The sequence below is a fragment of the Nicotiana sylvestris genome, chromosome 1 (genome assembly GCF_000393655.2).
Source record: "Nicotiana sylvestris chromosome 1, ASM39365v2, whole genome shotgun sequence".
NCBI classification, from domain to species: domain Eukaryota; kingdom Viridiplantae; phylum Streptophyta; class Magnoliopsida; order Solanales; family Solanaceae; genus Nicotiana; species Nicotiana sylvestris.
Genome location: NC_091057.1, coordinates 178,407,650 through 178,479,738, shown reverse-complemented (window position 1 = coordinate 178,479,738; position 72,089 = coordinate 178,407,650). Strand labels below are relative to the sequence as shown.

At 34.8% G+C, this 72,089-nt stretch overlaps 5 protein-coding genes and 2 long non-coding RNA genes across 7 annotated transcripts in view; 1 reads left to right on the top strand and 6 right to left on the bottom strand.

Moving 5' to 3' along the window:
• LOC104246824 (serine carboxypeptidase 1-like) overlaps nucleotides 1-677 on the bottom strand; it is a 3,908-nt gene extending 3,231 nt beyond the window's left edge. The window contains exon 1 of the mRNA XM_009802710.2: nucleotides 291-677. Coding sequence (XP_009801012.1) covers nucleotides 291-660 — 370 coding nt within the window. The 5' untranslated portion in view covers nucleotides 661-677. The remainder of the gene's footprint in view (nucleotides 1-290) is intronic.
• Nucleotides 678-13,634: 12,957 nt separating this feature from the next.
• Nucleotides 13,635-26,324, top strand: LOC138889024 (uncharacterized). Its single transcript, XR_011406572.1, has 2 exons — nucleotides 13,635-13,865; nucleotides 25,329-26,324. It is a non-coding gene; the product is annotated as an uncharacterized lncRNA (long non-coding RNA).
• LOC104241379 (serine carboxypeptidase II-3-like) lies at nucleotides 23,590-25,260 on the bottom strand (the record flags this gene model as incomplete). The annotated part of the gene is made up of 6 exons (XM_009796318.2): nucleotides 23,590-23,736; nucleotides 23,836-23,941; nucleotides 24,049-24,144; nucleotides 24,254-24,366; nucleotides 24,635-24,880; nucleotides 24,982-25,260. Coding segments are annotated over 6 exons (987 nt in total), but the record flags the coding sequence as incomplete, so codon positions are not given.
• Nucleotides 26,325-27,472: 1,148 nt separating the features above from the next.
• Nucleotides 27,473-33,014, bottom strand: LOC104241377 (serine carboxypeptidase-like 26). Its single transcript, XM_009796316.2, has 9 exons — nucleotides 32,543-33,014; nucleotides 31,635-31,742; nucleotides 31,128-31,223; nucleotides 30,375-30,467; nucleotides 29,977-30,065; nucleotides 28,814-29,175; nucleotides 28,080-28,166; nucleotides 27,875-27,983; nucleotides 27,473-27,758 (listed from the first exon to the last, which is right to left on the bottom strand). Exons 1-9 carry the CDS (start codon nucleotides 32,952-32,954, stop codon nucleotides 27,627-27,629), a joined length of 1,488 nt encoding a protein of 495 aa, XP_009794618.1. The 5' UTR covers nucleotides 32,955-33,014; the 3' UTR covers nucleotides 27,473-27,626.
• A 6,638-nt stretch (nucleotides 33,015-39,652) lies between these two features.
• Nucleotides 39,653-42,725, bottom strand: LOC138881044 (uncharacterized). The gene is made up of 2 exons (XR_011403374.1): nucleotides 42,484-42,725; nucleotides 39,653-39,863 (listed from the first exon to the last, which is right to left on the bottom strand). It is a non-coding gene; the product is annotated as an uncharacterized lncRNA (long non-coding RNA).
• Nucleotides 42,726-48,803: 6,078 nt separating this feature from the next.
• LOC138877365 (uncharacterized) lies at nucleotides 48,804-49,220 on the bottom strand. Its single transcript, XM_070156970.1, has one exon. It carries the CDS (start codon nucleotides 49,218-49,220, stop codon nucleotides 48,804-48,806), a length of 417 nt encoding a protein of 138 aa, XP_070013071.1.
• A 5,893-nt stretch (nucleotides 49,221-55,113) lies between these two features.
• LOC104241376 (polyadenylate-binding protein RBP47) lies at nucleotides 55,114-61,082 on the bottom strand. Its single transcript, XM_009796314.2, has 6 exons — nucleotides 60,490-61,082; nucleotides 58,308-58,785; nucleotides 57,670-57,752; nucleotides 57,427-57,557; nucleotides 55,827-55,923; nucleotides 55,114-55,505 (listed from the first exon to the last, which is right to left on the bottom strand). The coding sequence occupies exons 1-6, from the start codon at nucleotides 60,823-60,825 to the stop codon at nucleotides 55,335-55,337; spliced, it is 1,296 nt and encodes a 431-aa protein (XP_009794616.1). The 5' UTR covers nucleotides 60,826-61,082; the 3' UTR covers nucleotides 55,114-55,334.
• Nucleotides 61,083-72,089: the final 11,007 nt, after the last annotated feature.

The window sequence follows — 72,089 nt, the reverse complement described above, 5'->3', positions numbered from 1 at the left end:
ATCAAGTTCATATAGAAATAACAAATTAATTAAGCTGGAAAGAGATACTCATACAATAAAGGGAAGAAAATGACATTGTAGAAGAATTTTTATATTATGAAGTCACCTAATTCGAAATAAACTATCGATAAAAAGTGAGATCAGTACGTAAAATGGAAACAAGACAGGTAATGAACATGCTACAACATGTTAAAATATAAGCTGATTGTACTTTCAGAGTTTATATACACACGTAAATAAAAACACACTAACTTCGCTCATAAACGTGTGTGTGGTGGATGTGTACTTACCTCCATTTAGCCACAAGACAAGAGGCCTGGTAGAAGGGTCTTGAGTTGATTCAGTGAAGTGATAGAACAAAGCTCTACCAGCATTAGCATCGACAGTCACATATCCTGAATACTGATCGAAATTAACCCCACTTGGTTGCCCTGGTAATGCCGAGATCTTGTCATTTTCCTTTGATCCTACCTGTGGCACTATGAATTTTGACGCTGATCGTATTTGTTTCTCGGCAGCCGCTATGCCGCGGTTAATCCTAGTCGTTGCCCGTCGAGCCTTGAGAAATTGCCGTAGATTATCTGCTTCCCCTGCGTGGCATTGTTGGGCACTTAGGTAGCACAAAATTAGAAAAAGACTTAAAACAGAGGAAATTTTCATTTTCTTCCCACGCAAGAAACAAGAAATGGTGAGTGATAACTCAATAGCAAATCTTCTTTACTTTATAGAGTATGCAAACCGTTGAGAATGTCGTCAGATCTTTTTTCTTGTATTCAAAATCGGGTTGACATCTTTGTCCTTTGTGCTCTTTGGTTAAAACGTCATACGCATTTAACAGCTATATATGACTTGTTCGGAACAAGCTGTTCCTGGAGTACGGAGTATATTGTTGGCTTTCATTTTCACGTCGTTCTCAAACAGACGGAAAAGGCTGATCAAGAAGGAGATAAAGTGAAGATTTAGTAGGCGTTTGGACATAAAAACTAGTATAATTTTTGGAAAATAAATAGTATTTGGAGTTAAGTTGAACAATCATATTTGGAATTTGAAATTATGTTTGGACATGCATTTCAAGGAAAAAAGTTTTTCTAAAAATTTTGAAAAACTCATTTTCGAAAAATTTCCATAAACATACAAAATTTCATGGATAAGCACGCTTTTTGAAAAAAAATATGGACAAACGGAGCCTAAAAATTTTCTTAATTCTTTCTAATTATATATGTAACTAACCCGTAAGAAGGTGAATAATATTATTTGAGATTATTATTGAATCATGTCAGAGGACCTTTTTCAATTTATTTTTGTAGCTAAAGTAGTGGAAAATCATTTGAACTTTTACTTACTACTAATGGAAGAAAGTTAGAAAACATTTAAAAAAGCTGCAGAGAAAAAGTGTTAATCGGATAACATCATTCAGAATAACTATGTGAGGCATTCCTCTTCAAAATGTCATCAATTTATTGAATTTTATTTGTTGCATTATAATTTCACTGGTATCAGTGATGGATTGCGTATAGGTGTTCATAACACGCAGCGGAAAACAATAACAATCTTAGGCAGATCTTTTCAAAAACCGTACCCTAAACGTGAAAGACCAAAAAAACTAATTTTCTTGTCAAGAGTATTTTTGATTCTACGCCACTCTCACGTTTTTCTTTCCTTTTCTATATCTTTTGTGGCTTATGTTATAATGATATATTTATATCATCAAACATCACTTTGTTCCCATTAGGTTTAGGAGAATTGAGGCGGTGACTGAATGTGGTATTAGACCAATTCTCAAGTTGGACTTTTCCACAAATTACTATTGGAAAATATAAATCTCATTCCTAATGGGTTTCACATGATCGACAGCAGCATATCAAAATGTTCCATTTTTTTGTTTTTTTTTTTGTTTTACATGTCATTTTACATTACCAACTATATATGTGTGTGTATGTATATGTTTTGATAATTATTTTAACCAATAGCTAGTCAAGATTCAAGAGATATAATCTAATTTTTCAATTCCAAATAGAAAACTTCAATTTGTCCGCAATATTAATTATATCCTCTGTGCTAGCAAAGAATATAATAATATTTCATTTGGACTAATAACTAAATTTGTTTGACTAATTAAATTCTTTAATTTAATTACCAAACAATAAAATAATTAATCCTTTAGCAAAGATCAGAACACTCGTTAGTGTGCGACCCCATAGGTTCAATACTAAACCGGTAGTAAATCAATCACATTAATATACTAATCAAGGGTGGCGTCTAGCAACACTCGTAGTCGACTCCTTCTTTCTAAACCGGTAGTAAATCAATCACATTAATATCAATCACATTAATCCGAATAGATTTGAGCATTGCCACGGGAGAGAACGTATCGTCGTAGTCGACTCCTTCTTTCTGACGATATCTCTTGGCAACAAGACGGGCTTTGTAGGTCTCCACCTTTCCGTCTGCTCCAATCTTTTTCTTAAAACCCCATTTACAACCTATAGGTTTTATATCCTTTGAAGGTTCAACTAAAGTCCATACTTTATTTTCCTTCATGGATTCCATTTCATATTCCATGGCCTTTTGCCACTTCTCATAATCGGAACTTTGTATAGCCTCTTCATAGGTCTTAGGGTCATCATCATTATGATCAACCTCATTTGATACATCATCTTGTACCAATAAATTTAATCTAGTTGGTATATGACGTTCTCGTGTAGACCTTCTAAGAGGTACTTGTACAACCTGTTCACCTTGTGCTGGATTTGGTTGTTGTTCAATTTGGTTTAGAACTGGTTCATTAACCTGTTCTTGAACTTCATTTAGTTCTTGAACTTCAACCGTTGAAGATGGCAACTTCCTTGGCAATTTCAAAACATCCAATAAAGGTTCTTCAACTTGGGTCTCATGATCCTTATATTGTGTTGATTCATTAGTTTCTTGAACTTCATCAAGATCTATTTCTCCATTATAATTTCCTTCTAAAAGAAATTCCCTTTCCAAAAAGGTTGCTCCCCTGGCCACAAATACTTTATGGTCAGAAGAGTGATAGAAATAATATCCCATTGTTTCCTTGGGATACCCAATGAACCTACACTTATTAGATCTTGAGTCAAGTTTATCATACTGTAGTCTCTTAACATAAGCTGGACAACCCCAAACTTTAATATATTTAAGGTTAGGCCTACATCCTTTCCATATCTCATATGTTGTTGTAGAGACGACTTAGTAGGAACTTTATTAAGTAAGTATGTTGTTGCTTCCAAAGCATATCCCCATAAATTTATTGGAAGATCAGTGAACCCCATCATAGATCTCACCATATCTAATAAGATTCAATTTCTCCTTTCAGACACACCATTGTATTGTGGTGTTCCTGGAGGTATCCACTGTGAGAGAATCCCATTCTCTTTGAGATTCTGATAAAATCTTCACTAAGATATTCTCCACTTCTACCAGACCTTAGTACTTTAATACTTTTACCAGTCTGCTTCTCAACTTCACTACAGAACCTTTTGAACATTTCAAAAGATTCAGACTTGTGTTTCATAAGATACACAAATCCATATCTTGACATATCATTAGTGAAGGTGATGAAGTAAGAATATCCACCTCTAGCTTGAATTTTCATGGGCCCACAAACATCTATATGAATTATTCCCAATAATTCAGAAGCTCTTTCTCCACTTCCAGTAAATGGAGATTTGGTCATTTTTCCTTTGAAACAAGATTCACAAGTTGGATTTGATTCAAAATCATACTTGTCACGGTACCCTTCCTTGTACAACTTGTTAATTCTTTTCTCTCCAATATGACCAAGCCTACAATGCCAAAGTTATGTATGATTTACTTGATCATCTCTTTTCCTCTTAAAACTTGAAACATACATAATCGAATTAGCATTCACATTAGGTAAGACATAAACATCATGTTGGAGATAACCATTCACATATAAATTATCACTATAATAATAGAGCAAATACCATTGTCTATATTAATACGAAAACCACGTTTGTCTAACATAGAAGCTGAAATTATATTCGAAACAAATTTAGGAACGTAATAACAATCATCCAACATAAGTACTTTGCCCGTAGGCATTATTAAAGAAATTGATCTTACAGCTACGGCCGCAACTTTTGCACCATTTCCAACTTGTAGCTTAACTTCTCCGTTCTTTAACTTTCTACTTATCTGGAACCCCTGCAACATATTGCAGATGTTATAACCACTGTCAATATCTAATACCCACAATGAAGAATTAGTAGTAGTTAAAGAAACTTTGAAAACATTTTTCATTAAAGTCTTACCTTGTTTCTTGTCCTTTAAAGTTGCAAGATACTCCTGGCAGTTTCTCTTCCAATGTCCTATTTTCTTACGATGGAAACATACAACATTAGATTGGTTAGCTTTGCCTTCTTTGCCTTTGGGTTTGGTCACACCACCCTTAGGCGCAGTAGGCTTTTTCTTGGGTTTACTTTTACCCTTACCCTTCTTCTTAAAAGAGTTTCCAACCAACATGACAATTCCTTTCTTCTTCTCAGATGCAAGTTGATTCTCATAATCAATCAGCATGTTAAGCATCTCATGAAGATCACAATCCATTTTATTCATATTGAAATTAATAACAAATTGTGAAAAGGATTCTGATAGTGACTGCAAGATCAAATCTTGAGAAAGCTCTTTACCCAGTTTGCACCCCAACTTCTCAAGTTCTTCAATAAGATCAATCATATGATTGACATAGGGTCAAAATGGAGAGTTTCCAGTCAATTTGGATCCAAATAAAGCCTTAGATAGCTGGTATCTAGCTGCCTGCTTTGTGTACCAAACATCTTCTTAAGATGTTCAATGATTGCAGTTGGATCCATATCATGATGTTTCCTCTGTAGTTCAGAATTCATAGAAGCGAGAATGATGCATTTAGTAGTAAGACATTCTTCCAAGTATTTCTGATAAATCTTGGTAGCATCATCATCATCCTCATCTGGGACTTCCTTGGCAGGCTTATCGATCACATCAATAAGCTTTTAATGCATGAGAATAATTCTCAAATTTCTGTACCAATCATCAAAGTTTGGTCCTACCAACTTGTTGGTCTCAAGTATTCCACGCAGTGATATAGCAGACATATTGAGAAATCTAAAATATAGAAAAGAAAAGGCAATAATATAAGAACATATTTGCATATATCATAAAGACATGGACTTTTATCTAAATGATATTTTCACTAATTATTTTAAACTATTTACCCTCATTATAGTTTACGAAATCTTTATTTCTGTTAGTGGAGTAAAGGAATCCTTTAACAATATGTATGAGCCCCTTGGAAGTCAAGTCGTTTCTCACATATATTTTAAAGGTAGGTACTCTTACCAATTGCATCCCCATACAATTTTCTTAAATAGCTCTATGTCAAATAGTCCCCTGGTAGTCAGGTCGATCCTATTGGCATAGTTGAGTTCAACCATCATGATAGCAAAGAACTTATTAAATTTTATACTCTCCCGGGTGGTCCAGGCGTCTAGTATAAAATTGAATAATTCTTTCAATCCATACATCTAATGCAATAAATAATTTTAACATATTCTCGAACTATAAGTCTCCTGGTAGTCAGACCGCTCCTTATAAACAAGAAATAAGTAAAATTATTTACCTTGATGGATAGCTCTATAATAAAATATCTTACACTTTATTATTTAAGAACTCAAATTTTAGTAGGAGAGAGTTGTTACTATAATAGCTTTTAATAACCTGAAGATCAAATCTTTTATAGCATGCGAATTTGGTTCAAGTTGTCTATAAGCTTAGTCCTAAATTAATTTACATCACATGTAATAAATAATTCAAAATTATGTAACGAACAAGCACGTGACATAAAAACAAAATTCAACATTCTTCTAACATGTTTAATCTATATATCACATATATCACAAAAAAGTAATTCATGCCAAAATATCATTATTAATTAACATCTCATGAACTAATAACAATTAAAATAACTATAGAATCATGTAATCTACTATAGATTCCCGTCGTATCTAATACAAAATTTCAAATTCAAGTTGTAAACTATCTCAATAGTTATATGAATACATATTTTATCCACAATAAAATAATAGCAACATTCATATGCATTCAAACAATTTGACTATTGCACAATACACATGTATTATAGTTTGAACTCCTCAAATATAATCTTAAAATATTTCGTAAATAAATTTTAGACACAATAAACCACGGCTCTGATACCACTGATGGATTGCGTATAAGTGTTTGTAACACGCAGCGGAAGACAATAACAATCCTAGGCAGATCTTTTCGTGATTAAAATTTATTTACATATCAAATATCGGATCAGAGACGTACGTGGTGAAGAGAGTCTTGTTTCAAAATTCTTCGATAGTGCGAAGACTCTATGCGTATCCACACCGAGACTGACCCTTGCTATCAACCCTTTGATCAATGAAACCCGCGAACAAATTGAACGGAAATATTGTGCTAAGCTTTTCTCAAAAACCGTACCCTAAACATGAAAGACCAAGAAAACTAATTTTCTTGTCAACAATATTTTTGATTCTACGCCGCACTCACGTTTTTCTTTCCTTTTCTATATCTTTTGTGCCTTATGTTGTAATGATATATTTATATCATCAAACATAACTTTGTTCCCATTAGGTTTAGGAGAATTGAGGCGGTGACTGAATGTGGTATTAGACCAATTCTCAAGTTGGACTTTTCCACAAATTACTATCGGAAAATATAAATCCCATTCCTAATGGGTTTTACATGATCGGCAGCAGCATATCAAATTTTCCTTTTTTTTGTTTTTTTTTGTTTAACCAACCATTATATATATATATATATATATATATATATATATATATATATATATATATATATATATATATATATATATATATATATTTAACCAATAGCTAGTCAAGATTCAAGAGATATAATCTAATATTTCTATTTCAAATAGAAAACTTCAATTTGTCCGCAATATTAATTATATCCTCTGTGCTAGCAAAAAATATAATAATATTTCATTTGAACTAATAACTAAATTTGTTTGACTAATTAAATTCTTTAATTTAATTACCAAACAATAAAATAATTAATCTTTTAGCAAAGATCAGAACACTCGTTAGTGTGTGACCCCATATGTTCAATACTAAACCGGTAGTAAATCAATCACATTAATATACTAATCAAGGGTGGCGTCTAGCAACACTCCTTAACGACCGGATAGCATGAAGTATACAATTTACTCTCAAGAACCCGTAGAAGAATAATGTAGTAATTCCTTCTGCCCTTATAGCTCTGAGTCACCCTAGGATATGGTTCAACTGTCAAATCCTAATAGGCGACCAACTATGTGTCCATGTCAAATATAATCGACCATTGAATGACCTAAGAAACTCTTTTCTTCCTTTCATTCAATTGCCCTAACCAAGGTCTTAATTTGGTCGTTTTATAATTCATGACAACATGGAGCTTAAACTCATTACCAAGAGTCGACATATTCCATCTTGATCAATCACTAATTCTACAAGTATTTAATTGTACCCAATATCCTTACAACTATCGCCCTAGGGTCATAGGTGTCTAGTATCAAAACATAATAAATAACTTGTCAATTACTATGACGATCTTAGGTCAAAGGAAACGGTTACATCACATTCTTCAAGAAAATATCCTATTGACAGTTTATGGTAATTCTAACCATTCAAAATTATCCAATGAGTCGGTTTAATAATCATATCTCTATATGCATCATCTATCTATGTAATTTAGTTAATGAGATCAACTAATCTTTATCCCATAAAGACGATCACATAAATATTGATCTAACCGGATTACTAATGTCCAAATTAATAATCCTACGATCAAGAACAAATTTAGATTAAATTATAAGAAACTTTACTCTCATTATCATGATCTCCATCACAATGTCAAGTCTCAAAATTTAATCAAGGACCTTATCAAATTAATCAAGCAATTAATAACAATGATAAAAGAATATCAAATGCCATATACATTTTATATCAAATAACATTCACAAAAATATGTTCAAAACATCAAATATGATATTGGATCTAGGGTATATCTACTATATCCCTAACAATTAGAAACACGTGGAAAACATATTATGAAGATGTGTCAGACATATTTGGATTAATATATGATACACCTAAATTTGACCGTGGGTTAGATGATAACTTTTTATTATAACGAAATTAGCGAAGAAAAGCCTATAAGAGTACATGTATGCACTATCAAAAAACAAAAACAAAAACAAGTTTTCAAGATTATATTCCAACAAATCAATTCGTGTAGAGCATGATTTTTCTCAACAGATGGACTTGGAGGAACCGAAAAAAATGTTCTTATATCGTAAATTACTTGTATATGTCAAATAAAGAGGCATAACAGCATTAACAACAACAACAATTGGTGTAGCAACAATAATTTTACCATGGGTCACATGGCTCACTCAAAATTTGATGTACCTGTTCAAACAACTGAGACAACCATGACAAATATGTCAACTAGAGTAGTTAGTTCTAAATCGATTAGAAAAGCAAATTTAATAATCTAGAATGATACGCCTATGTCCAAGTTTACGAATCAAAATAAACTGACAAAAGATTTAGAGATATGATGGACGTCAATCATGAATCATTTGGTAGAAAAATAACTATTTTGGAAGGTTATTTCTATCGACAACTACTAGATTACACACAAAAGGACAATAAATACAAGTTTGGCAAAATCATATTTATGACATTAAATGGAAGCAATTAAGCTAACAAAAGAATATGAGATTACCAAGAATAAATTCATCATTCAGTGATTTCTGGTTTCGTGTTGAAAATAAAAATAATCATACAAGTGATGATTTGGTTATTCTTAGAAAGAAGATTGCTTACAAAGGAAAATATTTTTATCTTGAATGAAAATATAAGTTATGAAATACATGACAGAATGAGCTCTTTAGGCTGGCAAAAATAAATATATCAAACAATTAAATGAGACGTCGATTATACATAACTCATGATGAGCCAATATATTTTCAAGCACGCTTTTCCAGAATTCAACTTCTACCTTTAGAAGCAAAGGATATGCTTTTAAATTCTTCCGAATATATTTTTAGTATGCTATCTGCTTAAAAGAAATGCCCGACAATCCCTGATGTTTGACTATATATTTTTTGCAACGTAATTCTCACATGGAACAATATGCTACACTTTCAAGAGAGATATCAGAGTCGACCACAAGAGTTCTGGTCATTACAAAGCAATTAGGGCGACACAAAAGAAATTACACTAATAATAACATTTACAAAAAACATATTTGGTAAAAATATGACCACATTGCACATATATCCGCGCTTAAAAACAAATAATATACGATTAAACTAAATTGGTTATTTTCGTAGGTTCAGCTGGTATCCTACCATTTTGAATTCAAGTACAACGTTAATGGAATAATATTAATTTCAACATTTAAAAAGTTATTGTATTTTATTCACGTAAACTGCTTTACATCAATTCTATATTCTTGTATATAATCTTTTGATTTACTGGTCTATTGTTTAAATGATTGACTGAAGATTACATGCAATGCACATACATAGAGACTAGACATATTAAAAGCACGAATACCCTTAATAAAACGTCGTTCACTTTTTTTACTCTTTAAAAATAGATTTCATAGTGGATAAAATTGTAACTTAGTTGTTTTCCTAATATTTAGAACTTCGATATCAAATAAAATTTTAATAATTAAATCTTTCTGTATTGCCTAATATTTAGGAGTTCTAAATCAACTAAAAATTTAAACTTATGTTAAATATCTTTTTTCTAATAAGAACAAAAAAGATTATAAAAATACAATCACATTGAAGGTAAGCTTCTTTTTCTACAAGAAAACCCATGATAAAACATTGTAAATTTTGTCTTCTTACCAAATTTGACTCTTTATTTTCCTTTCATACGAGACTATTTTATATTCTTGAAATTTTAATCGATAAAGTATTCATTTAAAAACTTGGTCGTTAAAATATCTGTTTTATTTAGTTAAAAATGATGAAGTTTTAATTACATTTTTTAAAATTTATCTAAGAAAAGAAAAAGAAACAAACAATTAAAATAAATAGTCATTGTAAATATAAAAAGTAATACATAGTTTGAAATATTTTGTATAAAACGTTTTATTTGACAAAAATAATGGAGCTCTAAGCAAGTATATTTACATATTTTTCTCAAAAGAAAATACACAATCGAAAAAAATAGTCATTACAGCTAAATAAGAAATAAATAAAAAATATTCAATCGCAAATACTCCTACGGGTCAAAAAGATCATATTAGCAGCTGCTTCTCAATGAGATATACTAATAACTTCGGTAAGTACCTAGGCTTTCCTATGCCCAATATCAATCCTACAAAAACAGACTTCCAATTTATCATAGACAGGCTGAATAATAGACTAACAGGCTGGAAAATTAAGTTCCTTAATATGGCAGGTAGGACAACCCTCATAAAAACCACCCTAGCCGCAATCCCGAACCACGTCATGCAGATTTATGATCTCTCTAAAGCAACCCTCAACAAGATAGATTCTATTCAAAGGAACTTCCTGTGGGGCAGCACGGAGGAAAAAAAGAAATGTCATCTTGTAAAATGGAGCATAGTCACGATGCCTAAAAAACAATGAGGCCTAGGTATTCTTAACACCCATTGGAAAAACTCCTCTTTCAATGCAGTGTTAACTTGGAGATATAGAAAAGAGAAAGATGATCTATGGGCAAAAACTATATATAGTAAATATAACCATAGGAAAAGCAAGAATATAGGTTCCCACACTTGGAGAGTAATTAGGAAGGGTGCTGAAATTTGCAACGTCAACACCAAATGGCTAGTAGGTGATGGAACGACCATTAACCTGTGGCACGATAAATGGATAAATCAATTAGGAGCACTTAGAAATTCTATCCAAGGCCCCATCCCAGCTGGAGAGCTTGACCAAAATCTCTACCGCGTTATTAAAAATGGAATGTTCGACCTTAGAAACTTATCATTTAAACTTCCCCCGGACATAGTATCTAAGATAAACTGCACCTACATAAAACAAACCAGACCCACTACGGACTCATACACTTGGAACTCTAAGGGTCACAACTATTTCTCAGTTAAAGCTGCATATGAAGTTGTCTCAAAATCCATAGGCAATGGGAAAAACTTAGCCTGACTTTGGAAAATCGACTCCCTAAACAAATTAAAATATTTTCTGTGGATAATCTTTTGGGATAGGTTACCCACTAAGGACATGCTAAAAAAAAGAGGGATTTGCCACGAAGACACTTGTAACATTTGCAACAGGAAAACTGAGGACATAGAACATATCTCCTTCCGTTGCAATTACTTTAGACAAATCTGGGATCAAATCAATACAAAACATCATTTCTCTCAGAATTCCGTAGGAAATATACCCTACATAATTGGCTCAAAAATTAACTCTTGTCTAGGGTTTTTTTTAATAATTACCTACGCTGGGCAGACTTTCTCCCATTCCTCCTATGGCATATATGGAACTTCAGAAATGAGATTCTCTTTCGAGGAATTAAAACCCCTATCACCAAAAGTCAACCCATCAGTAAAGCCACGGAATTCCTCTACATTGCAAAAAATAGTTGCTTAAAACCACCCAAGAAAACTATCCTTGTAAATTGGGAACCGCCCAACCCCAACTTTTATAAACTGAATATCGATGACTAGTGTGGGAAATCCAGGAATGGGAGGAATAGGAGGGGTGTTTAGAGACGAAAGGGGTCGATGGATTTTAGGATTCAATATGGGATTCAACCATGCTACTAACATATATATGGAAATCCTGGCCCTCCTCCATGGAGTCAAACTAGCACTAACAGAAAAACTCTTTCCACTAGCAATAGAGACGGACTGTTGGAACTATTAAACCTCCTAAAATCTAATAACTGTCTCTACCAAAATTTGATTGATGACTGCAGGTACCTATTACGGAAGGCGAATGATACACAGCTGAAGCACGTTTTTAGAGAGGCTAATGGAGTAGCGGACCTGTTAGCTAAAAATGGTTACAACATGGACACTTTTTGTACTTTGCAAACTTATGTTATTTCGACTGTTTTTGTTATTCATGTACTAAAAAGAGACAGTCTAGGCACTATGTTACCTAGACTGAGCTCTAATTGTAATAACTTTTAGTTGTTGTTGTATGAATAAATCATTTATTACCAACAAAAAAAACTCCATTATTTTGGCTATACCCTTTTTATAAGGCAAAAAGAAAAGGAGCTCTAGCCAATTTTTTTTGCTGATTTGACTCAAAAATAAAAAATAATTAAAATATATATCCCTTTGCATCTAAGAAAATAACAAGAAGTACTCTGGTGGTACTCCATTATTTTAGATAAAACTTATCTTAAAATGGTGGAGTTCCAACTAAGTTTTTATAAATTTAACCCGAAAAAGAAAAAAAAAACGTTGAACTAAATAGCTATTATATCTAACTAAAACATTTAAAGTACGCAATTGGGATAACTTGTAAGGTACGCATTGTATATTAAAAGGAAACAAGAAGAAATATAAAATGCTAACAAATAAACAGTTCTAATTAAATGACTATGTGACAAGCAACGAGAAATATCCTATCTGGAAGTTAATTTTAAATTTTTTTCCATTCTTGCACACATAAAGGAGAATGTGTCCATTGCCATGTCAGTATCCAGGGGTATCAAGTATCAACTAGTAACAAAGTTCAAGTGAATAATTAAGACTAGATATAGGTTAAGGCACAACTAATAATCCGTACCTAGATTAAGTTTTTTTGTAAGACATAAGCTCCATATTTTCGCTCGTATATTAACATTCCTTTTTGAATTTATTAATAATGAGTAATTTCATTACAATTGTAGGCTCTTATTTTCATAAAAAGAAATATTCAGATGAATACTTATGTGCTTGGATAGAGAAAGAAAGTTCACTTTAAAAGAGTAGATTACTCAAAATGTAACAGTTGAATCTTATGTTTGCAATAACAATTTATTCTTTTCTAATATGTTGGAAATAATTCCTATTATATTTTTATTGATCAAGAAAACTGAATAATTATATTTTGGTCGTGGGAAAAAAAAAGTCCGTCTTTTATCATTTTCTTTGAATGAGATGATTAAGGACATGAGTTTCTTATTTTATTGAGTTAGTTTAACAATCATCATCTTTATAAACTTACACTTTTGTTTATTTATTATATAACTCAAACAAATTTTTTAATAAAATATTTATTTTAATTTTTTAAAGTTTCATATTAATTGAAATAAAGTATACGTGCAACTCCGTATTGGCTAATACTTGTAGACTAAAAGGTTTGCAGGAATATGTGTATGAATTTATGCAAAAAAATATGGAGTAACAATCAATATTTAAGTTAATTCTTCAATACTACTTAAATACAAAAAAGCTCTTGAAGTAAGCAATCTCAGTGTAACATTAATGAATAATGACTATGTTATCTTTCGTTTCTTCATAATTAATTTATCGCTATGTCGTTAAAAAATTAGAATTTAGAGGTACATAATGCACGATTATCACAGCCGTTGCATATATTCCTCTATTGCATCAGTTATTTCGGAAAGATATTTTATAGTATCGTTTCATTAGTTTTGGATTTTTCTAAGTTTCCCCTTTCTATTATTTTCTTTCAACTTTTCCCAAAATAAAACGCGCGCCTCTACTTCTTTCGCGCGAACAGAATTTACTCCTCCAAATACAATCAATCCCTCTGAAGTCTGAAGGGTTTTGCTCGGATTTGGCTGCGAGGGATTAATCTTCTGGTCAGTCTCTTTTCCTATTCAAGTTTATTTTCCTATTTTGTGGCTGATAATTGCTTGGTTACTAAAGGATAACAAATTTTATTAGCCGATTGCTTAAATATTTACTCGTGATTTAGAAATTGTCAATTCTATTGGCAATTATGAAAATTCAGCCTCCAAAAACTTCTCTATTTTTATTTTATTTTTTGGCTTCTCGAAATTCAGGTTTGTGTTAGGCTAGATGTGTTGAATTTGACAAAATGTTTGTCCCACATCGGTGGGAAAACAAAAGTTGGGGGGAATTTCCCCTATAAAAGAAGGCTTAATGTTTAGGTTTTAAACACACCTCTCATTTGCCTTCTCATCTGTTTAAGGCATTTGTATCTTCTCTCTTTAGTATTATTTCACTTGTATTTTTGGAGTGGAATAAAATATTGGTTGTGTCCGAGGAGTAGGCAAAATTAGCCGAACCTCGTAAATTCTGGTGTTCCCTTTATTGTTGCTTTGTTGTCTTATTTATTATTTGGTGGCTGTCATAAATTTTGGTATAGTAGTTGTGACTTATTCACACTCTATACATTTGGCTTCCGCAACAATTGGTATCAGAGCCAAGGTACTGTCTAAGTATGCTCTGTGGTTGCAGCATAGTCTGATCTTCCACATCATAAAAGATTTATCTTGGTAACTGTGTCAAGGTTCTGTCTGAGTATGCTCTGTAGTTGCAGCTTAGTCTGATCTTCTACATCAGAAAGGAAATAATCTTGATTTGTGTCGTCAGCTATTAAATAATATTTGTGTCAAATATGGGAGATAATAAACAAGAAGAATCTACATCAAGTGTCAACAATACGTCATCATTGGCATCTTCGCTTATGACAAGAATTGTGTCAAATGCGAAATTTGCGGTAGAAATTTTTGACGGGTCCGGGCATTTTGGGATGTGGCAAGGCGAGGTTCTAGATGTCCTTTTTCAACAAGGGCTAGATCTGGCCATTGAAGAAAAGAAACCAGATGTTATTGGAGAAGAAGATTGGAGAATTATCAATCGTGTTGCTTGCGGTACCATTCGATCCTACCTTGCTAGAGAGCAGAAATATCCATACACAAAGGAAACTTCTGCAAGTAGATTATGGAAAGCACTGGAGGATAAATTTTTGAAGAAAAACAGTCAAAATAAATTGTACATGAAGAAGAGATTGTTTCACTTCACCTATGTTCCTGGTACCACGATGAATGAACATATCACCAGTTTCAATAAGTTGGTTACAGATTTGCAAAATATGGATACAACTTATGATGATGGTGACTTGGCCTTGATGTTGTTGGCGTCACTTCCTGATGAGTACGAGCACCTTGAAACTACTCTACTCCATGGAAATGACGAAGTTTCTCTCAGAGAAGTTTGTTCGGCTTTGTACAGCTATGAACAAAGAAAGCGAGAAAAACAGAAGGGCGGAGAAGGAGAAGCACTATTTGTGAGGGGTCGTCCTCAAAATCAAACGAGGACAAAGAAGGGAAGATCCAAGTCAAGATCCAGACCCAGCAAAGATGAATGTGCCTTTTGTCGAGAAAAAGGGCACTGGAAGAAAGACTGTCCGAAGTTGAAGAATAAGGCCAAATATAATAATGGAAAGGCCATTATGGATTCAAATGTAGCTGATTGTGATGATTCAGACTTCTCATTAGTTACAACAGAGTCATTAACATCATCAGACATATGGTTGATGGACTCGGCTTGTAGCCATCATATGTGTCCCAACAGGGACTGGTTTGTGGAATTTCAAGAAGGAGAATATGGAGTCGTCCACACAGCGGATAACAGCCCTCTTACCTCATATGGCATTGGTTCAATACGATTAAGGAACCATGATGGAATGATCAGAACATTGACAGATGTTCGATATGTACCGGATTTGAAGAAGAATCTCATCTCTGTGGGAGCCCTGGAATCAAAAGGGTTCAAAATCATTGCAGAAAATGGAGTGATGAGAGTATGCTCCGGTGCACTAGTGGTAATGAAGGCTAATCGGAAGAATAATAATATGTACCGCTATCGTGGCAGTACAGTTATTGGGACAGCGACAGTGACATCCAGTGACGACAAAGAGGCAGAAGCAACCAAGCTATGGCACATGCGCTTGGGACATGCTGGAGGAAAATCCTTGAAAACTCTATCAGATCAAGGATTGTTAAAAGGAGTAAAGGCTTGCAACTTGGAGTTTTGTGAGCATTGTGTCAAAGGGAAACAGACAAGGGTTAAATTTGGTACAACGATCCATAATACTAAAGGCATTTTGGATTATGTACACTCTGATGTTTGGGGTCCTTCCAAAACACCTTCATTGGGTGGGAAGCACTATTTTGTAACCTTTGTTGATGATTTTTCCCGAAGAGTATGGGTGTATACAATGAAGAGCAAAGATGAAGTGTTGAGAATTTTTCTCAAATGGAAGACGATGGTGGAGAATCAGACAGGCAGGAGGATCAAGTGTATTCGCACAGACAATGGAGGTGAATACAAAAATGATCATTTCAATAAGGTATGTGAAAATGATGGCATCGTCCGACACTTCACTGTTAGACATACACCACAACAAAATGGAGTGGCAGAACGTATGAACCGGACCTTGCTGGAGAAGGTACGGTGTATGTTGTCCAATGCTGGCTTGGGCAAAGAATTTTGGGCTGAGGCAATTACATATGCATGCCACCTCATTAATCGCTTACCATCTGCTGCTATTAATGGCAAGACACCATTTGAAAAATGGTATGGAAAACCTGTTGTAGATTATAACTCTTTGCACGTGTTTGGCTCAACTGCATATTATCATGTGACGGAGTCAAAATTGGATCCAAGGGCAAAGAAGACTATTTTTATGGGAATTACTTCTGGAGTCAAAGGATATCGCTTATGGTGTCCTATGACAAAGAAAGTAATATTCAGCAGGGATGTTACCTTTGATGAATCTGCTATGGTAAATAAGGTAACAGAAGATACCAAACAAAATAAAGGTGCTTCTAAGCAGGTGGAGTTTGAGGGAAAATTTATTTTTCCTACACAAGAAGCAGAGGAGGAAACAAATGAAGATTATCCTCTAGAAGGAGAGCCAGTAGAGGAGATTCCAACTCAGGAACCTTAACAACAACTTGAATCAATAGCAACCAGCAGGCCAAAAAGAACAATAACGAAACCTGTTCGTCTCATAGAGACGGTTGCTTGTGCAACCTCAATTGTAGCTGAATGTTCCTACTACTTATAAAGACGTTGTCCAAAGTTCAGAAGAAGATAAGTAGAGGATTGCCATGAATGATGAAATACAGTCCCTTCATCAGAATCATACATGGAGATTGGCCAATCTCCCGAAGGAAAGAAAGCAATTGGGTGCAAATGGGTATTTACAAAGAAGGAAGGATTTCCTAACCAAGTAGATGTTCGCTACAAAGCAAGATTGGTGGCCAAAGGATATGCTCAAAAGGAGGGAATTGATTACAATGAAGTGTTTTCTCCAGTTGTAAAACATTCCTCCATTAGAATTATGTTGGCTTTAGTAGCACAATTGGATTTGGAACTAGTTCAGATGGATGTAAAAACTGCGTTTTTACATGGAAACTTGGAGGAGGAAATCTACATGACTCAGCCAGAAGGATTCAAAGTTGCTGGAAAAGAAAATATGGTGTGCAAACTTGAAAAATCGTTGTACGGATTGAAACAATCTTCTAGACAATGGTACAAGCGATTTGACGAGTTTATGTTGCGGCAAGGGTACAAGAGAAGCAAATACGATCATTGTGTGTATTTGCACAAGCTTAAAGATGGTTCCTTTGTATATCTTCTCCTATATGTTGATGATATGTTGATAGCTTCCAAGAATTTGGAAGAAATTGATAAGTTGAAGATTCAACTGAAGAAGGAGTTCGAGATGAAGGATTTGGGTGAGGCAAAGAAAATTCTTGGCATGGAGATAATTAGAGATAGACGTTCAAAGAAACTCTGTTTATCTCAAAAGGAATATTTGAAGAGAGTACTTCAACGTTTTGGCATAGATGACAAGACTAAGCCAGTTAGTACTCCACTTGCTTCCCATTTTAAGCTAAGTACTACTATGTCGCCAATGGATGAAGCTGAACGAAAGTATATGTCAAAGGTACCATACGCAAATGTTGTTGGTAGCTTGATGTATGCAATGGTTTGCACAAGGCCTGACATTTCACAAGCTGTTGGAGTTATTAGCAGATATATGCACAATCCAGGGAAGGAGCATTGGCAAGCTGTGAAGTGGATTCTACGGTATATTCATAATACTGTAGATGTCGGGTTAGTTTTTGAGCAGGAAGACAATCAGTCTGTAGTTGGATATTGTGACTCAGATTTTGCGGGTGATCTGGACAAACGAAGATCAACTACTGGTTATGTGTTTACTTTTGCAAAGGCACCAGTTAGTTGGAAGTCTACTTTGCAGTCAACAGTTGCTTTGTCTACAACAGAGGCAGAGTACATGGCTATTACAGAGGCTGTGAAAGAGGCAATTTGGCTTCAAGGATTGCTAAAGGAGCTTGGTGTTGAACAAAAAGGTATCACAATTTTTTGTGATAGTCAAAGTGCTATTCAATTAGCGAAGAACCAAGTTTATCATGCAAGGACGAAGCACATTGATGTTCGATATCATTTTGTACGAGAAATCATAGAAGAAGGTGGAGTCACAGTGAAGAAAATTCATACTACGGAGAATCCTGCTGATATGCTGACAAAGGTGGTGACTGCGATCAAGTTTCAACATTGTTTGGATTTGATCAACATTGTTGAACACTGAAGATTGAAGATGAAGACACAACCAAAATTTGTTATTGAGAGAAAATTGAAGATGTGGAATTTTGCCAAGGTGGAGATTTGTTGAATTTGACAAAATGTTTGTCCCACATCGGTGGGAAAACAAAAGTTGGGGGAAAATTTCCCCTATAAAAGAAGGCTTAATGTTTAGGTTTTAAACACACCTCTCATTTGCCTTCTCATCTGTTTAAGGCATTTGTATCTTCTCTCTTTAGTATTATTTCACTTGTATTTTTGGAGTGGAATAAAATATTGGTTGTGTCCGAGGAGTAGGCAAAATTAGCCGAACCTCGTAAATTCTGGTGTTCCCTTTATTGTTGCTTTGTTGTCTTATTTATTATTTGGTGGCTGTCATAAATTTTGGTATAGTAGTTGTGACTTATTCACACTCGTAAATTCTGAGTATGCTCTGTAGTTGCAGCTTAGTCTGATCTTCTACATCAGAAAGGAAATAATCTTGATTTGTGTCGTCAGCTATTAAATAATATTTGTGTCAAATATGGGAGATAATAAACAAGAAGAATCTACATCAAGTGTCAACAATACGTCATCATTGGCATCTTCGCTTATGACAAGAATTGTGTCAAATGCGAAATTTGCGGTAGAAATTTTTGACGGGTCCGGGCATTTTGGGATGTGGCAAGGCGAGGTTCTAGATGTCCTTTTTCAACAAGGGCTAGATCTGGCCATTGAAGAAAAGAAACCAGATGTTATTGGAGAAGAAGATTGGAAGATGTGGAATTTTGCCAAGGTGGAGATTTGTTGAATTTGACAAAATGTTTGTCCCACATCGGTGGGAAAACAAAAGTTGGGGGGATTTTCCCCCTATAAAAGAAGGCTTAATGTTTAGGTTTTAAACACACCTCTCATTTGCCTTCTCATCTGTTTAAGGCATTTGTATCTTCTCTCTTTAGTATTATTTTACTTGTATTTTTGGAGTGGAATAAAATATTGGTTGTGTCCGAGGAGTAGGCAAAATTAGCCGAACCTCGTAAATTCTGGTGTTCCCTTTATTGTTGTTTTGTTGTCTTATTTATTATTTGGTGGCTGTCATAAATTTTGGTATAGTAGTTGTGACTTATTCACACTCTATACATTTGGCTTCCGCAACAAGATGTGTATCTGAGTTTCAGTCTGGTCAAGCCTCAGCTTCTTTAATCACCTGGTTTAAGGTCTCATTTTCACCCATAGTACCTTTTCCGCTTTATTTTCCAATTTCTTAACATGTGCGGGATGATAACAAAATTGTGTGTGTGTGTGTGTTTTGATTGAGAAAGTTGTGTTTAATTTTGAATCCATTTCTGTGGAGGCAAGGGTTAGGGTTTGCGAATGTTTTTATAGGTTATGGTTTTATAAAATTTGTGAAATTATGCTTCTTCAGGGGGGGAGGTCAGTATGCTAATGCAATAATTTTTAATGCAAATTTCTACATCACCAGGATGAACTCATCATCAAATTCACTACTTAATGTTTGTAGTGGCTGCTTTGTTTACATTATAAGATTCAGAACTTAGTCCTTGCAATGCTAGTAAATATGGAATTAGGTTGTCTCTATTTGTGCTTGTTTCTCTTTCTTACTGTCAAAATCTTTACCATCTTTGGTTGATACCTTTACCATTACCATTAGCAATACCAATGAAAAGACCAATATTGTTTTTTTACATAAGATAGCTTTCATAGCGCAATAAAGTTGGATCCTCGAGCATTTCCTCTAGTTGTTCCTTATGGATTATAATAAGCAGCGGAAACAATTCCAGTATCAAAATCACATGTAATCTAGACAACTAGCATAAACGGGATTTCACGGGTTACCTCTTGAAGTGTGAACAAAGTTCCTCTATCACGTGAGCCTCCAATTCCACAGCAACTCAATGAAATCTCCACCACCTGCACGATCACGATCTCCAAACGTTCCACGGTCTTCTACTGTGTTACCCAAATAATATCCGAAAATAGTAATTTCGTGTGGGCAAAATTTTCTAGGAAAAAGGCTGAAAAGTTCGTCCACTTCTCTCCCTTCTCTAGATGGAAAACCTTATGTATTTATAGCACAAGTTTTAAGGGTTAAAACACTTTTCCAAAACTTGTTAGGTTTTCCTTTCCACCAAAAAAAAGAATTCCTTTATTTCTTATTAAAACAAAATTTAATTAACAAGGCTTCCAATTATGGAATTAATTTATAATTTTCGAAATTAATATCCACCATAATTAATTACGAATTATTCCACTAAAAAATCATAATTGCACTCCTTATCCAATTTCGAAATTCATCCCTTAAATCTTATTTAACTCCCCATATTAAGATTCAGATACTAATCATAAATTAAATTCCTGACGATTTAATTTATTGATTATTTCCTTTAGACTTTCGGTTAACTTATTTCATGTGTCGGATACAAAATCCACCGTCCGGGTTTGCACATGAAAACTTATAAGCTTTAATAAAGGTGTATCATCAATCTCTAAACCGAGACATGGATTCTATCAACTAACTATTACTTCGCCAATGTACATTATTATTGTCCAATTTACCAGGTATATTGACCCACGAAAAATCTCGTCTTTTAATAAGTCAAAACAATAATAATATACACAACTAATAATAATTGTATCAAGATTTTATTAAGTCAGTATAAAATACTTATCTCTACTTGGTCGTTCAATACATACAAAATGTACTAGCACAAGAAGTTGGAATTAAAATTCCCATAATCAAGATAAATTATATTTAATCTTGTGCTGCAATCATTCCTAATGGTTTGTCCAATTTCATATTAGATTGTGAACCCAAACTTTATACTTATAAGAACTGATGATTTAATCTTCCGTGTATAAGCTAAACTCTATACACTAAATCATCAGCTATATAAGCAAAGGACACAAACTAATATATGATCTATTTAAAACTTTATTAAAACTGACTAAATAATTATTTCATAATAAATACTATTTCTAAACCAAACCCATGGTTAATAGTATATATTCCAACAGTTCCCGCATTCATTCAATTACCTGCCTTGGATATGGCTTCCAGAGGTCTCAAAAAAAATTCACAAGTTCTCAATTCTTTACAACCTAGCTCAAGGATTTTCTAAGTCTCCTTCAGGTTTCGAATTTCTGGATCACTGCTTGAGCTGAAGATCATTTCATTCGAAGGGGTAAAAGCAGAGGGAACAGCTTTCCGGATGTGGATGGTCATATTCTGTTGTATTTCTTCTACTATGTGATCTCTATTCAGGGTTTCTACTTCCTCTTCTTATTTTTTTGGTTACTGATATGGGTTTTTTTTGGGGGTGGGGGGAACTTTTATACTGAGAATCGAAGACAATGGAAGCATCCACACACTACTGACATAACAAGTTTGGCTATAGTCCGTAAATCTCAGATTTTGGCCCTGTTAGGTGACAACTAATGGTAGTTGAGTTAATACTCCATTGAACAGATCCTCTAAAAACTTGTTCTGCTGCTGTTGCAATCTGATTGTCTTCTATCAGGTCTCTGAATCTTTAAAATGCCTAATTATTCCTCTTTACCTTTATAAATCTGTGAAACAACTTGGTGTTCCCCTCTCCTTTATCTAACCAATTTATGTTGTCCTTTTGTCTGGGATATAAAATTCTCGCATTTTCCTATTCCCGAAAGTTCAGCTTATGAAGAGAAGAAGTTTCTCTTCTAAGGAAATGGAATAGTACTATTTTCTGACAGCATATATGATAATATGGTTTTTCTCCATATAAGGCTGGTTATGACTCTAATCATTGACACTTTGTTGATGTTGCTAAGACTATTTTGTGTAGTTTATGTAGAGCGAATACAAGCCTGGTTATGACTCTAATCCTTTTTTTGCAATGCCCACTTGGAAGCTTTCTTTTGATTCTAGGGTGTCGTTCTGTTTTTATTTGTATTCTATTTTTAAGTTTCTTTCCACAATGAAATGGAGAAAAATTGAATCACAACAAAGTGGAGATGACATTGAATCTGTAGATGCATTTGCATCTGTCATGGGACCTGAACATCCAGGATGCCTGAGATTGTTGGATGGGGGTTATGAAAAAACTGTTTTGAGCGGAATACAATTTGAACCCTCTTTTAGTGTTCTAATGATCTCATGCAAAAACTAGAAGAGCGGATGCATCAAAAGCTAGAGGAAGAAAAAGCAACTATGCGACAAGAGATAGTGAGTTGACAACGTCAGCATTTGAGTCCAGGAGTACAAATTGACCCTGCACTCTGATTTCAAGGTGCCAACCCCTTTTTGCAATCTACACCCATTTTATTATTCTTGTCGAAAAATAAATCCGACCTCAAGTCATTGAATCATTTATAATATTTTCATTCATGTCAAATTCACAAAATTTGATCCAAAACTAACATGCATAAAATTGATATAACTAGTTAAGTACCACCAAAACAAAAGGTACTTATGATGTTTTTGCAACTTATAGACTTTTTATTTTGCCGAGACGGCCTTTCAACTTAATCATAGAGTCTATATTGAGTATGACATTGTTTGCATCTTTTCCTGTTGTCTGTTTTTGCTTTTTTCTATTGCTACTGTGAATTCATATAGAAGATTTTCTTTTCCTTTTTTCATATTCAATTTCTTTATCTCTCCATATTAGTTATTCTTATGCTGCAAATCTTGAATCCAATCGACGAGGAAAATTGAGAAACTCATGCATTCATTGTGTTCTCTTTTTTTCCCAGAGTACAAGTGACGACGGGTACAGAGCAGAATAGGAAGAAACTCGGAAAGGAAAGGGGAGCTCCGGCTGGAAATTTAACCTTTTCCTATAAAGCTCTTATGCAACTAGACATTGGGAATGCATCTGGTGTCAGAAACACATATAGTCAGAGAGGCCATAATTTATACGTCTCTTTGTTAAGGGAATATAACAATATTCGTTTGTTTTCTGTTTAGTGGAGATGAGGAGGGAGTGTGCCATTGATGAAGGATGAGAACATGGTCAATGCACGGCCAGGTTGATAGCTTGGAACAAAATGTCCTGCTCCTCTTACGGTCACGAATGTCAAGTTCTGGTATTCTACTGCATAACCACCAACCTTAAAAGAAAAAGTATTATATGAAATAATTAATTCATATGCATACATGAGATTTTTGAAAGAGATTGTAGAGGGAAAGAATAATGACTACTTCGTTACCTCGCCCTGGAAGAACCAAGGATACCATGGTGTTTTGACTGGTGTTTTGATTTTGTCTATAGCATATCTACTTGTCGTCACAGGCAAAATATGGTCTACATCTCCACTGAAATTGTAACAAAAAAAAGGCTCGAGTAAAATGTTATTGTTTCGAAATAGCTAAAATTTCAGAATTGCTTTTGTGGTGACTGCTTCATTGCTTGATTTACTTACCTATAAATCAAAACCCTAATGCCATTTTGCATGAGTTCTTGAAAGATTGGTAGCATAGTATGCGGGGAGTCCTGCCAAGAGCCTTGTATGTAACCACTGCACAAGGGAGAATTGAAGCAAGTGAATTTAAACCTAAAGGAAGAAAATCAGCCTTCTTGATTTGAAGAAGGAAAATGTTCTAAAATATCACAGTATGTTTACTTACTTGCAAGAATCCCAGGAATGGGGTATATCTTTGACATTAAGTGCCTTTTGTACTCCAACAGTGTTTAGGTAATTGTCTACGTAATCAGCCGAGCATGGATCAAATCCATCTATCTGTTATAAGCAAAAAGAAATAGTTATGGTATAAATTTAATAAAGGTATGTAAAATCTACTGGGAAGAGTACTGCTTGTCATTGGGGTGCAGAATCTGCTGTTTTGCATGGTCTTTTTCTTCTTCTTTCTTTTCTTTCTCACCATGATTCTCAGCTTAATTTGGGACACTTGAATTTATATTACTACTTATTAAAATTGGTATAAGTACTCGGTGCAAATATTTTCTTTTTGTCAAGAATGAATGAGCAGTTTAGCCAGGGAACTTACAGGAAGGGAAAAATAGGCAGAGGAGTTGCACAATTGAGAATATATGTTATAGGTGTATATATTGCCTTGAGATGAATCTGCTTGGCCTGTGTACTTGTTACAAGCTTCTGTGGTAGAGGTTTCTGCGGAGAAGTTGCAATTCGAGACAATTCCTTCATGGATTTCATCTGATATTAGTGCATGTGTCCAATAGAAGTCATAGGAACCACTGGTCGCTGTTTCATCATCAATGACACCATTTCCAGTCTGAAACAATGTCATGTGCATGTAATTAATATGTAGACGATATAATTTAGTGACTTAATCAGGAGAAAGAGAATTTGGTGATCATTTGAAGCTTAACTTACAGCTACTCCTTGCAAGTTAATGACAAGGTTGGGTTCTGTTTTCATGTGGGATAAGACCAGCTGCGCAAGTTGAGGCACATAGTGCCCAGCATAACTCTCTCCAGTAATGTAGAAATCTCGGTGTTTATATTCTGGGAATCTTTCCATCCAATTGACGAGAAAGGTGAAACTGTCTTGTCTAGTCTTTTCATCTCCAGTTATATAATCCGATGATGTGTTAGAGTAAGAGAAACCAACACCGGCAGGAGATTCTAAAAAGAGGATGTTTGCCACTGCTTTAAAGTCACAAAATTATTGTCATTGTTATTTACGTGTTTCTTATTAATTACTATCAATTGTGATGACAGATTTTGCAGAAGAGAGGTGATTAAGTATTACCGTTATTCCAAGCAAATGGGTTGAGCCACAAGGTTTTTCCATCTTTATTGACACGGAATGGTCCGAGTTCCATCATTGCTCCAGCCCCAAGCGACGAACAACCAGGTCCTAATCATCAAGTACATACAAAACAACAAAGGAAACATGGTAAGTGCATTAATATATTTCTTAAAGCAACACCAGAATGAATGACACAATAAAGGAATATTAAAATCTTCATAGTTTTGCATGAAATTAATGTTAGAAAAACAGTCTTCCTCTTAGCAATTGGGGTAACGGGGGAATGTTGTGAGTGTGTACTTACCTCCATTTAGCCATAAAACAAGGGGCTTCGTAGAAGGATCTTGAGTTGATTCGGTGAAGTAATAGAACAAGGCTCTACCAGCATCAGCATCAACAGTCACATATCCTGAATACTGATCGAAATTAACCCCACTTGGTTGCCCTGGCAATGCTGAGATCTTGTCCTCTTCCTTTGATCCTACCTGCGGCACTAAGAATCCTGACACTGATCTCTGTTTCTCATCAGCCGCTAGGCTATTGGTAATTCTTGTTGTGTGCAAGTGATTTGCTCGTCGAGCCTTAAGAAATTTGCTTAGAACATCAGCTTCTCCTGCATTACATTGTTGGGCACTTAAGTAGCACAAAATAATTAGAGAGAGACTTAAAACAGAATGAACTTTTAATTTTCTTCCTTCCCGTGCAAGAAACAAGAAATGGTGACTGATAACTCAACGGTAAATGTTCGTCATTATGTATAAAGAGTGTGTAAAACGTTGAGAATGTCGTCATATCTTTATTTTTTTGGTACTTGGTATGAGATTGACGCTGTTGTAGTGACATGTTTGTACTTTGTGCTCATTGGTTAAAACGTCGTACGACACTTAACAGCTCTGAATTATTTCTTAGGTTGTTTCAAAGGGGATAAAACGAAGGATATATATTAAGGAGTTTGTCGGCTTCCATATTTTTACGTCGTTGTTCGATCAGACAGGACGGCTGATAGAGAAATGAGATAAAGTTAATATTTATTTGATAAAATAGATTTTTGAGTCTTTCTCAGAAGAAGATGATTCAGTGATGATGAATTAGGTTATTTGGCGAGAAGATTCTGAGGACAGAGAAATTAGGAAAAGAAAAAAGGTGTCCAAAGATTTAAATGGTTCCTCCTTGAATAAAAAGAAATATCAAATTGGTCCCAGAAGAAAAAACGATTCAAAAAATGCAATATATAGTATTTGTATTAGATCCTTAGATATTCTTTTATGTATTTAAGTAGCTCGGATCTAGTATTTCAAAATAATAGGGAATTTATGTTTACTCTTTTCTCTCAAGCTTGATCCATGGGGGGTTGATCTAGTCCTATGCTCTTCGTATTTTACTTTTCTCTTTAATAAAATCAGTTATTAGCGGTGGCAGACCCAAGTGGTGGCTACCGGGTTCAACTGAACCCGCTTCACAAAAAAATAATACTGTGTATATGTATAAATTAGGATTAAAGTTGTGTAAATTTTGTATAAATATTTATTTGAACCCACTTGACAACTACTATTTTACGACTAAAGTTATATACTTCTAAGATTGAACCTGCTTGCACAAAATCCTGGGTCCGTCACTGGTTATTAGTGGTGGTTGTATAAAATAAAATGAAAATTTATCAAAGAGTACTACTTTGTTTGGTTTCATTTATACTAGTTTACACACTTAACAACACACCATTTAACCTTTGTGAGAAACAGTATTACTTCATCTGTTTTAGTCTGATTGACTTTATGCATGTGTCTTTTAAAAGGTTATGACGTTCAAACGTAAGACTTCCCTGTGTCTTATACACTCAATGAACTATAAGAGAAACTAAAAACTTATTATTATACAACATTAATGCGGGACAACATTCGTCTCCACGTACAATTGGAATTCATGTTCGTAAGTCAAAGAGTTGAACAACAAAAGCAATAATATCGGCAGGCTATTGCACCTAAGAAGTAAGGCTAGAATTGCCTCTTCCATTGTTCGGTAAAAGAAGATAGAGAAATATATTTAATAGTACTTAATTAAGAAGAAAATTTATTGTTGTTAAGGCTTTTCAAGTATAATCAAGAGAGGTTATAGATTGCTAGAATTTGTGTTTTATTTCCTCTCAGAGTCATGGAGAAGAGAGACATATTTCTTAATGAGAATAAGAATTTGATTAATAAAATATGTCCAATTATTCGGATGAGTGGGAAATGAACTTCCAACGGGACCAATCCCAAATGCTAAAAATCTTAAAAATGATTGGCAAAAAACATATTCAACAAAGCAAAAGCTCGACGTGGTTGAAATTGTGGAACTTGGTGCCCTGCTCCCCTAACTGTTGCAAAAGCTAATCCATCAAAAACCACCATATATCCAGCTACCTGGAGAAATTATACAACCACCTTTAAATTAAAAGAAACAAAGAACGAAAAAATAAGATTTATTTCTCACCACAAATATATAAAATTATCATTAAAAAAATCTTCGAAGAACATACTTCTTGTGTGTCATCAAGCCAAGGACGCCAAGGTTTCATCACCTTAAGATTCATAGCACTAAGGCTATAGCGAGTTGAAGTAACTGAAACTACTGCATCAACATCTCCACTGTTTCCAAACAATACAAATCAACTTGTTCTTTATTCGAACAAATAATATCATGAGCATAAACCAAAGTCTAAGATAAGCCCTTAATAAATTTACCTGTAAAGAAGTATACGTAGACCAGATGCAATAAGTCTCCTGTATATCGGAAACATAGTTGATGGAGTATCCTTCCAATCCAGATTGCTAAAAAAAAATCATCATATCATATCATATCATATACACTATTTTTTATGAGTTCAGTTACCTTCTACAAATTAAAAGTGACCCTTATACTATCAACTAATATAAAAGATGACTACAAGTAACTATCACGAAGAGTGAGATTTGTAATCTTAAAAACAAGACATGTCACTGTGCCAACAGGTTAGAATACACACTTGATGATGTAAAAGAGTTTTCGTAAAAGATAAGTACAAGTTATTATCCATAAAAAGTAGAATTTAATTTATAATTACAAAAATAAGGTAGATTATTAGTTACAACACGTTTTACACAATAGTGTATATATAAATCAATACAGATACAATGATAGTGTAATTTTTTTTTTATATTATCGATATATATCCATCCGTTTCAAATTAGATGATGTACTTCTTTTTTAGTTTGTTCCAAAATAAGTGACACATTTTTAAATTTGGAAATAATTGAACTTTAAACTCTTTATTTTACCCTTAATGAGAAATTTTTATAACGACACAAATGTCATGACCCCACAAAGCTTTTAAAAGCACAAGTTTAAAAAATCTTCCTTTTTTTCTAAACTCTGTGCCGAGTCAAACTATGAAAAGGAAATCGATATGCTATACATAATATTTACTTAGTTGGATTACCTGCAAGGGTTCCAAAGGTAAGGAAGGTTGGTTAGGTTAGCATGCAAGGCCTTCTGCACATGAGGAAGATTGAGATAATTCTGAACGTATTGTTGTTCGCAAGGATCATATCCATTCTTCAGTCTCGGAGAAGAAGATCTGCTCTTTGAATTAATGGAGCACTGGGGACCATAGATGTTGTAAGGGTCGACGTTTCCGAACTCAGCCTCTGCTATGTTCCGAAAATGTTGGCATGTTTCGGTCTCCGTTTTGCAGTGTTGTACAAGACCTCGATGAGTCTCGTCTGAGATCAGTGCATGGCTCCATAAATAATCCAATGTCCCTTTCTCGTCTGTTTCATCATTCATTATACCATTCCCTATCTGCAATATGTAATTTCTCCATTAATTTTACTTGATTCTCAAAGAAAATAATACTGAGTATATGCTATACAGTAGTTTTACTTGTTATACCTCGTAAAGGAACGTTAGATATAACTAAGTAATTAAAAATGTGTTAGTCTCCTATAGCTTACAATTTTAGTTTGAAGTGGTTACAGATTTCAATATGCATGGTATTATAGCATATCTTGTGCTCTATTAATCTCGCTTCATAAAATAAAATAAAATAAAAAGTTCCACATGCTTGTTCTATAAATAGAAAGATAAAAGAATTAGGTCCGCACACGAAATAATATGTTAAGAATGTACTTGCAATTTTTGACGATGATGTTACACAACACAACAAAAGCTAGCTAGCCCTTTATAAGATTTTGCTTTACTTGTCTTCTCCTTATTTTTACATGAACAAATAATAGACCATGTGTTATGAGCACGAGCGTATGTAGTATACACGTGACGGGTTCAACTGAATTTTTGATGCGGATTATAAATTTATGTGCAAAATCTACTAAAATTGCAACAAATAGTATATTTGAACTCATAACTTTGAAAATATAACGAGTTCAATGCTAAAATTTTTAGGGGATGAACTCAGATTAAATCCTAGATGCACATCTGATTATAAGATTGGACATTCATTCTCGGTGGCATAGTAGTTCGAGATGGTGTTTCATTATTCATCATCTCTATAGAATCTTGTGAACCAATCGAGTCTTACTAGGTATACAAGTAAGATTTAATAACAACAAAAGGTCAACAAATTAAATGATAGGAGCATATTACCATGATTCCTTTAAATTGGATGTTGAAGTTTGCGGTGGGCAACATGTTCCTCTTGACAATGATGTCTGCTAACTCTGGTACGTAGAATCCTGTGATGAGCAGTCACAGCAATATTAGCTGTCATGTTGACCATGACTTAGATATATACTACTTATATAAGATTGTATTACAAATATAGCCAAAATTTTTAATCAGAAATTAAAGCTCATTTCGGAATTTCTGTGAATGGTCAAAATATGCACAAGCTGTCTCTGATACAGTGGTCCTTAATTCTTACAAATTCTATTGGACAGAACCCAATAATGAGGGCTCTCACTACTAGAAGGATAATTCAAGAATATCAAAAGTTTTTGTTTTGTATTTTTTCGTTTGTTAATTACTGATACTGTACTAGATACCTGCATAGCTTTCTCCCATGATGTAGAAATCCCTGTCTCTGTAATGTGGAAACCTCTTGAACCAATTCACTAGAAACCTATATGCATCTTCAGCTGTCACCCAATAAAAAAAATATAGTTTAAGGAAAATAAATAAATAAATAACTGAATGTGATCGTTTAATGATAACTAAAAAAATCTCATCTGATAAGAAAGACACCGCCTCTGCCTCACTTTAAGTGGGCGTTTCGACATAAGAACGTGAAATTCCGAAAATAAGTGAATTTTTTATTCAAGTTGAAAATTAGAGTTGTTTTTGGACATGAATATAATTTAAGTTGTTTTTGAATTTTGTGAGTGCTTTCAAATGAAAATTTTGAAAAATAACTTTTTGTCATTTTTCGAATTCCGAAATATTTTCTAAATTTAACTTCAAGTAAATTTTGAAATTTTCATGGCCAAACATTGATTTCGAAAAAAGGTAAAAAAAAATTCGAAGTAAAAAAAATCTTTTTTTATGGCCAAACGGGCGTAAGTGACTCAAAAGATTTTCTCCAGTAGTATGACTACCAAATGCTAATAATGTACTAGCTGCTTTGACAATATTTTACTGAAGTTGAAGAAAAGAGAAATGTAAAGTTGAACTTGAAGAAAATTAGTATATAATTAAGAGTGAAATTCCATCATTTTGACTGTTAAACTAATTTTAGAAAAATAATAATGAAACTGACAATTGTTTCTACTATATTAACGAGATGAAGTAACTGTGTGTACCAGTCCTCTTATCGCCTGACTTTGCATAGTCGGAGGTAGTGTTGGAATAGGAGAAGCCAACCCCTGCCGGCGACTCCAGAAACATCACATTCGCAACTGTATACCCATCATTACATACGTAAATAAATAAAAGAAAAAAAAATACATACATTAACTATAAGTAGTTATATTCAGCAGCACAATGAATTTTTTTAACTACCAGTACAATGTCTCCATTCCGTTTTATGTGGCAAGTTACAGAGTACGAGGATCAAAATTCCTAATTTTGATCGGTGTATTTAGATATAGATTCATCAAGTTTTTACACAAAAAAGCATTATAATTAAAAATATTTAAGAAAAACCGTGATAAAGAAGAACCTTTTTGACTTCCCAAAGAGTAATGTTGCCACATAAATAGAAACAGGTAGAGTATACGTTATTAGAAAAAATAATTGTCTTATTGAGAAATTAATTTCATTAATTATAAGTAGGTCAAGATTAGTTTAGCAAATGGAATATAATGTACCTTTGTTCCATGCAAATGTTCTGGAATAAAGGGTTTTACCATCAGGGTTTACACCAAAAGGCCCAAGCTCTAGCATGGCCCCAAATCCTAATGATGAACACCCGGGACCTGCACCCAATTATGCTTTTATTCGTCATCCAATAGTAGCTACATCTCTAATTCTTCTTCCTTTTTTTCTCTTCTACTTTAGTAAAGACGTAAAGAAAGAAAAAGAGTGACCAATAATTCTCTGTTGCGCGTCCCCACTCCATTTGTCTATTAACCACTTTCTTGCAAATGAGCGGATATTAAATGTTCCTCGGACCATTTATACCTTTTGCGAAATTAAATTTTCAAATAATAGATCACTATATATTAAGAAATATCTAAAACATAACAAGAAAGATATTACTCCCTCTGTTTCATTTTACATGGTAATTAACGTTAGACTTGAATACAAAATTTAGGAAGAAAAAAGACTTCATAAACATCTATAGATATTTTTACGGTTGTATGAATATGTTATTAAGAATATACTATTAAGGGTAAAATAAGATGTTTAAGCTTAAATAGTATTCAATTATATAAATGTATCATTCTTTTTTAAATAGATTGAGAAGGAAAAAATGTTAAAGTATATAAAGTGGAATACGGGGAGTAATACAAACAACAACAAAAACATATCAAGTGTAATTCCATAAGTAGGGTCTGGAGAGGAATTGTCTACGCATACCTTACCCTTATCTTGGGGAAGGAACATGGAGAGTAATTAACATTCAACTTAATTTGATAAGTTGGATAAAAACGAAACAAAATAAATGAGTACTTGATTAAATTAGGTGCATGGCAAGAGTATTAAGAGAAGATGAGTAAGTAATAAGACAGAATTAAGTTGAGACAGAATTAATCATCAAACACATATAATTTACCTCCATTTAGCCAAAGAACAAGAGGTTTAGAAGAAGCATTTCCAGAAGAAGATTCAGCAAAGTAATAGAAAAGGCTTCTGCCATTCTTTTCATCAACATTAACATAGCCTGCATATTGCTTAAACATCACATTTGAAGGCTGCCCTGGAAGACCATCTTTAATAAGATCATCCTCCATATTCCCTACATGTTTTTCATCAGAAAATACTAAGTTTTCTGCCCATAATGTCTCATCCTCATGAGGACCATAAGTAGTTGTTGTCCGAGCATGCATTTTAGAACGACGCCAAGACATTAATGTACGTGCCTGATCCATTTGGAAGCCATGGCTAAGGCCATGAAAAGTTAATGTAACAAGAAAAAACAAGTTCAACTTTGAGAGAAACAAATAGTATTTGTGCTCCTTCTCCATTATTTGAGTTGATGTTATGGAGTGCGCACTTTTGGTTTTTGTTGGTGTTATTTGTTTAGTGACTTGGGGTACGTTATATATAGAAAGTTTTCAGACAGGTATGATCAGTAATTTGAATTGTCTTTTTTGAGGTATATAATCATACCTTATCTTTAACTCAATTATTCAAGATTCTCTTTTTTGCAGCCTCATACGATCTATATGATTATAAACACTTACTGTTGCAATTCAGTAAACGACTCAGCTGCTTCGTCATCATGCCAACTCAGCATCCTACATCAAACTTACAGCTCCATCTCATGATGAGAATTTTTACGATATTAAATTATCTAAAAGATATATAACTACACGTAATCGTTCATAAAAAATAAAAATAATCTCCTTTTTCACAATACCTAGAAGCTTTTCTAGACAAAGTTACAAACAAAAGAAATTCAATTAAACCTCCTTCGTTTATATTGCTGAAATGTGAGAAATAGCAATACTACTACTTTGGCCTTTCCTTGTTTTGTCCCCTTTTCCTTGGGGCGGCGTGACTAATTAAATTCCAGGATGTTGTGGAAATCTTGATCTTGGAGAGAGACTGATTACTGAGCGGAGATAAAGTATACTTTCTCCGTTCGTGTTTTTACTTGACATGTATACTAAAAATAAATTTTTATTTTTACTTATCACTTTACACATATCAAGAGAAGATAAATTCTTTTTCATGTTATACCCATAGTATTTATTGCCCATCTCAAATCATTTTCTCAAATTCAATAAAATATGCATCAATTAATATGAGTATCATGGTAAATTATACACTTCATTTATTATTTCTTAAAGGGACGTGAAAAGTCAAAACGGGCCAAGTAAAAGTGAACGGAGGGAGTATATAGAGTTACATCGTTAACGATGAAAGTCGTAAAGTAATAAATAAAATACATCCGTTTAATTTAGATGAGGTAGTTTCACTCGGCACGGAATTTAAGATTTTCTTTTTTGTAACTTGTGATAGTTTGTCTTTTAGGAGTAAAAACTTTGTGGGGCGTTCATGATATTTGTGTGATTATAGAAGCTTCTCACTAAGGTTAAGATGGATAAAATGAAGAGTTAAACCCCATGCATATCTTTTTGCACACTGTGGTTCGAATATTGAAAAGAAAAATGCATGATGGTGGGTAAAAAAGTAAAAAATAAAAGGCGATCAGTTGTATTTTACTTGTCGAAATCTAAATGCATGTTTTCAATGTGATGACATACGAGTGTTATTTTCTACAACTTTTTTGCTTTTCCATGTAGTGGTGAGAAGGTTAAAAGAATAGCCCGTGTTTCACCAATTTGTAATTATTTCTAATGATGCGTCTATTAATCCAATTTTGACCCATGACAGAAGATAGTGGACTAGTCAGTCATACTTGGCTAATGATGGACATTTTAGCAATTATTGCTCAACCCCTCAACCAAATGAATCTGCACGTATTTGCATATAAAGTTTTAACGATTAAACATAATTAATTAATATGCATTCTTACTTTATTAAATCACTTAAATATAATAATCTAACATGATTGATTTGATATAAACACCCCAATAAACTTCTGAACTATCTCGATACACACATAAGACGAAGAAGGAGAAGAAGAAAACTCTCTGAAAACGTAATATTGTCGAAGGCAAGATATCCACACAGAATTCAAATATTATTCGAGTATTCCAACAATAATTACGTAATATTTTATATTTCAACATTAATTTTATTTATGTGACATGGACCTTCGAAGTCACTTCGGTAATTTTGCGCTTTAAATAACAAGGAAAGAAGGTCGATGCAAGGATACAAATTTGAACACATTGATTTCAGCGAAGGAATGAGAAAAGCAGATTTAGAGAAAGAACTTAATTTCCTACACCCATTTCTCATTTTTCCAATTAGTCTCTATCGACAAACAAAAAAACAAATGGAAAAACGATATGCTTGATGAATATTACGTAGTCATAATTATAGTCTCATTTTTCCTATTAACCCCCCCACAGACTATCAGCTTTTTTGGATAGTTGTTTCTTATTGTATCACTATTGTATTGTTATTCAAAATAATATTTGTTTTGATTGTTTCGTTAAAATTAATTGTATTATATATTAAATTCATTGTTTCGAAATAATAAAAAGTTTTATTTTTTGAGACAACTAATTTGGTGTGGTGAGATTGTTTCCTATTTTTCTTTCCAATTATGCCCTAACTTATTACTTCATAATTTTATTTTACCCTTTACTTTTTTTTTTAACTCTATATCTCCTAACCTATTTTCCCAGACCCCACGTATTGGGATCAAACCTGGGTTTGTTGTTGTATCTCCTAACCTATTGGTCCCTTTTTTTTTTTACCTTATGCCACTTACTATTGCCAACTCCAACATCAAAGGTGTGGGTTTTTCTACTTTGATTTTTAACTCCAATTCTAATTAATTTATTTTTATCATCCTTCTTTATTATTATTTTTCTAATAATATCATCGTTCTTTATTTTTTCCCCTAATAATAGTTAATTTTTTTTCAAGTTTTTGCTCTTGTTTTCAAGCGTACTTAATATTTTGTTTATTATTTTATTATTATTATGATCTAATTATGAATGGAGTGTACTTATTATTATTTTTAATATTATCAACATGTTCCCCTAATTTGATAGAATTTGCATGAATATAATTGCTTAATTTATATATAAGACATAATTGGTGATAAATTAGTAGAAATGGATTTTCATAAATTGTTTTTATGCATATTTTTTTTATAATTTAATGTTTAAAATAATTGAGGTATTTTAGAAAATTTATCAGTTATAATACAATACGATACAGTCAAACCAAACAACAAAATATTATTTAACAACATCAAACAATACAATCTATCCAAGTATTAATAAAACACACAATACAATACTCCCTCTGGTCCATAATAAGTGATTTTTCGGCCTTTTTTGTGGTCCAAAATATGTGATTTTTATATATTTCAAGAATGAATTAATTTTTTTTTACCTACATTGCCCTTGAAGTAAATAGCGTTGGATTATGTGTTAGGAGTGTTTATGTCACGACCCGGATTTCCCACCCTCGGGGGTCGTGATGACGCCTACTAATAGGAGCTAGGCAAGCCAAACTTAATTACTTTTTCATTAGTAACATAATCCCTTTTAACAATTTTCGGCAATAATATAAAAGCAACAGAATTAAATATTAAGCGGAAGTCTTAAATTATAGAAAACTGAATAGCAATGCGGAAAATTCAACATAAACCTCTACCCAAGACTGGTGTCACAATACTCACGAACTACTAAGATTTACTAAATACAATGTCTGAAAGAAAATGTAACTGTTTGTCCCGAATTCAAAAGACAACAGACTGAAATGAAAGATAAAGGAGATGTCGGGCCCGCGGACGCCTGCAAGGCTACCTCGGTGTCTCACTAGACTGAAGGCCTGCTCCCACGCTATTGTTGTTGCTGTCCAAATTATGGATTTGTGCAAAATAGCACATAGTGTAGTATCAGCACAACCGACCCCATGTGCTGGTAAGTGCCCAGCCTAATCTCGACAAAGTAGTGACGAGGCTAGGACCAGACTACTAAGTAAACATGTGCAGTTCGAATATATATATACAACGGAAAAGAAATACAGGAAGTAATCAATTAATAAAGGAAGGGGAGCATGCTGTGGGGAGATAACGGTTTCAAATAAGTAATCTCAAATAAAGAAAGAAACAACAAGGCTAGAATATCAATATGAATCAGAAATCACAAACTTGCACTGCATCACCCTTCGTGTTTTACTCCCGTCCTCACCAAATCAATCGTATCAATAATCATGTACACGGCATCACCCTTCGTGCTTTTACTCTCTTTCCTCATAGTATAATCAATGAATATTAGTACGGAATGGTACATCGTACGGCACAGCATCACCCTTCGTGCTTTACACTCTTTCCTCACAATATCAAGCAGTGCACGGCATCACCCTTCGTGCTTTACACTCTTTCCTCACCCAAACAACAATCACAAATAAGGGGCAAGGAAGTAAACTAATAATGATAGAAATCCCGACAATGGAATGCAATTAAACAGTTAAATCCGGACAAGGGAACAATATCAATAAATTTTCATAACCCCGCAAGGGAGAAAATCAACAAAACAACAAAACGTCCCGGCAAAGGAATAAACCAATAACTCTTTCTCTTTCTTTCACTTTCATCTCATAGTTCACATTATCACTTGATCCAATGCTACAAAGATTTAAATATCTCATATACCTTCACAATTTGTATTTCAACTCGAGCCAACGCTCCACGAAGTTTAAAGATCACAATTTCCTTTCACATACTCTCTACAACATATAGAAATCATCAATCAAGCATGAAAGTTATATTAAAACCAGGATATTCGCAATATAAGGACTCACGGTCATGCTAGACATCAATGTATAGATACTCGTCACCATGCCTATACACCGTACTCGACAATTAGCAAGTAGCAAATAAGACTCAACTTCTATTCCCTCAAGCTAAGGTTAGACCAAACACTTACCTCAACTTCCACGGCCAAATCAATCCACAACAACCGCTTTCCCTCTCGAATTCGGCTCCAACTCAATCAAGTCTATACAATAGTGACTTCATAATATCAATATATGCTAAACAAATCAAACCCAATGACTAATTATAGATTTCCAAGCTTTCTTCCCAAATTCCCAAAAATCGACCCCGGGCCCGCTTGGTCAAAAACGCAAGGTTCAGACCAAATTCATATCTCCCATTCACCCACGAGCCCGAATATATAATTTATTTTCAAATTCGACCCCAAAACGAGGTGTAAATCAAGAAAAATCAAAAAGCCCTAACTCTACCCAAATCCCCAATTTTTTACCATAAATTACATGTTTTAGGCTTAGGAATTCATGAGATGTTGAAGAAAATGGAAGGAAACAAGCAAGGATTACTAACCCACGAAATCTTTGGTGAAGGATAGCTTCAATAGACGCCTAAGGACCTTGGAGAAGAATGAGTTCGTGAAAACTTAATGAAATCCCGTAGCTACTGTTTCTGAAAATTAAAAATATAACTGGGCGAAATTGCCCTTCGCGTTCACGACAGGCTGGTTGCGTTCACGAAGGGTAGGGCCTAACAGACCATCGCGTTCGCGGAAGGAGGCACGCGAACGCGGAAACTAAAATGGTGAGGCCCTGAAATTGGTCTATGCGAACGCGGAAAGAGGCATGCGAACGCGAAGAGGAAATCCTGCAAAACTACGCGAACACAAGTAGGCTTACGCGAATGCGATGAAGAAAAGGAGACTCAGCCCTCAGAGTCAAATAACCCTACGCGAACGCGAGGGTATGGACGCGAACGCGAAGGAGGAAAAATTAGAGCATCGCGAACGCGAAAGGAACAATGCGAACGCGTAGAAGAAACTGGGTCTGCAACAACTGTAGCAAATCTGCAATTTTTCTAAGTTTGAAAACACTCCGAAACACTCCCGAGCCCTCGGGGCTCCTAGCCAAACACATGCACTAACTCAACAACATTCTACGAACTTAACTGTGCGATCAAATCACCAAAATAACATCAAAACAACGAATCAAACCTCAAAATCACTAGTTTTTCTTCAAACTTCATAAACTTTCAAATTTAGAGTTTAAAGTCCGAAACACGTCAAACGACGTCCAATTTCAACCAAAATTCATAGAAATATCTTAAACCACATATAAGACCTGTACCGGGCGCCGGAACCAAAACACGGGCTCGATACCAACACGTTCTAACCAATTTTCATTTCAATTTTCTTTATAAATTTCAGAAAAACAATTTTACTCAAAAATTTATTTCTCAGGCTTGGGACCTCGGAATTCGATTCCGGGCATACGCCCAAGTCCCATATTTTCCTAAGGACCTTCCGGGACTGTCAAATCACAGTCCGGATCCGTTTACCCAAAATATTGACCGGAGTCAAATTTACTCATTTTAATATCAAATTTTAGCATTTTTTACAGAATTTCATATTTAAGCTTTCCGGCTACACGCCCGGACTGCGCACGTAAATCGAGGCGACTAAAAATGAGGTTTTCAAGGCATCGGAAGCACGAAATAGGTAAGAAAATAGGTGATGACCCTATTGGGTCGTCACAGTTTATGTGAGATAGTAAAGGTTAGTATGGTCAATTTCATTGAATGTTAAAAGGTAGATTCCTTAATCTATGTGAAAACAGTCAAAAAAATTATTTATTTTGGACCGGAGGGGGTACAATACATTATAACATGATAGGTAACAATGATCCAAACAAAGTGAAAATTAGAAAATATTTTTGATGAATATACAGTCTCATCTTTTTGACGCTTCTATCTTTGCATATTTTCGCTCTGGATACAAGAATCTTTTGCTTCTAAGAAGACTAGGCAATGATGGCTTGTGCTAGTGCAGGCCCAACGTGATTTTACTATGCGTGTTATCTAATTGTAATATAAATATAACTGGATACAGATTTTATTTGACTTGTATGAAACAAGTACCTGCAGTTACTTTTATGTTTATCATAGAGTTTTCTGGATTTGGGTGCTTTTGTCAGAAGCATATTTGATCCTACACAGAAGATGAAGGATCTAGCCGATGTGGGTTTTTTACTTCATTTTTACCTTTGTAATCGCTCTAATTCTTTCATTTGGTGAATAATCTAAGCATGGCCTGCTCTGACAAAATATTTCATACTAAGTGATACACACTTAATTTACATACATTTTGAGCAAAATATACGTTGTTTGCGTTCACGAGAGCATCACATTAAGGGATGCTTAAAGTGCCACAACAGTTACAACATGTATGATACAATTATTTACATATACGGTCTTTGGTATTCTTTGTGGTCCTTTTTCTTCACCAAAACATCTGCAACAAATAAATATGTTGTAAATTAGAAGGTTATCGCAAAATATCTCGAACATGGAAATAATATTTACTAAATTAGCAAAACTTGTAGTAGAACTCCTAAGAAATGAAGAAGACAGAAAAATGAATCAAAATGTGACCACAACATTACAACTTCATAGAACGTTGAGGTGAGACAATTAAGTATTGAACACATACCATATGCTATGAGATTGGAGAATAGAAAAAGGATGAAACTCAAATTAAATTCCACAAGCAATCTAGTAATTTATTTATAACCCTGCAGCTAATGCTTTCTATCATGAAATAAATTCAGATAAATACATTGTTCAACTTTTTTTTTTGGATCGGTACATATAGCTCGTCCCTTTGGGGACATCTGAATTATAATATAAAAAAACACATATAGCTCAACTTTTATGTAAATTCTAAAAACTCATTGAGCTGAATAAATTATTGAAGTTAGGACTTAATGTTTGGATTACTTCATAAGAGAAGGGCAAATGCAAGACATCATATTCCTTTTCAGATACTCAATTTGAGGTTGTGTTGTAATACTGTCATAGCCTTAATAAAATCCACGACATTTATTTTGATAAATTTCAACACAACAACAGTGCTGAAATGTCTACAATATAATTCCCTCCATTCTTTTTCAGAATCAACCTGTCTGCAAGATATCTGAGAGTTGAGAATACCGAAAGAAAGATCACACATGCTGATACAAAAATATATGTTTCAGCAAGCAGACAACAATCAATTTTATGGCTTGCTGCAATACAGAGAATATCTAGGCAAAACTATGTATAATACAGCCATGAAGTGAATAATAAAAAGAAGTCACAAAGATATATTGCCTGTGGATTTGTCCCAATTGCAATGGTACGATTTACCCAGTTCACGACATGTCTAATATTTCACAAGTGCCATTTTTTCTTCTTTTTTCCTCTTTATGTATTGATAGTACTATAAATCTCTTTCATTGGTCAAATAGAAAAGAATAAAGGATCCAGCCAGCTCATCCTATCATTTCCAGATTCAGTTATACAGAGAATGTAGTTTTGTGGTACCAATTTAAAGAAACCTATCCAATACTGCTTTGTATATTCTGTTACATAAATTACATCATCGTATAACAAGCTATTAAATCTTACTCCCGTTATCTCATCACTATTCATTATGATATGAAGCGCATCATAAAATGTATGATTAGTTCTACCCTTCATTCCAACATAGACCAGTAGAATAAAAGCACACTTTGATTATAGCTATTGATAAAGCTAATGAAATCTAGCATCTGATCCATACTATTTACTCTCTCTTTTTTTTGCCTTCTTTGCACCAAAGTACGGAGAAAAAATCAAGGAAAGATCAAATCGATGTTGACCTTGAAAACATTTTCTGTTTCTCTGCAAAAACAAACCATCCGGGTGAAGTAAAGAAGAACCACAAACATGCTACTGGGAAAACATAACTAAATCGTTACAATCTGTATTTGAGGGAGATATGCAACACACACCCTTCCTTTTGTGCTAATATTTTATGAGCTGCTAAGTTCATTCTGATTAATCTGAGCTTCTAAATTCTTATAAGTGCATTCATGTTAATTTATCATTTTTTCTACACTATTGAGGCAATATGTCTAAAAGACCAAATCAATTCTCATTTAACATTATTTTTATATATCATTCACTGCTAGTTTTTTAATCACGCTGCATAACCACCTATCTCCTTGGCTGATATCTAAAGGCAATCCAAAAAGATTTTATAGCATAGTAAACTCAAAAAAGACACAATTGTTTCATTCTAATAATGACCTATATCCAAATATTATGATCATCTATCTTATTGATGCATAAAAAATTGCAGCACTTCTAAGCCTAAATTGTTGGAGTTAAAGTAGTCTACACCACAAATGAGATGGTAATATTCTAATTTAATTTCAAGATCAATGTTCTCTATCAATGGATTATCATGCTAATTCAAAGTTACTCAATTTAAAGATGGTTTTGGAGCAACGAACTTACATACAAATATCTGGTTTATCTTCCACCTTCTACTCTTATAGATTTTAATGTAAAAAGACACAAATTCATATCACAAAAGTTATTTTCTACTACTTTTAAAGAAGAATGCAAAGAAAATTTCATGTGATGATATCCAGAAGAATGATGGGTATTTCTCATTTTCAATATTAACAACTTCTCCATAGAAGAGTCCACTTACATAAGTGCAAGAGAAAACCATATACCAATCAACCAACATATTTTAATACAACTAATGTTCATACTCTTACTTTTTCTTGTTCAACATCCATGTAAATGAAGGGTGATAATTACAAATACTGAATCAACAGTGACCATGATCGATGAAATTTTGACTAACATTAATATTTGCATCAGAATCTTAGACACAACAGAAGAGGCAAAATAAGAATGAAGAGAAATAAAGAAACGATAGAACTATTACATATTCTACATTATTATAGTATAATTTTATATCTCAATATTTTAGTAATATTTTCAGTAGTTTACTATTATAGATAGCATAGCAAAATGAATATTTAGTTAAAGTTTAAAAAAAGCAATTGGAGTCTAGATTTGTAATCAAGTAAGCTAACCTTGTGTTTCGTGATATTTGTTGAGTAGAGGAGCAGAAAGCAGGCGTAAAAGTAAACATAACTGCATTCAAAAAGAGTAACCAAAAAGAGGACTGTAGAAGCTTCATATTATTTTGCAAAAGGAAGTTAATTAAAGACAAATTATCTTTTGAGAAGAGAAGAGCATCCTGCACTCCATTATATTTCTAGCCAAAAGCTGGTATTTTCTCTGAATTCTCTTGGCATAACTCGTAAGAAGAATAATATCCAATATCTACATTCTTTTCATAACTAAGAAGAAAGTGAATGGAAGAAGCAATACATCTTTTTCATTATCTTTTAAGAAGTCATAGAGACTCTATTGTTTGATTTCAACTTGATTTTTTCCTAAATAAATGATTATTGAGCCATTACAATGTATTGTCATAGACGGTTAAAAAAGAATGTGATAAAAGTAAGTTAAAAAAACTGTCAAGAGAAAGGCCATTGAAATAAAGAAGCTTAACAAAGGAACAACACAAGAGCAGCATATGAATTGCCTATTTTTAGCAAGTATTCTTATCAGAGATAGTGAGCAAGTTAGTAATTAAAGTTTCTTTAACAAATCATCTATTTGATGCGAACCAAAGCTTCTTTACTATGAATCTAATAAGTGTTGTAAGTCATTGCACGAAAAACCCTCTAAAGAGGATTAAATTTCAAAACAATCATTTTCGAGCATAAATGATTTTTTTCTTTATTGTCCCAAATTAATATGAAAAAATTGCAATGACTTTATATCGGTTGGTATGAAAGATTTTGAAAAAATCTAGATTTGTAATCAAGTATACTAACCTCGTGTCAGCACGACATATTTCTAGTAGAGAAGCATCCAGAAAGCAGTCGCAAAAGTGAGCTTAACCGCATTCAAAAACAACACCCAGATGTGGCTTCATTTGCATCCCAAAATAGTAGCAAAAGATGTTTCACTGGCAAAAGTGCTAACAAATCATAGTCGTTTAAGTTGCTTGTTTTTTGTACGAAGTTGAATTTCATATTAAATTTAAAAGGAACATAAATTTCAAATACCTTTCAGCAGTTTTTTGGAAGGGAAATTTTCATTTCCGCCTTACATTTGTTGTAGGAACCATTGCCTTTGGTTGTTCTGTGTGGGTGCTCTTGCTTCTCTGGGGTAACGTGTTTAATTTTTCGTTTACTTCCTTCCGCAACATCCATGATGGTGGCTGGCATTTGTGAGATACCCGGATTACTTTTTTCCATGAAAGACAAAATAACTTACTTTCCTACCTCATTGTTTCTTGTAAACAGGTTTTTTATTTGAATCTTGAAGATCTTGCCAGTCAGTAGCTTTTGCGCGTTCACAAGAAACAACAATTCTTTCTGTAAAGATAAAATTAGTTATTTATGTGTCAGAGGGGGCTCAACTGTAGAAAATAGTTGTCTGTGATTTTTCAAAATTAACAATGTACCTTGACATTGCAGATATCATAAATCTCTTCCGAAGTGAGAAGCAATATTTTTTCTGCAAGCTCGTCGGAAATAGTTGTTGTTGTAGAACCACTCTGATCTATGAGCGTTAGTTCAAATTGGCACCAAGCTGTAAGATAAAATGATTGGTTAATTAAAAGATGGTGAATATATAATGTTAAATATAAACAGTTATGTGGAAGTTGCATGTATACCTGGGAACCAACTGGGTAGCTTGACGACAATTAGTGCAATAGAACTTTCTCCGTGAGATTGCTCGTGTGAAGTGTTGTTTGCAGTCTGAACAAGCTAGGATACAAAATTGTTGATTGTCATTTTGTAGTGCGACTTCAACCTGTATGTAGAATATTTGGCCCTGGAAAACATAAGGATGCCACATATTAATTTTTTGTTATTAGAAAATAAAGGTAAAAATTTGTAACAATGCATATGTGAATATTTAGTGTACTTACTGGATTTTGCTGTCGGATTTCTGCAATTGGTACTATCTCTTCTTCGAAAGGAACATATAAAAGAGAGCCTGTTGGGCCTGTGCTCTTCATTGTGTATGCAATAAGCATTTTTTCATTTTGTTGGGCACTTCAAGTATGATAACATTTCAAAATTAGTTCTTCTATACGTTCAAGCACATATATGACCAATAATGTATTGATTGCAATACCATGTTCTCAGCGCATTTGCTTGTGGGTACGGAGGATTGATTTCGATTGTTGTACCGAATCTGTTAGTCAATCCTGCATGCATGTGAACATTCAGTTCTAATTTGGTCGTCTGGTATATGGAAAACTAAAACATAATTGCGTATATACTTTACCTGTATTGAATTTGTTACTCCATCTTGCATGCATTTGAGGTGTTTTACCTGACGACGACTTTGGTCTTCCAACTTTTCTAGCAAGGATGATTGAGTATTCTTCTTTAAGCAGTTCGAGTAGTTTGTTAAAATAGAACGAAATTGTTAAATCACTATATTAAATCAATACGGGAATGTCAATGCTTAGGCAACACAAATGAGCATCAATTGGAAGATTTAAGTGTAAGACATATTAAAAAATGAACACATATTGATATCTTAATGTGTAGGAATTTCAATAATGTAATTACTTTCGAAGAAAATAGGTATTCCTTAAGCTCTTCGCTATTGATTCCTAACAAAAGCTTCTAAAGATAATACTTTGAAATATCAGATGTTCTCAAAGTGTTGATAAGTCTCAGATCTCAAATAGATGGTAGAATTGCTTCATTACACTCTAAAGATATTGATGCTTGCCAAAAGATAAATGGATATAATTTACAACTTACTGTAGCAATGATCCGATTAGTTCTAATATAAAGATGTTATGAATAAGTTCTGATATTGCGATATAATTATATTATACAATGGAAGAATATCTAATAGAGATGTTCTTAATATTGATATGTTGCTCTCTTCTATTAGATCTTTCTGCATTAGTAATGTCTGCACATTTGAAATACAATAGTTTGTAAGCACATTTCTGATATACAAAATTTTAGTATTTAGCAATCTACGATCGGGTGAATGCTTTGAATAAAATTTTTATAATCTACTTATTAGTTTTCTTCAAAGCCATTCAAAGATTTGTTTTTTTGCCAAACTTAAAGCAGTTCGATTGAACGTGGAGACACCAAAGAACACTATTTTTATAGCAAGAAAGTGAAAATACTTGTATATACAACTACTCAAGGTTAAGCCTCTATTTATTGAAAACAATAAAGCATCGAAGGAATTTACGGAGGTTGAGATTGTAACAGACAATAAACTGAGAGAGCGAAGAAAGAAATGAGGTCAATTTTAATCCAAAGTACTGAATAAAAATAATATATTTTTCAAATATAATTTGATTTTAAATCCAATAACTAAACATGATGATTATTTTTTCCTTTCATCGAGGTTATAGAGGTCATATTTTGTTCCTTCCAAATAGATGAAGAACAACTACAGATAAATTATAAAGTCATTGTTAAAGAATAAGATAAGCAACTACAAACTTGGTTATGCTATATTTCTACATTTCAAGGCATTATGTATTTCTCTGAATAATTTTAACAACAATCTAATTCTTTGGCGCATATAATAGTAAATAACGAAACATATTTTTAAGTTAGCTTTTAATAGCTTTTCCCTAATTTGTTGTCTTGCCATAACTAAATTTTTTTTCTGGATCATTGCTTCTTACTTTATTGACGTACAACTAAAGATTTTTAAAATCTTTAGGGGCACTTATATGTTTTTACATTGTTGGATTGGTGTGTAGTTTTAGCAACCACACATCGTCATTCCATGCAGTTATTTCGAAAATTATGCTTATAAGTAAAGAATAAATTGAAAGTTTAAAATCAATCTTGAAAAAACATAAATTAGTTGCAAAAAAATTTAGACAAGTTAAAATCTACAAAATCAAAAGCACAATATGACAATATCTCTAATTTTCCTTATATTCTTATAGCAAGAAAACAATAAGAGAGAAACTTTGCATTGTTAGAAATATATTTAAAGATATGATCAAATATTATAGTGATCTATAAATGTTGGTAGTAAAAATCTAAATCATAATAATTCCGGTAATGCTTATTGGACCTAAGTATGCTTTGAAAGATCATAATTACAGCAAAACCAAAGGTGAATTGAAGCATGGAAAGTAGCCTTTTAAAGGGTACAATCTCAACTTGAATCTCAGTTTCATTTATCGTGTGCTATTGCTAGACAACATATGAAAAGTGAGATAGTATATCACACTTGAATCATCAATTGCTATTTGGACGCAATAAAACAAGTTCACGTATATTTACTGATCATCCATGATGATAAAGTCTTGAATTCTCCTCCCATTTGGAGCATATGTTGAGGGATTGGCGTTGAGCACAATGGCAAGCACATTTTGCATTTAAAAAAGAACAACCAATTAATTAATAGATAATAAAAATTATTATAAACAATAATAATAATACTAATAAATGTGAATTTTAGGTGAACAAACAATATAGATAGTTAAATATTCAATTACTAAATTCAGATCCATAGGGTTGATATTCAAAGTTGCAAAATGGTGTAAGATTTAGGCGTGTTGGCGGCGGTAGTGGATCTTCTGGAGGATTAACAATTTCTATTGGCTCAATAATGGTACACTTATCAATTGTCCGTGTAAATTTGTTAAGCGGATTTCCATACGTATAGTTTGATTCTTTGAATTGTGCAACTGACACCAAGTAAGTATGGAAATGGTGAAACAGATCCTCAAAATGCATTATCTCCGCATTGAACATAATGCATTCGACTTGATTTTTCTGTAACAAAATAAGATAAAATTAGGATAATATTAATTTAATTACTATTTGCAAACTTATGAATCCTTTAAAGATCACCTCTTCATCTTGTAAAACCATCAGTTGATACTTTTTCGTTTTCTCTCTATTGTCTCTAGGTCTGCCTTTATCAACTACTTGAACCTTACAGGTCCATTCTTCTGTTTCTGGAGTAATCGCAATGATGTTGAACCTTTCTGCCATTTAAATGTAATCTGCAAGTATAACACATCATAATAGCATAATGAATATATGTAACATTGCCAGAATGACTATAATACAAAATGGAAGAATACAAAAAATGAACAAGTTGTACGTCAAACTTACTGTCAAGAATGATTGTCTAAGTCAAAAAGAAAGAGTTTTTTCAATAATTTCATCATAAACTATATTATACGTAGAATGATCATCATCGTTTTTAGTTATAGTTGGTCTAATTAATACCTTGACACAGTTAGAACAATTAGCTTTTGATAAAGCAACGTATAACTGACCATGAGAAAATACAGGTTCTCGCAAATAAATGCCAACAAAATCTAATGTTTGGCCTTGAGCTTTATTTATAGTCATGGCAAAACATAATCGTACTGGAAATTCTGTTCTTTTAAATTGAAGGGGTAGTTTTTCGTCTTCTGATGTTAATAGTGGTATCCACGGAATGAACACATGTGTATTTTTAAAATCCCCATTGAATATTGTAGCACTAATAACATGAGGTTTGAAATCATTACATATTAATCGTGTCCCATTGCACAAACCTTTGCAGGAATTCAAATTTCTTAGTAATATAATTGGACAATTTTTCTTGAGACACAATTTATACGGAGGTAAACCAGGAGGACTTAAAGTGTGCAAAAAATCTTCATATTCACTTTGATCTTTTGGATCAATTGTTTCATCAGTAGCTAAATAGACTTTTTCATCAGTCGAGAATTGAGAAATTAGTATGTCATTTATTTCATCAACAAAGTCATTTTTTGTAGTTAGAATTGCACGAGAAGTAATAAAGGAAGTATTTGAATGAGTTAAATATAAATCAGGATAAGTAACTTTAAATAGATGATTCAAGGAATCTTTTTCAGTGGTGAAAGGTATGATCAGAGGGCGGGGAATTTCTATTTTGCTCTTATCATTTTTTCTTTCTTTTCCATTACCAATTCTCATTAAATATTCACAAAAAGCTGGGTCTGCTTTCGCACGCATATTTCAGACAACTGTAATTTTTCAAGTTGATGCCAAATTTCATAACATAGTAAGCTTTTACGAACAAAATCTTCCCTTTGTCCACCGCGGACAACGGGAAGAGTTTGTCTAAAATCACCACTGAATACAACAACCTTTCCGCCAAACAACATAGTTGTTTTAATTAAATCTCTAAGGAGCAAATCTAGTGCTTCAATCAGTTCTTTTTTTGCCATTGAAATTTCGTCCCATACTATTTGTTTTGCATCTCGAATCAACGATGCCAATGAACTTTGTTTGCTAATATTGCAACTAAAATTTGCATCAACATCAATAGGTATTTTAAATCAGGAATGAGCAGTTCGGCCTCCAGGAAGAAGGGAAGCAGCAACACCTGAACTCGCAGTCGCTAATGCTATAAATCCTTTATGTCTCACTGTAGCTAATAAGGCACGATATAAAAAGCTTTTTCCAGTTCCGCTTGGACCATCAATGAAGAATGCTCTGGGTTTATTTGAGAATATTGTATCAAGGATTATATTGTAAGCTCTTTTTTGTTCAATATTTAGTTTATATGGTAATAGTAGATCTTTTTCATTAACGATAATATTCCTTTCAAAATGTACATATTTAGCTTCTTTAGCTATTGCAGATGATTGAATTTTGCCTTGAGTTAGTTCAAATTCGTTGATATCACGACCCATTGAATGAAGAATATCATTAATATGATTTAGCACTTTGTAACGAATTTCTCTTGTATGCATGTTCGGGTATTTTTTGAAATCTTCGGACATCGGGCGTCCAAATTTTTCCCACAACTCTCTTGGATTAACGGGATTGCAATAAACTAATAGTACAACAAATAAGTGCCTTAAACTTTGTGGCATTTGGTAACTTACTGCTTCTGACATGCATTCTATTAAATTATTATCGCAAAGTAACAATCCTCTTTTTTCGGCGGCTTCTCTAAATATGTCACAAGTTACTCCATTTACAGTTAGTAAATTTTTATACGATTTTGGTCCTCTTACGTTCATTAAGAGCAATCTAATAAAGTATCTTCTCCTTCAGTTGGATGACATATTACAACTCTACCAATAGCAAATCCTTGTTGGCGACATGACCACATTTTGTATGTTGTGGACCAAACAAAATGTTTTGGAAATTCTCAATATAATAAATTCAAATTCATAGCATCTTCGTATTCGCTGTTCATTGTAAAAAATTCAGTTAACATTGTTTTTTTAATCGCAGGATTATTTACGATTCTATTAATATTATCTGTATTTTTTAAGGAAACAATTTGTTTTCCATCAAGATGGAGTTGAAGATAGTATACATTTGGAATCATTTCACTGATAGGAAAAGAGAATATGCGCCACGCAGCCTCAGGTGGTGCCACCCATCTAGCAGATTGATATTCCTTTATTTCATCTACTTCTATGTTCGCATCGATAAGATGTATGTGAAATGTAATTTTATCATGTTCCTTGCAAATATATTTGTAAATGTACTTAACAACTTTAATATCAGAGCAAATCTCCACATTTATATGGCAATTAAATTTACTAAGTAAGAATGGATTGTAGGAAATAACCCATGAATTATCAAAAAATTGTCCTCTAATCTCCACACATTTTCCCGTGTTTCGTCTTTTATAAATAGGATATGAATTTTTTCCTTTAGTTGTCTGTTCAGCAAACTCTTTTGGAAACTTGAATTTACATTGACCGTTTTTTTTCTTCATATAGGGACTTGTTGGATTTAATTGAACGCAAGGACCATGTAGCATGTATTGTGTAACGAGCTTAAATAAAGCAGAGTTTCTTTTAGGATCTGGTAATTCAGCATAAACAAATTTATCATACGCTTCTTGAGTCAATAGTTTGTATTTTTCATCGAGTATAATAAGAAAATGAGCATGCGGAAGTCCCCATTTTTGGAATTCTACAGTGTACATAAAGGCAACAACTTTACCAAATATTTGTCTTTTTAGTATATCTTTTTTACGTTCTTCTAGTTTGGCTTGAAATATTCGGCTAACTAAATCGGGTCTATTTTGGGCCTCATCTGTCGACAATAAGTTTTCTTGAATTTCAGGCCAAGAAGGGTTGCATGTCATAGTTAGAAATATATCGGGTATTCCAAAACGTTGTACTAATGCAATAGTATCCATATATCGGCGACGCATATCTCTTGGTCCTCCTGTAAAGCTAAGTGGAAGTATTCTATTTTTACCTACCTATGAGCCTTCTCTCTCGCCGCGACTTAAAAGATCTAAAAGTCCAGCTAATACGTCCATTCTGAATAAGTCTTGATTGAAAAAAGCGAAATCTAATCTTTGAGTTTCAACTTTTATCCATTCATCTACAACATATTGTTGTAATAATCTTCCTGAATGTAAGATTATATTTTCATCATCTCTAATTTGGAGTTGATAACAATAGTATTCATGGCAAGAAACGGTTTCTCTTTTTCGTTTGCCTTTTTGCATCACCTCAGCTTCCATGTCAAGCAATCCATCAATTGAAGTCATATTGGTTACACTTGGCAATTCTTCGTATTCACAATACAGATATGTTCTAGAAGGGGTAGCTGATGGCTTAAGTTTTCGAATACCACAATACCAACCATTTTGACCGTAGGGGAACAGTAATGGATATTGCAATGGGTCATAACATCCGTAATAATAATTTACCAGCTGGCTTCTATAACTTTTTGTATATATTCGGATATGTGGAGTAGGGATACAATTATTGGTATCTTGTTCTACCCATATTCCTGCCACTTCCGACGTAGTTGGTAGATTGTATATTCGTTGATCTAGACCAGCATCACACTTAAGCGCAATGTAGAAATTTGATAATTGGGGGATATTTATTAAGGATTTCAAAAACGTAGAGTAAGGATTGATTTTTAATATTTTTATTAAATTTTTCACAGTACACTCGTTCAATTTATTGGAACATGCACTCGTTCAATTTATTGGAACATGCACTCGTTCAATTTATTGGAACATGCCATTCGATTGCTCACTTCATTTTCATTATCATAGAAATATAATTGTAGATTTTTTCCTTTTTCATTACTTGGTATCAAGTCATTTATGAAATGATACATTTGTCCCTGAACTCGAAACGTGTAAATACCTTTATACCTCTTTGCCAGCTCTTTGTCATAGCTTACTCCCAGGGATATGAACGCAAATATATTATTGTATGTTCTTATGTAGGTTCGAAAATGCTTTGATTCTTCAGTATTTCCTAGATATAGATATCTTAACTCTTGCGGTACTTGATGTGAAATTAGCTTAACAGTGCCTTTACGACAACAGAATGCCGGTGGTTCGTATTCAAATTTTTTGGCTCCGCAAAATTTACATTTTGGAATAGTCTTTAACATAACATAATCAGTTGATGTTTGGATTGTTGTTGTCTCTTCAATATATTGTTCATGATTTGTATTAGATGTAGATCCTAGGATACAACAATAATAAGTATAACCATATAATTTAATAGTTATAAATGCATACATGTATTTATAATTGCATATACCATCAAGAAATGACAATCTAGCTCTCTAACCTGTTTCATATATTGAATGTCCCACAAAAGGAAGATACTGCTCGCTTGAAATATTAGCACCTATAGAAAATGATGCATTAGTGGAGCTCTTAATTAGCGAGCAAGCAGGACGTTGCCGGCCGCTTGTTTCAGCTTTATTTGCTCGTGCTCGCGCTAGGAGAGCCTCCTTTTTATCGTCTTGCATCATTTTGTATAATTCGCGTCGTCTAGTCTTCTTGTCAGCATGTATTTTTTCCGAGTTGTCAATTTTATGGTTTTTACTCGACATTTCACTCGTCTACTTCCTGAATGGGAAATATCACGTACATATTACATTACCGAATGTAAACAAATCCACATATGGAATAGCCCAAAAGCTGCACATAGTATGTATGCTTACATTTTTTAGAAAAACCCACGTAAAAACGTACAATATCTATAAATAGATAAGCAGACATTAGAAAATTTACCTTCTGGTTTAAGTGGTACTGCATAACAAAAGTAGAACACAGCCACAATAGATCACAAGAACTGCAATGACAAAGAGAATAAATTGTCATGCACAACAAAGCCGAAAAAGCAAAGAACAAATAGAGGTCTCATATTAAACTTTGTATACATATGGTAACAAAATAAATAGACTTGAAGCAGTAATTATTAAAGAATACGCATTTTATAAAACATAAGACCACGGATCCATAGACCTATCAAAATAACTTTGAAACCAAAAATAATTCATTCAATATATATGTGATGAATGACATAGCTAGAAGCACACAGAATTACAATCAAAAGGAAAAGCTTTTCCATTCTAATAATGAGATAGAAATAGATAACAAAAACTAATATTAGCTCTGAAGTTTCCTGAGAAATAACTCAAACAAAAACAAAATCATTCATGCTTAAGTAATTCCACTCTAATTATAATCTTAAACTCCTCAAACTCCTTAAATTTTCAGCAACACCTATCAAATGACTATTATCAACATCAAAAAGCAATCTTAAATCAAACTTCTGTAAATTAGTACAACATTTGCTTTGACTCAAGAAATGAAGCAACCCCTCTTTACTGCCACCAATTTTAACAAAACCCCATCAACAATTGCTCTACAAGTTCTTAATTCCATTGTTTATACTACAAAGGCGAATGAGTAATGACTTTCTTAAACCAGAAGAAGATGCATATTTGAACACTGTTCTTGTACCAGAAACTATCCCACCAATCGCATTCACTGCTTCTTTTGTTCTCAACAGGAACAATGTTAATGGATTTGTTTTGCTTGTTTTTTGTGTTTGATTTTCTTAAACTTCTTTGAATCTTTCTTCCTCTTCTTTATGTTTTGCACTGGTCAAACTCTAAAACTCAACTTAAATAGATAATAGGAGTAACTTTTATCAGTGTATAATGTTAACATATTTAGATTCATTCTTTTACTTTGGAAAGTTGAGCAACTTTAGTTTTTTTTCTTGGCTAATGACAACACGAGATCTAATATTCCAATTCATAACGAACTGACCAACTCTTCGTATCACTTACCAAACGGAGAAAGTTTTGTTTCCTCATTTCTTCTCTAGGAACAACAATAGATTTTAAGGAGTTGAGATAGGTGACTGCTGCTACAAGCTTTGTTTTCTCTTTTCTTTCAAATGAAGTCGGACAATTTTTCGCTCTAGCGACTCTTTGTGCTGCCTTTCACAGCTTTTCAGTTTCAAAATTAGCTAAACAAGAAGCTTGGATTTCATAGATTACTTAAAGCTCAATTGACTATACTACCCAGTTAATGAATTTTAACATGAACTGAACTATTTCAAAGGTAAAATTTATATTAATATTTGCCTTTAATAGTCTATTTAAAGTGTCATCAGTTCATAGAAAAACACATGACATAGCATCATAGTCTAATTTGACTAGTAGCTACATAGCATCAAAGAACATCAAATACAACAGATGGTAACAAAATAAATAGACTTGAAGCAGTAATTAATAAAAAATACTCGTTTTATAAAACATAAGACCACCGATTCAAACTTATGATACAACTTAACTATTTTTTTATGCATCACAAGATGCAAATATTCATTAGTAGAGTTCGACACCAGGCCACTGGCTATGAAATTGAGAAGCATGGAACGAACCCAACAAACACATGAAAAGGGAAAAAAATGAGTAAAAACGAAGAAGAAAATTGCGAAGAGATTGAAAGAAAACCATGTTGCTATCATCGTACAAATATATCACTGCTTCTTATGTGCACCAGCACGTGCGCATGCGCACACACAGAGGTACTTGAGATTAGGACAAGATGAAGAGATTGAAAACAATAAATGATCGGAGGAATCTACGATGACTGAGATTGTAACAGAGACAGTAAACTGAGAAAGCGAAGAAAGAAACGGAGGCGAAGGAAGGCGCCAGAATATTTCTTGAAGTACACACAGAGAAGCGTATCCATTCTTGTACTTTGCAGACACCAAAAAATCAACTGATTTCTAAAGTTTAACAAACATAATTTGTTTTCTTGATTTCAATTCATCTCCGGAAAAAAAAATCCCAATTTCATCCATCAAACCCTAACTCGAAAACCTGTAATTAATTCACTCTGTTCTAATGAATTTAAAACAAAAAAGGAGAAAGATATAGAAAACAATAAAATTCATATTAAGTAATAAGAAAAGCACCTGCACAAGTTGAAGACATGAGGAAGATGAAGATATCTGAAGCTCTGTAAATTGTGATGTACACAAATCGAATAAAACCCACCTCTGTAATAACGTAAATGCTACACGTAGTAGTTGGGTAGATGGAAAAGGCACGTATACAGATAAGCTCAAAAGTCTAACCCTCAAACAAAACTTAAATCACCCATAAGCAAGCATGTCGAAACTCTTTCTCTTCTAAAGAAGAGAATGCTGAACAATGACATAAAGAGAAATCGATTACGAAGGCATTTCTAGTAAGACAGGCAGATCAAACAGGATTGATGAAATGGAGAACTTATGGCGTATGTGGTTCAGCATGAACCTGGCCAGTTGGTTTTGTGAAGTCTATCAAAAAAAAAAAAAATTGATGCAGAGACAGAGACAGACAAAGAGATGGAAAAAAGCAGTAGAAAAATCGAAGTTCACCAATCATTCTAAGTTTAGGTTTAACATATCTTGGACTCACTAAGCATAAAATAAATCCAGCTACAAAATTCTCATCAAACACTATATGCTTTAAGCTTATAAGTCAAATATAAATTTGATCCCCCAAAGTAGAAGAAGAGAGAGCAGAGCTATGGCAATCTCTCATTTAGCAGCAGAGTCCACTAGAGATCAGCTAACAGGCTGCTGGTGATTCCCGTATCCATTAGAGGATGCTCCGTAAGCTGCTCCAGTAGCATACATGCCAGAATCCTGATTTTGCGATGCGCCATATCCATATCCTCCATAATTTTGCCTTCCATTATAACCCCCATTCCATTGACTACCAGAATCAGTTCTCATCTGCAAAAGTAGAGAACAAATAAATGGGTTGTAGAAGACATATTTGTACCACAAGGACAAATAAAGGTGAAAGCTTTTGTAGAAAATTAGAGATCATTCTGTGAACGAGGTTGACTTTTGGAAAGGTTGCATTGTAGGACATTTGATCATTTTGGAAAAAGGGTCGAATTTTAAAAGGTCACAGACTGATCAGATCACCTGCCTTGTCATTTAACTGTTCTATTGGGAAAGCAGGCTGATTTCTCTTTTCCCTTTTTAAAAAAATCCTTTTATTGATCAAGACTTGATATTTTCCGTTAAGAATATTCCTGTAGGAAATACCTGCTTGTTTGCTGGACTTCGCCCCCAGGAAAGACGAACTGCCTGCTTGCCAATTATTGCTCCACTTAATTTCTGTATCGCTTCCTGTGCAGAGCTCCTACGGAACATAAATACCCAGAAGGTAGTCAAGCATGCTGCCTTGTTTTTAAATATTACAAGAAAGATCAATTTCACTAATTGCGCCAACAAGGTACAGGTATGTACAGCAAAAAGATCTTTTAATCCGTTAAACATGTAGGAATTGGAAAAGTCAGCAAAAAATATTTACATCTTGATTGTACTGCAAGTTGCACAAAGAATATATCATATTCTGCATGCTGCATTTTAAGGCTTCAGTGTAAGACTACTCTATTTTATAAATTAGCAATAACCTAAAAAATTCATGTCTTTTCCCAGTTTAACTGCCTAGGTTTACTACGGTACTCTGGCAGTATGTTCAGTTTTATCTGTTCATAAGATTTGGTTTTCACTAACAATTGTATTCCCTTTCAAGCAAGTTACACGGGACACTTAGGGCAGTTTCAAAATTCATGTCTTAACCAAAAAAGGAAAGAGCTCTCATATTCAAAAAAGTTTTTCTTCTACTTACATACAAATTTCTACTTTCACTCGGAATCCAAAAGGAAATTTACCATCTAGCAGTGAACCTTGTGGCCCGACGGATAAAGTGAGAGCCCCAATAACTTTTTCATATTGATAAGAAATTCAAAGGCCAGTTGCTAATAGTCTATTGTTGCTCGCACACTAAAGTTAGCAACAGAAGATGGTGGTGATGAGATTTGCTGTGTTAAAGTTACTTTGAAAGAAGGAACTTAATAGAACCTTGCAGAAGGAGCTTACTGAGATAGAAGAAAGGAAAGAAATATATGTGCAAATATAAGAGCAAAAATGAAGCTGAGTTGATAACTGTCAACAGCAAGGAAGAACCAACGCAGTATTGGATGGTTGCGGAAAAAACAAAAAAAAGGGTAGATAAAGCAACCAGCTTTACAAATAATAAGTTGGCAGAATGTAAGGTTAAATGATGGACCAATAGGAAACAGACTCTAACTTCACAATCTTATCAAATATAAAAAAATGAGACTCATATTCCGTCAAAAACAGCAATTGCACACAATTTATACAACATTTTATCCTCAGATCATATTTGTGTTCAGTCCTAGGCAACTTTTCAAAAATCAAAAACCAAACCACACATCTTTTTAACTCAATATCTAGGATTAATCCTCCTACTTGTTGCAATTACCTTTCCTTTTTCAGTCGTTCTCTAGCTGAAGGTCTATCGAAAACAGTGTCTTAGCCCTTCCGGGGGTAGGGGTAAGGCTGCGTGCATCTTACCCTCCCAGCCCCCACTTGTGGGAAACTACTGGATTTGTTGTTGTTGTTGTATCTAGGATTAATCCATTTATTTAAATGGTACACTATCAAATGAGATTAAATGCTGAAAAATACTGAATTTATCTACCAATCAGTCTCCATGCCTCAATACTCGTAACATCAGTTCTCTCACTCTCAATGTCTCAGACAATGATACACTAATAAAAAGTTCACAGGCTACTTAACTACGTTGATTTTCATGTCAAGCAATATAGCTAATTACCTGTCAGAAAATTGTACAAAACCACATCCTTTTCCAGCAGGTATTTTCACGGAGACCACTTCTCCAAACTGATTAAAGGATTGCCTAAGTTCCTCATCAGTGACTTCAGAATCAAGTCCTCCAACAAAAATCTACCATAAATAAAAGTTAGAAGAAACCAACTATTTTTCTATAAGTATTAGTTGATTAAAGAGTCAAGTAACTAACATATGACCAACTTCCACAAGAAAAAGAAGCACTTACTGTAGTGTTTGATGAATCACCATCAGACTGGGATCCATGGGTTGCAGCACCATTTGATGCATATCCACCAGATAATATCACAGCTGAACAATTAGAATAAGAAGTTCCGGCTTCAATAGAAAAGTTGAACATGACATTTAAAATATGATGAAACTGCTAGCACATAGGTAAGAATTATCTGGTCACAATAAACTACAAGAAGAAAATCAAGCTCAATAAATCTAGCAAAATTTTGTGCATCCAGGCTTTCTCACAGGTTAAAAAAAAAATTACTGCCTTGCTCTAAACAACATATATCACATTATGTTTTTCAAGCATCAATTGGACTAACTTCTGGATTGAAATGGAAAATGATCTGACTCGAATTTTTTTTTATTCGTAGTTTTTTCAATTTTTTGGAAAAGATAAAATTCGAACATTTAAGAAGTAAAAAAAAAAAAAAAAAAAAAAGATTCCACAAGATGCAGCAATGTTAAAGAATCTTTAAAACGCTTTGGTGAAAAGTATGTCCATTTGAATCTTGAAAGCAGAAGTCATTTAATATGGATGACAAGATTATAAACAGCATACATTGATGGTCATCTGATGCCACTATATTTAGTTTGCTAAATGGCTTGCCGGGGAACAATATCACGTACCTTGGGAAGAATATTGTTGCTGTGCTGATGGTTTCTTTGGGGTTGCAACACCAATACGCATGGCCCTGCTGGAACAATATACACCATTCATCTCGGTCATGGCCCGAGACCTCTCGCTTTCATCACCAAACCTTACAAAGCCATAGCCTTTTGAGTGGCCTGTGTTTGCATCTACTACTACTTTTGCACCTTTAAGAGATGGATATCTACTAGCAAACGTGTCACGCAACATTGTATCAGTAACATCAGAAGCCAAATCTCCTACAAAAATCGAGAAATCAGAACCAGTTTCTGCACGCTTTTCACCAGTGCTAAAGCCTGCCCAGTTTAAACGGAAGGGTTGCTCTGCACTTGGCATCATAGTGCCATTGTAGCTCTGTAGCACTTTCTCCGCTGCTGCGTGAGTATTGAACTCAACAAATCCATAACGCTCTGATTGACCAGTCTGCTTGTTTCGAATAATTTTCACAGAAATAACCTGCATGACATATGACCCATGGTCAGGTAATGTTACAGAGTGCACGCTTAAATTGCAAACTAATAATCAACTATTGCACTCTATATGAGTAGTGATGTATAAGCTTGAACAAGATACGCTTGAGATAATTTTATTTCAACCACAAAATAAAAGGTTCCCAAGATTACAGTCATAGGAAGGGCTAGGGAACTCTAGAAAAGAAAAGCAAAACTTGCTAGAGTTCTTTAAATGCAGCTGGTCCAATTTCATGTCCATCTCTAATCTCTGTTTTGAGAAAGGATAAGCTTTTTGGCATCCGCATTTACTCCCATTCTCTAGTGTTTTACCAATGAACAAGCTAAGATCAAAGCTTCTTGCTTCAAGTTTAGTAGCTATAACAATATCACCAACCTCTGTCACAAATAATCTTAAAACAAGAACTACAACTAATACATCAGCTGAAATATTCCCGAAAATTCAAAAACGAAGATATTCTCTCTTCACCGCTTCTCATTCTCTTTCTTCTTTCCTTCACTTCTTCACTCTTTTATTTTTTCTATTTTCCCAGAGCTTCATCCTTCCTCGCCATCACGTACCTCCTTGACTTCTTCTTTAAAACATTCTGGCCTTCTTATTATTCTAAGTTCCCTCTAACAATATACTATACACCACACCACCTGAAACAGCTTCCTCTTTCTTTCTGTTTCGTTCTTCGCCTTCTTGCTTCTGACAGATTCTCCTAGAGACTTGCCATTTTGGGCTTCTTATTCTTCTAGCTGTTTCCTGGTAATAAGAATTCTCACAAAGCTAACAATACTTATGTCTCAATCTAGTTAAATTTATCTTTTTAGTGACTCAAATCCCCAAATTCAAACCCAAGGTGAATTGCTACGACAAACTGGATGCCGAGCTAACTACTTGATGATTTCCTTTTAGAATGTACAGTGAGAAGTTAAGGCATGAAAACTGCATTTTTTCTGTATATTTAAATGCATTTAGAATCCTCTTTATCCCCAACATCTTTGTGTGGGGAGATATTTCTAGCTTCACAAAGACACAAACTAGAATACAATATTTGACTCGAAGTTCTCCACAGTCCACACCAAAAGGAAAAATACCCTAAGGAAAATAGAGGTGACAGGGTCCGAAGGATTCTTCTTTGAATCTCAGACCGCTGCATTGACTCGGATCTCAGTAAAGGTCAATTCTTGTTCGCAAATAACAGCAAGTTAAATAGGGTGAGTTTCTTCACTTTAACCATGATACACGATTTGACACTTCACATTGCTTTTATTTGACTAAAGTCAATAAAGAAATTAATCACGAAAATCAAATACTCCAAACAGCTAACGAACTAGAAATCGATATTTGACCTGGAATCTCCCCTTTTAGATGGCCAAAGGAAAAAAAAAACTAATAAAAATAGAGGCGACACAAGATCCCAAGAATTCTCCTTTGAATCTCAGACCTCTGCATTGACTGAGATCTCCGTAAGGTGAAATCATGTTCGCAACAAATTACAAGTTAAATAGGGTGAGTGAGTTCTTCTTAACTACAATACAGGATTTGGCACTTCACATTACTTATAATTGACTAAAATTAATAAAGCAATGAAATCATGACAATCAAGTACTCAAAACCAGCTGAACAGATATTTAACGAATATACAAGCAGGGAATGCTACGAAACTTGAATGATAGAGATAAATGGAAGAAAAAGGCGAACCTCGCCAGCTTGAGAAAAGCAAGAATGAAGATAACTTTCATCCATCCACTGCTGAAGATCGCCAATCCAGATCGTTTTATTATCTTCAGATGAGCTCTGAATCTGAGTAGGAGACTGCTGCATATTCTGCTGCTGTTGATGTTGTTGATAGTAAGGCATGTATTGCTGACCATACATCATCTGTTGCTGCATCGCCATTGCTGCTGCTGGATACTGCATCGCCATCCATTGCTGCTGATACTGCTGCATCGCCATCCACTGTTGTTGTTGTTGTTGTTGTTGCTGCTGTTGTTGTTGTTGCTGCTGCTGTTGCTGATTCATATCTCCTCCGTTCATTTTTCCCTCCAATTTCACTTATCAATTTTACCACTTCTTCCTCTCTCTCTCTGTCTCTCTCTCTAGTTGCTTCACGCTTTTTGCAAGGAAGTTTTAGAGAGAGAGAACGAATAATGGGTATCTGGGTCACGAGAGAGAGGAAGAAGAAAAGAGGGAGACTAGAACAGAGTCGGCTTACTATATAACGAAGAGAGATACTATGGAGATCTAGGGTCTCTCTCTCGTGCGTAACGACGTTCAATTTTGACCGTCCGATTGAGAAGCGAGGGCTTGAGGGCGGCCGTTGATGAAGAAATTTAGAGACAAGTTGGTTGTGGGACCAACTGATACGCGGTGGCAAACGTGGGTCCCTTTCTTGTCGTAGCTTTTCTTTGAAGTCAAACATTTATCGGCGGTTCGTGACGGCAACCGTCCATTTCGTACATGATATTTTGAGCTAACGTTAAACTGTTGACAGGAGAAATTTAATCATACTTATTGTGTATTAGCTAATTCAATCAACACTTATTTTCAGAACCGCTGTTAGTACTAAACTACAGTTAATTAACACTTATTTTCACTGCAATTTATTACTAGTACTATTCGGTGAAAACATAGGATCCAGACAGTTTTTGCCGTTGAGTGGTATTTTGTATGCATGTTCATGGCCAGCATGTCGTCGCGCATGAGCACATGCTGGTCTTCTGTCCATGTTGACGTGTGAAGATGCGCTGGATTTTACAACTCCGTTCCGTTGTTTTCACGGTTTGGCTTGTGCTCAAAACGGAGTTCAGAATAAGTCTCTTGTTGAAATATTTTTTTCAATTATAGTACTAGATCTTCTGAATTATTATTGCAACTTGGAAATATAAACTTGTCGATTTTTTCCTCGAAAAGAACTGCACAGTCAAAGACATCATCTCATTGGTGTACATTGGATCTAATGGGGGTTCACATTTTCTTCTCAAAAATAGAAAAGTATATATTCGTCAAAAGATAAGGTAACATTTTAGCAACTTATTAGCTTTCTGATTGTATGTAGTAAAAAAATTTATCTTTCTAAGATTGTTGATTCCTTTACGGTCCGTACAAAATAACAACAACAACCTAGTAAAATTCCACAAGTGAAGTCTAGGGAGGGTAGTGTGTATGCAGACCTTACCCCTACTCTGAAGGAGTAGAGAGGCTGCATCCAATAGACCATCGGCTCAAGAAGATGATCAATACAAAGAATAATTATAAGCTCGTTGGCTCTTATTATCAGTTTAAAGCTCATGAGACTCGTATATTTCATTTATGGAGATAAAAAAAATACCTTAGGAAACCAAGGGAGACGATTCATTTAATTGTCTTATTTACTAGGGAAGAATATAGCTGTATAGGTCAAAATCTGACCACAGTAGTCGACTCAGTCGGGATCCCGCCTAAGTGGCGGGATAGCGGGAGACATCACGACCTACTTCAGTCCATGCACCTACAGTGTACGTTAAGTTAAAAACAATACTCAAGTAACAACAAAAAATGTCGCAGTGTGAAGGCACATCAGCCAAAGAATATAGCAAGGGTCCCAGAACTATTTATAGAGGGGGAATTCTCGAAGAGATGGGGGCTTTTTTTTCTCTCTTTGCTTTCTCATGTAATTTCTTTCCAGAAAAGGATGTGAAATGGATCATCCTCTCTGTCTCATGAAAAAAGAAATGATAAACATTAATAAAGATTGATAGCTCTTATTTTATTTTACTCTTTATTTTCTGATTCATTTTCAGATCTGGAGTTTATTACGCTTGACTAAGATTTATCTCATCATTATCATTAATTGCTTTAATAAAAAAGGTTTTGATATCTTTTGGTCAAACAATTTGGTGCTGTCTATGGGGATTTCTTAGTCAAATTTCCTAGTCTCTTCCAGATAAAAAACCGGAAACATAATCACCCACCAAAAAGAGCGGTAAGTAAACCTCACGTGCTAATCTAGATCATGATGCTACATACACGCAGAAGTTACAACCAACATCCTCCCCCACACATCGGGCGGTCCATGAACAAGCTAAGGCGAGCCCAACCCACGCGGAGCTAGAGCATAAAAAAGAGGAGGGAATGAGCTGAATACGGCCACCGAATTTAGAAACCACCACCCATCAACCATTTAAACGCCAAGAAAAGCGAGCAACACTATAAATCTACCCTCATCACCGACTCATCGGATCGGAGTAAGGAAAATATCATTTTGGCTCACCTTCTGTTGTTTGCTTAAATAGGAACACAAGCGTCGCGCGGGCAAGCGAGCAAAGGAACATCTCAACTAGGGAATGGAAAACTACTACAAAATAACCAAAATATCGTCCACCTGACACTTCAATGTCTAGAAAATGACGTCCATTAAGTCGTATTCTCTCTCCCTCACCCAGATGTTGTCCCAATGGGGTTTACCCGAGGAGTTTTGGATCGAGTCGATGAGGGGGACGTCACCGAGTTCAAAGTATAATTCATCGTCCCGCCTGCCAATGACATCTCCAGACCGGAAATCGAAAAGACTAGACAGGGAAACTCCAATATATGCATGAAACGAACGTGAGCAAAATAACAATGTTTTATACCCTTCAGCATTACACTCTCCGATGCAAATAAAATCAAGAAAATCGTGACTCACCCAAGAAACACAGAGGTTGAGCAAAACTAGGACTCCTCCAGAGGATACCCGAAACTCTCCAAAAAAAAACTAGGACTCCTCCAGAGGATACCTGAAACTCTCCACAAAACAGACTGGGACTTATAGCGGGTTAACATTTCGATGAAAGTTAGAAATAACACCCTTAAGGCCAAGGGCCATCGTCAGAGAGAAGAGTTCGACCCAGCTCCAAAGAGAAGAGTTCTACCTCGATTAAATAACGACGGGTTAACATTTCGACGAATGTTCAAAATAACACCCTTAAGGCCAAGGGCCATCATCAAAGAGGAAGAGTTCGACCTAGCTCGAACAACGACGGGTTATCGTTTCGATGAAAGTTTGAAATAACACCCCTAAGGCCAAGGGCCATCGCCAAAGAGAAGAGTTCGACCTCGATCGAACAACGATGGGTTAACATTTTGATGAAAGTTTGAAATAACACCCTTAAGTCCAAGGGACATCGCCAAATAGAAGAGTTCAACCTCGATCGAACAACGACGGGTTAACATTTCGATGAAAGTTCGAAATAACACCCTTAAGGCCAAGGGCCATCGTCAGAGAGAAGAGTTCGATCTAGCTCGAACAACGACGGGTTAACATTTCGACAAAAGTTCAAAATAACACCTTAAGGCCAAGGGCCATTGCCAAAGAGAAGAGTTCAACCTCGATCCAACAAACGACGGGTTAACATTTCGATGAAAGTTCGAAGTAACACCCTTAAGGCCAAGTGCCATCGTCAAAGAGAAGAGTTTGACCTAGCTCGAACAACGACGGGTTAACATTTCGATGAAAGTTAGAAATAACACCCTTAAGGCCAAGGGCCATCGTCAGAGAGAAGAGTTCGACCCAGCTCGAACAATGACGGGTTAACATTTTGATGAAAGTTTGAAATAACACCCTTAAGGCCAAGGTCCATCGCCAAAGAGAAGAGTTCTACCTCGATTAAATAACGACAAGTTAACATTTCGACGAAAGTTCGAATAACACCCTTAAGGCCAAGGGCCATTATCAAAGAGGAAGAGTTCGACCTAGCTCGAACAACGACGGGTTAACGTTTTGATGAAAGTTCGAAATAACACCCTTGAGGCCAAGGGTCATCGCCAAAGAGAAGAGTTCGACCTCGATCGAACAACGACGGGTTAACATTTCGATGAAAGTTTGAAATAATACCCTTAAGGCCTAGGGCCATCGCCAAAGAGAAGGGTTCGCCCTCAATCGAACAACGACAGGTTAACATTTCGATGAAAGTTTGAAATAATACCCTTAAGGCCAAGGGCCATCGTCAGAGAGAAGAGTTCGACCTAGCTCGAACAACGACGGGTTAACATTTCGACGAAAGTTCAAAATAACACCATTAAGGCCAAGGGCCATCGTCAAGGGGGAAGAGTTCGACCTAGTTCGAACAATGACGGGTTAACGTTTCGATGAAAGTTCGAAATAACACCCTTAAGGCCAAGGGCCATCGCCAAAGAGAAGAGTTCGACCTCGATCGAACAATGACGGGTTAACATTTTGATGAAAGTTCGAAATAATACCCTTAAGGCTAAGGGCCATCGCAAAAGAAAAGAGTTCGATCTCGATCGAACAACGACGGGTTAACATTTCGATGAAAGTTCGAAATAACACCCTTAAGGCTAAGGGCCATCGTCAGAGAGAAGAGTTTGACCTCGATCGAACAATGACGGGCTAACATTTCGATGAAAGATCGAAATAACACCCTTAAGGCCAAGAGCCATCGCCAGAGAGAAAAGTTTGGCCTCGATCGAATAACGACGGGTTAACATTTTGACAAAAGCTCAAAATAACATCCATAAGGCCAAGGGCCATCCCCACAAAGAAAATTTCTACCTAGATCGAATCATAATGGGTTAACATTTCGACTAAAGATCGAAATAACACCCTTAAGGCCAAGAGCCATCGCCAAAGAGAAAAGTTCGACCTCGATCGAATAACGACGGGTTAAAATTTCGACAAAAGCTTGAAATAACATCCATAAGGCCAAGGGCCATTGCCACAAAGAAAAGTTCGACCTCGATCGAATCATAATGGGTTAACATTTCGATGACAGTTCGACATAACACCCCTACGGCCAATGGCCATTGCGAAAAGGAAAAGCAACTTTGCCCAAACCAAGGATAGTTTGGTCCCACTCGGACGACCCAAGTCATGACTAACTTCATCCAAAATAATGAATACGTTATAAAATCTCGTTCTGAATCAAGAGCGAATCTGCTCAAAGCAACAAGTCACCTATCGACCTCGCCCAAATAGGCTGATCAAACAGGACTCTATTCGGACTCACACGACGAAGTCTTACTCAGCCCGGCTGAGATTAAATTCCCTAAAAATCAGGAATTCACCATATGGAAATCTGAAATTTCATGCCAAAGTTATGTAAAGCAAAAGAAAGAGAAGTGTGAAAGACATACACCGATGAAGACTTCTTTTTATTTAAAGCAGTTGTGCAAATAGTTGCAGATCACACACGGCTAAAACCGGGCAAGTCCAAAGGAAAATATAACAACAGAAAATACAAAAAAAAATAACTCTTTCACTCGGCGTCATCACCGCCATCCTCCTCATCACCATCTTCAGGAAATCCCTCTTCAGCATCAACATCCTCGTCGGCCTCCGGTGTCGTAGGATCATATCCACAGTTAACATGAGCCTCTCGTACCTTCACTTGCGCTCATTCATATGCAGCCTTAGAAATATTGCATGCTTCCCACAAACTCTTATATATGTCCTGCTAGGCTTCGGCATGTACCCAGAGCTAGTGCAGATGACGGGAAACAACGACGAAGGCAGATTTGACTTGGGCCAACAATTGCGCCTTCTCGGCCTCAAGAGCAGCGACCCGGTCCCCCAAAGTTGAAGCTTCCTGGTCGATTTCACCAATACGTTCTTCGAGCCTCACCTCCCTAAGCGTCATCGTCACCTTCTTAGATTCCTGCTCAGATTGAAGGACGCGGATAGTGTCCTCTAAAGCTGCCTCCATCGCTGAAGCCGACGCCCAAGCACTCTCAATATTTTCCAACTCGAAAACCTTTCTCTCCAACTCGGCTAACTTTCCCATCCATTCCGCACTCATCGCTTCGACCCTAACGACATTCTGATCCATCTTGGATTGCATCGACCGCACTTTCGCCTGAATATGCTCACACTCTACAGCAACCCCTTTACCCAATTCAAGTTCTTCGTCCTTTACACGAAGTTGCTCCTCGAGCTCGCTACTCCTGCGAATAGCCTACATCAGCTCCTGATCCCTCTTCTCCAGTTCCTTACTTAGGGATCGATCACCTGCATTCGCCCTCAGCTGCTTGTGCATCTCATGACACTTGTTGCGGTAGTGCCGATACTTCTCCAACATCGTCAGGAAAATTTTGGCCCGAGTGTCGGCCCTACAAGCACTCTCAATATCCACCATGTACATCTGAAAAATGAAAAAACTGGTTGAGGCCAAGGTCGCCAAAGATGAAAAAAACATAAAAGAAAGGAAATACTTACCCTCAGGCCCATAGCGGACACTTCATGCATCAAATCAACATCACGAACGTCCCGGAGAGCCTCGCTCTCGGCGGCAGAACATAAAAGGTCAAACTATGGTACCGGGTCTTCCGTATCCCCTATGAGGTTAATATCCGACGAGATTTCAAGTATACGGGATGGGCCTCCCGCATGTACCGTCGTACGAGTAAGGACCTCTTAAAATATCTTGACATCATCAGGATTAAGATCATACTCAGATTCTTCGTCATCGACCACGGTGCCTTTTCCCCTCTTCTCAGAAGATAAAGGCCCGCCCAAAGTAATAATAGTGGCCTCGGGACTCCGACTCCCCCTCGCAGTAGTCTGTTAGTCACTTATAACGGTCGGAGTCTCTGTCGATAGGTTGGTCACGATGACCAGCTCTACCTTTGCAGAAAGGTTAGCATCGTTCCTCGTCTCAGACTCCATCAAGGGGATGTCTCCCTCTAAATATACCACGGCTGATGGAGCCGTTTCGGACTCCACTCGTCGTCTCTTTGACGGCCCTTCACCATCCTCAGCACGGGAAGACTCCCCGTTGGGCAGATAGCAGAAGTCGGAGCCCCAGATTGAGGAACAATTTTCGTGCACAAGGCTACAGCCGCAAATTCAACTTGATCAGCCCTCGCCGTAAGTCGGGCAGCAGGCCTCGACCGAGCAGAGGATGCGGCTGACGAAATGCAAGTGGAGGATCCCCCACCCTTCGCACTCTCCCTACTAACGATAAATGTCATATAAGCAACAAAGCCGAATTGCAAAGTGGAAAACAGAGACTGCGGTAAAACTACTTACCAGTAAGGGGCTTTTAGCGCCCTGAAATTTTTTGAAGTATTTAAGTGCTATTAAGAAAGTTGATGTGTGCTAATTATATTATTTTGTATGCAGACGAGGACTATAATATGATGGATATTAATTTAATATGATAATAAGTGTACGAGGTATATTATAAGTAATGTGGGGTCTAAGGATAGCCCTAAGTCCAAGTCAAATTGGAAATTACATGGTAGACTAAAGTTCCAAATAAGTACGCACAAGACCTAACTTTGGACGAGCATATATACATATATATATAAAGATTTATGTGATGTACAACCTATCAAATGAAAGGTCTTTGAGTCTAGTTTCTAACTCTTCAAACCGTTTGTCATTCGGATCTTCCTACAAGAAGTTATGACCAAATTACCAAAAGCTGGCGGAGGAGCTTGCGGATGCGACGCGTCCGAAAGAAAGGCTGGCAGTGAAGTGCTGCCATAGCGTCCAGATCACGTCCGAAGCCCAAAAATCTGGGCCTATAAATACCAAGTCGGGGGCGAGAGTATTTTGAGTATTAGAGGTTAGGGTTCTTGAGGTGAAGGGGCGATTTTGAGCTCAAATCAAGTCCAAATCAACCGAGGTAAGTTTTTAATGATGTTTTGAGTTGATAAGTTTTTAATGATGTTTTGAGTTGATATTACTCAATATACATGAGTTCTAACATCATTCTAACATCCGATATATTTCATCATCAAATCTTCAATAACATAAAAATCACCAAAGTTATGATTTTTCAAGATTGATCTACTAGAGGTAATTCCAATGCTTCAAACTCGTTTATTATGAGTAGTTAGAAGTATTTGAAGTATTTGTTACAAGTTTTATTGGTTTAAAGATTGGATTTTAAAAATCTAGTTCATGACATGAATAGTACTTTTGAGAAAATAAGAGAGAAGATGAATGGTGAATCTTGACGATGAAATTGGTCGAATACAATGAACCTATGGAATTATTTGTTAGCAACAGATGGAAGTGATCAACTAAGTAATCATCCGAATTATATATTGTGCAAGTTTTGATTATGGAAGATGATGAATAGTAACTTGGTGACATTGAACAATGGATATAGTAACATTAATGACTTCGAATGGGTATTAAAATACAAGATGAAATTGAATGGTCTAGCTTATAAATTTATTTGGCAATTTGAGTTGTTGGAGGCTTGTAGCCACATTATGAACCATATATGGATATTGCTTAATATCTTAGGTCATATTTTGATGTAATTAGGATATCTGATTGTAGATATCAACTTGTTGGTGAAGTTGAGCTTTTTAATCAACATTGGAATGATGGAAGAAGATTGAAAGCTTGTGAATGTTAATAAAGTGAAAGTGAGGTAAGTTGATTAAAACTTACTCTTCTTGAGGGACTTTCTCTCAAAGTATGTTTCAAGTTAATACTTAAGTTGTTTACAAATGTGCTTTCGTGCTTGTGGAGACGAACAAGTACGGATGTCTCCATATACTAATACTATGTTGCATATGTAGTGTCATGCCGTTTTGTAAAATTTTATTTTAAATCTTGTTGGCAAAATGACACTCAGGGTAAATGTTATAAGTTTTTATCACGTATTGACAAGAATATACATATTTGTGTGCTAGAGATAAGTTTTCATGGAAAGTATTTCTTTTGGAGTTTGATGTTAAATTGCTAAAGGCTTTAGAATGAAAAAGGTTGTTTATTAATGTTTTGTTCAAATGATTTGGAGTTTCTATAAATGCAATGATTTGATAAAAGAAATAGATCCTTTGAAGCTACCATGTTATGAATCTATTTTTGAAGTATCAAATATTTTGGGAGTTACTTGTGTTCACCGAGATAGACTTCGGATATATTGTGTTCTTCGTCATGAAACTACACGTGTCGGTGTAGGCGTAGATGGCCACTTTGTGGTATAGACTACGGCAGAGTGCTCTCCCTCGAGAGAGTACTATTTTGTGCTATTATTAGCATGGCTGAGTCAATTCGTACGGCACTACGATGAGACGACCAGATCAAGTAGGGTATACGATACTTGTCGCTAGGTACATAACCTAGTCGACCTTCTTATGTCGATGATGGTATAGTACTCCCAGTGAAAGGTAAGGATGATTTTCTTATGTTTAGGCCTACAGAGCTGAAAGCAATTTCGATGACTTAAAGTATATGAAATGATTTTGTACGATTTATCCAAAATCTTGGATTGATGTAAATAATTTAAAAGTTTATATTGTGAGTTATATTCACTTGGTTGTTATTTAAAATAACAAGAGTCATGAATTGATAAAATCTCTTATCGTTTTATATCAAATATTGGTGCATCATTTTTATAAAATTTGTCTCAAGAACTTAAGTAGAGAGAGTCTATGACACTTATCGAGTACCGATGTGGTGTACTCAGCCCTTTGGGGGCCCCTCCAGGGCCCTGCTTACTTTACATGTTTCAGGATGATGTATGATACGTGGCATGCGGTCAGGCCAGGATGAGTCTCTTTTCGAGGTATTATGAAGCACCACTTTCATTTCGTGGTAGCTATCATGTTCTTTCTTATTTTATTTTGTTGGAATTACTCCAACTGTTGGTTCTATTCTTTGGTATAGAGGCTCCATGGATAGTTTTGAAAGGTTGTAGTAACGGGGTTGTACATGACATTCATGAAAATATAATTATTTTACTTAGTCTCATTGTTATTATCATGAAAGGTGTTATGTGTGATTTTGAATTGGAAAATATTTTATCATTTAACTTGAAAAATGTACATGATTTTGAAGAAAATTCTGCAGATAAATTGATTTTCATGCATATGATTTGGGTGCATCATATGGGTTGGTTCACTCGGGTCGGGTAGTGTGTCGGGTGCCGGTCATGTAAATTTGGGTCATGACGAACTTGGTATCAGAGCACTAGGTTCTAAGTCGAGTCCGAGGAAGTCTACGGAGCCATGTCAAGTAGAGTCCTTCTTATCGGTGTGTTGTCAGCCACACTTATATCGGGGAGGCTACAACGACATCTAGGGTGTTTCACTTTTTTCATACTCCAGATCGTGCGTTTGTGCTTGAAGTGAGAGTACAGATTTTTGATCGTATTAATTACCTATTATGGATGATATAGAGGTAACGAGAATAATGTTCAAGGTTCAAGTTACAATACAAGATGTTTGGGCTAATAGCGAGAAAGTGTCAGATTTGTTCAAAATGGGAGGATAAATTTAGAATAGATTGGGAATGAGATAGTCAACACGTATGACTTTGGTGAATAAGAATTATCAGTCAAATACTGAGAAATCATGGAAGAAATAAGGTGATGATATCAGCTAGTATTGACAGGATGGTATCCTGAATTATAAAGGATTTTACTAAAGGATGCGAATAAGGGCACCTATGTTAGACCCTAGATTTCAATTTAAGATTGTTGGTCAAGATGTTGGAGCGACTGTTTACTATGGTAACACCAATAATGATTTAAAGAAAGCTACAAAAAAAGTGTAAATGAAGATGTTGCATCTTAAACTATCATGACAAGATATAGAGAGGTGATATGGATCTAATTGATAAGTCGATGTGAATCAGTCAAATTTGTGGTAAACATAGTATGACTCATAAGGAGTACGACGTAGTTAAGACAGTGTCAACAATGGCCAAAGACACATTCCCAAAGGAAAAAGAACTAGGCTTTCTTGATTATCCGGAAAAAGGAATAATATTATATGAGGGAGATGACCCTTAATTATACTAGAGATCGGGTTTCCTCTAAGAATGGTAGGTTATCATCATGATTGTGTCATATGTAATAGAAGTGACGCACAAGAAACAAAGTTCCACGTGTAAGTAAGAGTTGAGGATGGACGAAGAATGTCATATGTAAAAGATGAGCATGACAACTTCGAGTTCCTACAGATGATGGATGTGATACAAGTAAAAGTCAACCTCTAATTATGCATGCCAAGGCATGGGAGGATAAAGTATGCTAACTTAAATGGATAAGCGTGAAAATATTAAGGCATGAGATGCACAAAAGGCGTAATCTTGAAGCTTATAAGGAGCAATATAGGTTGTTAGAGAAGCAAAAAAAATTGATATGGAATATTAATCTTGAGTTTTTCTAATCTAGGTATGTTTTATTTTATTCTGTTGAAATGATGAAAAATTGAGAATTTTCAAGAATAATCTCAAAGCAACTCTGTATATGCCCAATATTGGAGGAGCAGTTAACTTGTGAGTGAACGGATCCTTATGATTTAAGAAGAATAAATATTGAAATGGCTCATGGGCTACGTTAAAGTTGTTGGAAAGT

Bases quoted from the DNA above. Each gene is read 5' to 3' on its own strand.
- LOC138877365 (XM_070156970.1), bottom strand. From the start codon at position 49,220: ATGCATACAAGAGAAATTCGTTACAAAGTGCTAAATCATATTAATGAT.
- LOC104241376 (XM_009796314.2), bottom strand. From the start codon at position 60,825: ATGAACGGAGGAGATATGAATCAGCAACAGCAGCAGCAACAACAACAA. The intron at 55,924-57,426 runs GTAATTAGCTAT...TATGTTCCGTAG, and splicing joins TTTGTACAATTTTCTGACAG to GAGCTCTGCACAGGAAGCGA. The intron at 55,506-55,826 runs GTATTTCCTACA...CTACTTTTGCAG, and splicing joins GAAGTCCAGCAAACAAGCAG to ATGAGAACTGATTCTGGTAG.
- LOC104241377 (XM_009796316.2), bottom strand. From the start codon at position 32,954: ATGGAGAAGGAGCACAAATACTATTTGTTTCTCTCAAAGTTGAACTTG. The intron at 30,468-31,127 runs GTACACACAGTT...ATTGGGTGACAG, and splicing joins GTCAGGCGATAAGAGGACTG to CTGAAGATGCATATAGGTTT. The intron at 29,176-29,976 runs GTAATATGCTCC...TACATATTGCAG, and splicing joins TCCAATTTAAAGGAATCATG to ATAGGGAATGGTATAATGAA.